Source organism: Oncorhynchus clarkii, chromosome 2, assembly GCF_045791955.1.
Source record: "Oncorhynchus clarkii lewisi isolate Uvic-CL-2024 chromosome 2, UVic_Ocla_1.0, whole genome shotgun sequence".
Lineage (NCBI taxonomy): Eukaryota > Metazoa > Chordata > Actinopteri > Salmoniformes > Salmonidae > Oncorhynchus > Oncorhynchus clarkii.
In genome coordinates this window covers 67860317-67932405 of record NC_092148.1, presented here as the reverse complement: position 1 = coordinate 67932405, position 72089 = coordinate 67860317, and the positions used below count along the sequence as shown (strand labels likewise).

At 42.5% G+C, this 72089-nt stretch overlaps 1 protein-coding gene across 1 annotated transcript; it reads right to left on the bottom strand.

Annotated features, from left to right (window-relative positions):
• Positions 1-13508: 13508 nt before the first annotated feature.
• LOC139382195 (semaphorin-3E-like) lies at positions 13509-66209 on the bottom strand. Its single transcript, XM_071126079.1, has 18 exons — positions 65156-66209; positions 43024-43184; positions 42286-42345; positions 41920-42039; positions 35854-35947; positions 35333-35449; positions 33140-33282; positions 30137-30251; positions 25066-25135; positions 24885-24978; positions 22319-22369; positions 18258-18483; positions 17832-17923; positions 17666-17707; positions 17102-17268; positions 16819-16886; positions 14224-14360; positions 13509-14137 (listed from the first exon to the last, which is right to left on the bottom strand). The coding sequence occupies exons 1-18, from the start codon at positions 65256-65258 to the stop codon at positions 13535-13537; spliced, it is 2463 nt and encodes an 820-aa protein (XP_070982180.1). The 5' UTR covers positions 65259-66209; the 3' UTR covers positions 13509-13534.
• Positions 66210-72089: the final 5880 nt, after the last annotated feature.

Genomic DNA, 72089 nt, shown 5'->3' with positions numbered 1-72089 from the left:
ATGTTTGTCTTCATTTGTCTTTTTTGTGTGAATAAATAAAATGAAAACTAATAAAACTAAACCTGGCTGCCATTTTAGAGCCACCACAGTCTGTTGTGGACATGGGGGCACGCCTCTGACAAACAGCCTCTGTGATCCAAAGCCCGGCCTACACTAACAATGTCTCACTGCTCACTCAAGCATGATGCACAGAAATGTTTCTGCAGGGCAGAGATGTCTCTCTCTCTCTCTGTGTCTCTCTCTGTCTCTGTCTCTCTCTCTCTGTCTCTCTCTCTCTCTCTCTCTCCCTCTCTCTCTCTCCCTCTCTCTCTGTGTCTCTCCATTTATCTCTCTCCCCATCCCTCTGTCTTTCACACACAGCTGTATCCTCAGAAGTACTTATCACTCTCTCATTTTAATTAAAGCCTGTCTGCTGATTAGGCCGATTATCATCATTAACTATACAGCATTTCTAACAGCAAGTCAGACTGCAACCTCCACCTAGCAAAACACTATTTGACAGCAGTGCGTCATGTGACCTAGTGAGATTAAGTTGTTTAAAACATGCACTTTCTTCTTTGTGATTAAATTCTGAATGACCCATTTACTAATAATAGTTAAATAGCCACCTATTGTGTATTGATTCTGTGTCGTGAAATGCACGTGTTGTTGGTGCTAACCACAATTCTGTCAAAAGACCATAAAACTTATGTTATTGTATCTTACCTCCGATGCTTGGTTTTCAGAAAGGAAAAGCAGTTTTTGCCAGGCATGTCTTTCCCTGGAGCAGAGTGGCGTGGTGCTGTAACATACAGGGAGCTGCTACCTGCTACTAGTGCTGCTCCTTGCCTGTCTCTCTGGGTCTCTGTGTTGCTGAGTCTCTGATAGAGCAGAGCAGGGTCACTGTGTAATCAATACAGTAACTTGATCTCACATACTTTGCCAGCATCATTAAATTTACATATATGCCCTGAAGAGACCACAATACTGAGACCAGGTGGGCCACTGACCGGTTTCTACTGACGGCATGAATATATAATGAATATGCTGGGAATATTAATAAAATACATTCCTAGAACTTCCAGGAATGTCTTTTGGAACAGGTTGCTCATTGTATTGGACAGTATTGGACCGCTCACCTCCGTAACTCTTCCTCCGGCATTGTTTCAGAAAGAAATATATTGTCGCTTAAGAGCATTGGAACAGTTATAGAAATGTTGATTGTTCGAATCCACGAGCCAACTAGGAGAAAAATCTGTAGATGTGCCCTTGAGCAAGGTACTTAACCTTAATTGCTCCTTTAAGTCGCTATGGATATGAGCGTCTATTAAATGACTCAAATCTAAAACTATACATTTATTTGCTCAAGTAAAGGTGAGTTATGCATGATTCTATTGTGGTATAATATTTTCCTTTTTTAATTCTTGACTGATACTATGTCTTTAACAAATTATTGTAAAACTAAATGGTTGTGGTATAGAGTTTCTCTGCTTGTTCTTGTTTAAGAGTTAAGAGGACCACCATACCAATCAAATGTGATGGATGGCTCCATTTAGTCTTCTTAGGCTTGACTAAAGGTACCAGGCTTTGTTTGCCACTGTACCAGTGGCCTCTCTCTTCTTGCTATCCATCTACTTCGCTGTTAGGAGGCTGCTAGTTATCCCTATATGTCTGTTTTCTATGCCAGCCTCATGCCATCCCTAATGCCTGTTTTATGTGCCAGTCTCATATCATCCCTATATGTCTATTTTCTATGCCAGCCTCATGCCATCCCTAATGCCTGTTTTATGTGACAATATCTTATCATCCCTAATGCCTGTTTTATGTGCCAGTCTCATGTCACCCCTATATGTCTGTTTTCTATGCCAGTCTGTCTGTTTTCTATGCCAGTCTCATATCACCCCTATATGTCTGTTTTCTATGCCAGTCTCATATCACCCCTATAAGTCTGTTTTCTATGCCAGTCTCATATCACCCCTATATGTCTGTTTTCTATGCCAGTCTCATATCACCCGTATATGTCTGTTTTCTATGCCAGTCTCATATCACCGGTATATGTCTGTTTTCTATGCCAGTCTCATATCACCCGTATAGGTCTGTTTTCTATGCCAGTCTCATATCACCTCTATGTCTGTTTTCTATGCCAGTCTCATATCATCCCTATATGTCTGTTTTCTATGCCAGCCTCATGCCATCCCTAATGCCTGTTTTATGTGCCAGTCTCATATCATCCCTATATGTCTATTTTCTATGCCAGCCTCATGCCATCCCTAATGCCTGTTTTATGTGACAATATCTTATCATCCCTAATGCCTGTTTTATGTGCCAGTCTCATGTCACCCCTATATGTCTGTTTTCTATGCCAGTCTGTCTGTTTTCTATGCCAGTCTCATATCACCCCTATATGTCTGTTTTCTATGCCAGTCTCATATCACCCCTATATGTCTGTTTTCTATGCCAGTCTCATATCACCCCTATATGTCTGTTTTCTATACCAGTCTCATATCACCCGTATATGTCTGTTTTCTATGCCAGTCTCATATCACCTGTATATGTCTGTTTTCTATGCCAGTCTCATATCACCCGTATAGGTCTGTTTTCTATGCCAGTCTCATATCACCTCTATGTCTGTTTTCTATGCCAGTCTCATATCATCTCTATATGTCTGTTTTCTATGCCAGTCATATCATCCCTATATGTCTGTTTTCTATGCCAGTCTCATATCATCCCTATATGTCTGTTTTCTATGCCAGTTCTCATATCACCCGTATATGTCTGTTTTCTATGCCAGTCTCATATCACCCCTATATGTCTGTTTTCTATGCCAGTCTCATATCACCCGTATATGTCTGTTTTCTATGCCAGTCTCATGCCATCCCTAATGCCTGTTTTCCTGACCAGTGACCAATTCCTATTGCCATACTAAAAATACTCTTAAAGGGCCAGCATCCTCCTAGCCCTCCTCCCTTCGCCTCCTCTCAACCATCTCTCCCTCCGCCCCCTAATCTCCTCCCGCCCACACAAACGAATCAGGAGGTGGCATGAAATCAGCAGTGATCTCTGGCAGGAGAGGAGAGGAGAGGGATAGAGCGAATGCATGGGGCATAAGATGCCTGAGGATGCTGTGTGCTGCTGCTTCTGCTCCAGCTGTTTAGAAGGAGGAGCAGGATTTAGTATTACTACTACTAATTCTACTTCTACTGCCACTGGTACAGTACCACAGCAGTAGAACTAACCGTGTTCTCAGCTGTACATTCATTCAAGACCGTACACTACAGTTACAGTACATGCACTAACATGAGTACTACTGGATTTACTCTGTTTGGAGTGTAATGTTTGAAAGAGCAGGCTCAGTTGTGGTGTGTTGATTGTTGTAGCTGGATTCTGAGGAGATGGACAGGAGTCACCCGTAGCTCAGTGCTTAGGTCTAGACTCAACACAGGCTGTATACACAGTCATTGAAGAGGTGTCAAAGAAGCTGCCTAAGGTTTTAGGCTACCTCAGGACTGCTACCTCTCTTTGGTCTGCCTCTCACTACCAGGTCGTTGCCAACACTGCTGTTTACTAAAACAAAATGTTGATGGGTATAAGGTTCTCAAGTACTCCATAGTTATTATAGTTACATGATGAATATCTAAGAATGAGGTGATTCAAAAGCTTGATCAATTCACAGTGCATTAGAGTAATCAAACCGATTATGGTTGATGAGGATAATGATGGGACACAATCTAACTGAAACTACCATACATACAAGAGAACATTCTATTGTTACTTGACATTTGTTCCTGAATTGTACCCTCTCTGGTCCCCTAAGGATTTCCATTTCTGAAATGTATTATCCAACACTCTCCACCATGTGAGTGTTGATTGTGTACATATGAGTTGAGCCACATGCATAGACCATGCCAAAAAACAGTATCACTTTCTGGTGTACCTTTCATCTGGCAGTTATACTCTGACATCACTTTCACTGGCACCTACCCACTGAGTAGGTGGGTGTGAGTGTGTGAGTGTGTGTCATAGTCTTATATCACCTTCATCGGCACCTGCCTGGTGTGTAGGTGTGTGTAGGCTGTGTGTGGTATAGTCTAATATCATCTATTCTATATGTGAAATGGTATAGCTACTGTACTCACGCTGCTCTTAGAAAACAGAATCTTCTGTATGTGTTTTCTGTGTGTGTGTGTGTGTGTATGTACTACTGTACTCGACCTGCTCACAGAGTAGAGGATCTATTCTCTCATCAAATATTTACCAGCAACATCAGCCTCCCAGGTGCTGCTGTAATAACACACACACACACACACACACACACACACACACACACACACATTTCAGAATCAAAGTGGAGGGACAAAAAACACCCCGCTGATAGTGGTAGTGGGGTGGTATATGCCTAGTCTCCCTAATGGCTCAGGTCAGATGCCTACATACAGTACCAGTCAAAAGTTTGGACACCTACTCATTCAAGGGTTTTTCCTTATTTTGACTATTTTCTACATTGTAGAATAACAGTGAAGATATCAAAACTATGAAATAACACATACAGTTGAAGTCGGAGTTTACATACAGCCTAGCCAAATACATTTAAACTCAGTTTTTCACAATTCCTGACATTTAATCAGGAATTCCCTGTCTTAGGTCAGTTAGGATCACCACTTTATTTTAAGAATGTGAAATGTCAGAATAATAGTAGAGAGAATTATTTATTTCAGCTTTTATTGCTTTCATCACATTCCCAGTGGTTCAGAAGTTTACATACACTCAATTAGTATTTGGTAGCATTGCCTTTAAATTGTTTAACTTGGGTCAAACGTTTTGGGAAGCCTTCCACAAGCTTCCCACAATAAATTGGGTGAATTTTCTTCCATTCCTCCTGACAGAGCTGGTGTAACTGAGTCAGGTTTGAAGGCCTCCTCCTCACACACGCTTTTTCAGTTTTGCAAATTTTCTATAGGATTTAGGCCAGAGCTTTGTGATGGCCAATCCAATACCTTGATTTTATTGTCCTTAAGCCATTTTGCCACAACTTTGGAAGTATGTTTGGGGTCATTATCCATTTGGAAGACCCATTTGCAACCAAGCTTCAACTTCCTGACTGATGTCTTGAGATGTTGCTTCAATATATCCACATAATTTTCCTTGCTCATGATGCCATCTATTTTGTGAAGTGCACCAGTCCCTCCTGCAGCAAAGTGCCCCCACAACATGATTCTGCCACCCTCGTGCTTCACGGTTGGGATGGTGTTCTTCGGCTTGCAAGCCTCTCCCTTTTTCCTCCAAACATAACGATGGTCATTATGGCCAAACAGTTCTATTTTGTTTCATCAGACCAGAGGACATTTCTCAAAAAGTACAATCTTTGTCCCCATGTGCAAACTGTTTTTTATGGTGGTTTTGGAGCAGTGGCTTCTTTCTTGTTGAGCGGCCTTTCAGGTTATGTCTACTCGTTTTACAGTGGATATAGATACTTTTGTACCTGTTTCCTCCAGCATCTTAACAAGGTCCTTTGCTGTTGTTCTGGGATTGATTCACACTTTTCGCACCAAAGTACGTTCATCACTTGGAGACAGAACACGTCTCCTTCCTGAGTGGTATGATGGCTGCGTGGTCCCATGGTGTTTATACTTGCGTACTATTGTTTGTATAGATGAACGTGGTACCTTCAGGCGTTTGGAAATTGCTCCCAAGGATGAACCAGACTTGTGGAGGTCTACAATTTTTCTAAGGTCTTGGCTGATTTCTTTAGATTTTCCCATGGTGTCAAGCAAAGAGGCATTGAGATTGAAGGTAGGCCTTGAAATAAATCAGCAGGTACTTCCAATTGACTGAAATTATGTAAATTAGCCTATCAGAAGCTTCTAAAGCCATGACATAATTTTATGGAATTTTCCAAGCTGCTTAAATGCACAATCAACTTAGTGTATGTAAACTTCTGACCCACTGGAATTGTGATACAGTGAATTATAAGTGAAATCTGTCTGTAAACAATTGTTGGAAAATTACTTGTGTCATGCACTAAGTAGATGTCCTAACCGACTTTCCAAAACTATAGTTTTTTAACAAGAAATTTGTGGAGTGGTTGAAAAATGAGATTTAATGACTCCAACCTAAGTGTATGTAAACGTCTGACTTCAATTTTATGGAATCACGTAGTAACCAAAAAAGTGTTAAACAAATCAAAATATATTTTATATTTGAGATTCTTCAAAATGGCCACCATTTGCCTTAAGAGCTTTGCACACTCTTGGCATTCTCTCAACCAGCTTCATGAGGTACTCACCTGGAATGCATTTCAATGAACAGGTGTGCCTGTTAACAGACGCCTGACAAGTTCTCAACTGGCAGCTTCATTAAATAGTACCCAAAAAACACCAGTCTCAACATCAACAGTGAAGAGGCGACTCCGGGATGCTGGCCTTCTAGGCAGAGTTCCTCTGTCCAGTGTCTGTGCTCTTTTGCCCATCTTAATATTTTATTTTTATTGGCCAGTCTGAGATATGGCTTTTTCTTTTCATTTCTGCCTAGAAGGCCAGCATCCCGGAGTCGCCTCTTCACTGTTGACTTTGAGACTGGTGTTTTGTGGGTATTATTTAATGATCTGCCAGTTGAGGACTTGTGAGGCATCTGTTTCTCAAAATAGACACTCTAATGTACTTGTCCTCTTGCTCAGTTGTGCACCATGGCCTCTCACTCCTCTTTCTCTTCTGAATAGGGCCAGTTTGCGCTGTTCTGTGAATAGAGTAATACACAGCCTTGTACGATATCTTCAGTTTCTTGGCAATTTCTCACATGGAATAGCCTTCATTTCTCAGAACAAGAATCGACTGATGAGTTTCAGAAGAAAGTTCTTTGTTTCTTGCCATTTTGAGCCTGTAATCGAACACACAAATGCTGATGCTCCAGATACTCAACTACTCTAAGAAGGCCAGTTTTATTGCTTCCTTAATCAGAACAACAGTTTTCAGCTGTGCTAACATAATTGAAAAATGGTTTTCTAAGGATCAATTAGCCTTTTAAAATTATAAACTTGGATTAGCTAACACAACGTGCCATTGGAACACAGGAGTGATGGTTGCTGATAATGGACCTCTGTACGCCTATGTAGATATTCCATTAAAAATCTGCCGTTTCCAGCTACAATAGTCATTATACAACATTAACAATGTCTACACTGTATTTCTGATCAATTTGATGATAGGCAAAAAATGAGCTTTTCTTTCAAAAACAAGGACATTTCTAAGCGACCGCAAAACTTTTGAACGGTAGTGGAAATGTAAATGAAATTCAACCCTTGTAATTAATGAAAGACACCTGTTATACAACCCACTTAAAGTTGTTCTGCATATGATTCAATAACATTCATGATACTCAACACTTGTCATGCTGTTGAAGGCATAATTTTGTATCCATTTCTGTTATCTCCCTGGTATTCATACAGAGGAAAAGTGTTTGCTGAACTTGTGATTAACATCTTGAAACAGTGTATGTCAAACACTGGCCATAGAGGTGAGAATCAGCCAGAGAGACACACATTCATATTTCACCGTCCTCCGTTTATGTTCATGATTTGGTATGTAGTCCGAGTAGCGGCAAACCACATTCTACAGTATAAACATGTGGCTAGTCTTATCCTTCAGCGGATAGACCATTGATGTATGTTGAGCTTTGTTCTGCCTATCCGTCCACTCTGTGTGTGTTTGTGTGTCTGTGTTTTATGGCCTGAACCAGCTGTTGGGACTCTACGGTGCGAGGGTCGCAGTGATGAGTAAGAAATTAGGTGGATGGATAGAGGAGGCGAGAGAGGGAGAGAGAGAGATTATAGTAGAGAAGAAGTCACAAGGGGATGGATACACCATGATTACACATAGATTAACCACAGCTATGAAGACTCAATCCACACACACACACTATTGTTATCACATCACACACACACAGCTGTCAGTTACCAATCTCTGTTCTCTGTTGATTGGTGGCACTGATGCTAACATGCGACCACTGAATTCTAGTCACTAGAACTCAAAATAGCAACCTCTGTAAACCTCCGGCCAGTGCATTCTAAAAGAGAGTGCCGAACCTCCTGTGGTTTCAGGACTTGGTAATACAGATAGAGAGAGAGAGATGACCATGCAGCTCCTGCTGAATAGAAATACCACAGTGTGACAGACTAGCTCTCACACACAGAATAACTCAGCACTGCCTCAATGCCTCTGTTCTTTCCAGCCAACCCAACCCCCCCCCCCCCCCCTCTCTCTCTCTCTCTCTCTCTCTCTCTCTCTCTCTCTCTCTCTCTCTCTCTCTCTATGTCTGTCTCTCTCTCTCTCTCTCTCTCTCTCTCTCTCTCTCTCGGTCTCTTACTCTATCTCTCTCGCTCTCTCTCTCTCGTTTTCACTCTCTATCTCTGAGTCACTTGCTGCCTGTTGTTTTCTAACGGTCTCTTCCCCTCTCTATTTCTCTCCAAGTGCTCTCATCTCTTTGTTGTAGAGTCGCTCCTACCCATTTAGTGGTTCTCATCTTTTCTCTCGCTCTGTGAATTGCCTTCATCCCATTCTCTGGCTCTCCCCCTCTCACTTTCAAAGGATTATCAAGTAGGAGTGAGTCACAAGATCTATACCATCCGGTTGTTCTTTCTCTCTCTCCCTCGCTCGTGAGTCATGAGGTGTGTAAGTCGGTGGGGCGTCAGTGCATCTGATGGATCGGGGGTTTTCTCTCATCCCTTATCTCACACGAACAGACATGTGCACAAATAAGTAAGAGACTCATTGTGAGTAAGGGGTTTCAGTGTGACCTCACCCACACACTGAGGCAGAGACTAGAGTCATTGAGACCTGTAGGTACAGCAGGGTGAAATTGGGGAGATGTGTTGATTGCTTAAGGCCGGAGCTGCACAACACTGACATACTTTGTGTGTTTTCATACTTTGTTTGTTTCTACAGTGTATGTGTTTGCAATGTGTGTTTTGTTTTACAGTGTGTGTTTGTACGGGTCATTGACGCCATTGAGGTGGACGGAGTGGATGGGTGCTGACCGCTGCCGATAGACTATACTTTTCTACTATTTGAGTACTGGTGCCTCTTCTACAAATACCCAATAAAAAAAATAAAAAAATATATAACCTTTTTTTTAACCTTTTTTTAACTAGGTGAGTCAGTTAAGATCAAATTCTTACTTAGGGGCAGAACAACAGATTTTTACATTATCAGCTCTATCTAATATGAGGTATATCTAACCCTATCTAATATGACCTCCACAACAGTACAGACACCATTTTCTCCCCAGCTAAAGCCCTGATATACAGTGCCTTGCGAAAGTATTCGGCCCCCTTGAACTTTGAGACCTTTTGCCACATTTCAGGCTTCAAACATAAAGATATAAAACTGTATTTTTTTGTGAAGAATCAACAACAAGTGGGACACAATCATGAAGTGGAACGACATTTATTGGATATTTCAAACTTTTTTAACAAATCAAAAACTGAAAAATTGGGCGTGCAAAATTATTCAGCCCCTTTACTTTCAGTGCAGCAAACTCTCTCCAGAAGTTCAGTGAGGATCTCTGAATGATCCAATGTTGACCTAAATGACTAATGATGATAAATACAATCCACCTGTGTGTAATCGAGTCTCCGTATAAATGCACCTGCACTGTGATAGTCTCAGAGGTCCGTCAAAAGCGCAGAGAGCATCATGAAGAACAAGGAACACACCAGGCAGGTCCGAGATACTGTTGTAAAGAAGTTTAAAGCCGGATTTGGATACAAAAAGATTTCCCAAGCTTTAAACATCCCAAGGAGCACTGTGCAAGCGATAATATTGAAATGGAAGGAGTATCAGACCACTGCAAATCTACCAAGACCTGGCCGTCCCTCTAAACTTTCAGCTCATACAAGGAGAAGACTGATCAGAGATGCAGCCAAGAGGCCCATGATCACTCTGGATGAACTGCAGAGATCTACAGCTGAGGTGGGAGACTCTGTCCATAGGACAACAATCAGTCGTATATTACACAAATCTGGCCTTTATGGAAGAGTGGCAAGAAGAAAGCCATTTCTTAAAGATATCCATAAAAAGTGTTGTTTAAAGTTTGCCACAAGCCACCTGGGAGACACACCAAACATGTGGAAGAAGGTGCTCTGGTCAGATGAAACCAAAATTGAACTTTTTGGCAACAATGCAAAACGTTATGTTTGGCGTAAAAGCAACACAGCTCATCACCCTGAACACACCATCCCCACTGTCAAACATGGTGGTGGCAGCATCATGGTTTGGGCCTGCTTTTCTTCAGCAGGGACAGGGAAGATGGTTAAAATTGATGGGAAGATGGATGGAGCCAAATACAGGACCATTCTGGAAGAAAACCTGATGGAGTCTGCAAAAGACCTGAGACTGGGACGGAGATTTGTCTTCCAACAAGACAATGATCCAAAACATAAAGCAAAATCTACAATGGAATGGTTCAAAAATAAACATATCCAGGTGTTAGAATGGCCAAGTCAAAGTCCAGACCTGAATCCAATCGAGAATCTGTGGAAAGAATTGAAAACTGCTGTTCACAAATGCTCTCCATCCAACCTCACTGAGCTCGAGCTGTTTTGCAAGGAGGAATGGGAAAAAATGTCAGTCTCTCGATGTGCAAAACTGATAGAGACATACCCCAAGCGACTTACAGCTGTAATCGCAGCAAAAGGTGGCGCTACAAAGTATTAACTTAAGGGGGCTGAATAATTTTGCACGCCCAATTTTTCAGTTTTTGATTTGTTAAAAAAGTTTGAAATATCCAATAAATGTCGTTCCACTTCATGATTGTGTCCCACTTGTTGTTGATTCTTCACAAAAAAAATACAGTTTTATATCTTTATGTTTGAAGCCTGAAATGTGGCAAAAGGTCGCAAAGTTCAAGGGGGCCGAATACTTTCGCAAGGCACTGTACATACCTGAGAAATATTCAGAAATAGCAATGCATATAATAAAGACTGCAGGAAGTGAAAGCTGGCAAAATATCACAGAGCTCCTGAATCACAGATAAATCGAAGCTTTAATCTGGGTTGAATGTTTCAGATGAAGTGTATGTATGATATAGTGAAGGGAGTAAAATCATCAAACGTGGGACCACAGGGGCGTCTGTTCTCCTGTCTCTGTGTGTGGGTGTGTGGTAAATATGACACAACATAGATAACAGACAACCACGGAGCACTATCTGCTCTTCATGCTCCAGGCTTTCATCTAGTCGAGTCACACACACACACACACACACCATGTCATACGTAATAAAGTGTTATGCTGCATTAGGCACTGATGGAAACATCACTGTGCTGCTGATGGGAAGGAGAGGAGAGAGAGAGAGAAATGGGCTGAGCAGCTAGTGGGTCTACTGGCTTGGCTGGGTGTTAAGGGTGGTGTAACATTGTGGTGTAACACCCACTACCTGAGTTACAGTGCTAAGACACAGAGAGGGGTAGCTGTGGTGAGGTGGTGAGAGAGAGGGTGTTAGGGGACTTATAGACCATTGCTATGGTAGCCATTGGAACAGATCAGCTGTGTGAACTCCATCCTCAGATGTCTCCAGTGTGTGTGTGTGTGTGTGTGTGTGTGTGTGTGTGTGTGTGTGTGTGTGTGTGTGTGTGTGTGTGTGTGTGTGTGTGTGTGTGTGTGTGTGTGTGTGTGTGTGTGTGTGTCAGCCACATTATTGATAGCTGAATCCTAGAGGCGACACCGGTGAGAGTGCATACATATTTTTTAATGTCAGGTATGAGATAGAGTAAAGGGGAGACACACACACACACACACACACACACACACACACACACACACACACACACACACACACACAGTTTCTATTTAGGCCAAAACTCTTACTCAACAAAAACACCTTGATGAACGTTACATTGTCAGAATGTGAAACAGATTAATTCCTCAGATGAGTTTGAATATTAATGAGACAGGCTCCTAGCCAATGACATGCTTGAATGGTCACTGTGGCGCTCTTCCTTATTCCAGAGGGAAAATGTGGTGATGTAGATTGGCTTCTGTTCTGGTTATTATGAACTCCATCTCTTCCATCATTACTGACCCCGGTGACAGAGAGAGAGGGGAAGAGAGGGGGGAAGAGAGAGAAATAGACAGCCATGCAGGAGCTGATATGAATATTCATCAATCAACTCTTTATAATTACCAGTTGAAGACACTTCACATTTAAGTTGGACATTTATTGAAGGGGAAATGCATCTGTTGAGATACACTGTGGATATAATTTCATATCTAAAGACTCAGATGAAGTATCTATAACTTTTATTGCGGGGTTACATGTATTCCATTTGATAGAATCCATGTTCCATCATCAACAGTAGATTCTCCAAACTGTTTTTATTGTTCAGTGGTATTCTTTGTTGAATATTCTCCAAGATGTTTTTGTTGTTCAGTGGTATTCTTTGTTGAATATTCTCCAAGATGTTTTTATTGTTCAGTGGTATTCTTTGTTGAATATTCTCCAAGATGTTTTTATTGTTCAGTGGTATTCTTTGTTGAATTTTCTCCAATATGTTTTTATTGTTCAGTGGTATTCTTTGTTGAATATTCTCCAAGATGTTTTTATTGTTCAGTGGTATTCTTTGTTGAATTTTCTCCAAGATGTTTTTGTTGTTCAGTGGTATTCTTTGTTGAATATTCTCCAAGATGTTTTTATTGTTCAGTGGTATTCTTTGTTGAATTTTCTCCAAGATGTTTTTATTGTTCAGTGGTATTCTTTGTTGAATATTCTCTGAGCCGCACACACAGAATTTCGCATTAATGTAATCATTCAATGATGTCAACTTACCTAGAATTCTAAATCTCATGTGAAACCACATGAAATCACAAGTTAAACCATACGATCTGACAAAGTATGGTAGATAATACTCGCCTACATCGTCATGAAAGTTAACATTTAATTATACAGTAAAACAATATCACAGCACTGTTTCCAGTTGAATAAAATCAAAAGCACTACTAAACTCAAAACAGATACCTATAATAATAATCATGTAATTACAGTAAGACACATTAGAAAGAAACACTACTTGTTGATGTGCGTACGCTGTATGTATTTTCTAATCAGTGGTTTTTAACACGAGCAGCTCAATGGTATCTCTAGAAACATACACATGTTTTATTTCTAATGAATCTGTTTGAATGTCTGTTATCTGTGTGTTCATCTGGCATGGCTGTGAATCCTTTGTCTGCTCAGAGGCCTGCTGTCAGTTCTGTGGTCTTAAAGTCAGAGGCCACGTCGTTCCAAACAATTAGTCTGTTCTACATGCCTTCGATCTGACGGACACTCAGGGACAAACACACTCTGCATATCTACCAGTGGCAAGGTTTCCACCAGAACTCAGGGAAGGAAAAACACAATATAACAAAGTCTGGTTATTAGAAGGAATAAGCCAATATGTTCAAGTCTAAGAGAAGACAGTGCCACGTTTTAGCTTTGTTGGTTGTAGTATTCTCTACTGAAAAAAACCTGTCCCAGTGTGTGTGTGTGTGTGTGTTGTACAGTCTCTACCCTCTCACTCTCTCTCCCCTCAGTTGTCCAAGGTGTGTCTGGGGGCTCGGTGTGGGTCTCCTTTCCCCCTCCCCTTCCTCTCTCCTACTTCCATTGGCTGGGTGTATCTGCGTTTAGTCTTCCTGCGTCTCTTCCCTGAGCACCAGACCCTCTCACAGTACTCCTCCACCTTCTGGGAGTCCCCATAGCCTATCAGCTGGAGAAACTCCTTGTACCACAGCTGTGAGGAAGGGCCTGGTCCTGGGGCTGGCAGCCTGGATGTAGTACCAGGGCCTGGCAGCCTGGAGGTAGGGCCTGGAGCTGGGGCTGGGGCTAAGGATAACCCTGGCAGGGCTCCTTGTAGCCTGGAACTTGGGTCAGAGTTGGAACCAGGGTGGGGGTCTGGAGAGGTATCTATAGGGAGGTGACAGGTTTCTTTTTTCTCCCCCTCTCCCTCCTCCCCTGTCCTGTGTATCAGGGCCCCAACCTTCTGCCCTCCCAACACGTGCAGCGTGACCCTCAGTAGGGTGTGGACATAGCCATGTTCCACTGTCTGACACACGTACACACCAGCATCCCCACTCCGAACACGCAGGAACAGCAGCCCGTGGGTTGTCATAACTACACGCTCATCACCTCCGACCTGGAGGTAGGGAGAGATGGGTAAGGTTAAAAAGAGATGGGAAAGCAGGGAATAGGGGAGGAAAGTGATGTTTGTGTGTGTCTCACCTCCTCTCTGTCTGGGTCCCTCTGTATGTACCACATGACTCTGGCCTGTAGAGAACGAGGGGTACACTCTAGTAGAGTACTGTTACTCTCTACCCCATACACCTGCATCTCCGCTGCACCCTGGTACTGCTCCCCTACTGAGACATCAGGAGACATTATATGTGAGATGTAAAAAAGAGGACAACATAGTAATTCAACTTACAGTGATCTCTCTTGTATCCTCATGCCTGTCACACAAAGCTTCTCTATACACACTTCTCTATCATACACAGGTAAATGTTTTTATGGACCTGAGCTTCAAAATTATAAGCTGCATGAAACATACCTCATAGGAGGTAAATCTCAGATGGGACAGCTTCGCACACACACACACACACACACACACACACACACACACACACACACACACACACACACACACACACACACACACACACACACACACACACACACACACACACACACACACACACACACACACACACACACACACATGAAATGTCAGGACTTTTTGGAGTGTAGAAATGTTTGACCATTAAAATATTCCTATATTCCTTAACCCAAAGATTTTCCAAAGATTGGTAAGCTGCCGCGGTCATCCCCCTCTTCAAAGGGGGTGACACTCTAGACCCAAACTGCTACAGACCTATATCTATCCTACCCTGTCTTTCTAAGGTCTTCGAAAGCCAAGTTAACAAACAGATTACCGACCCTTTCGAATTCCATCGTAGCTTCCCAGCTATGCAATCTGGTTTCAGAGCTGGTCATGGGTGTACCTCACCCACGCTCAAGGTCCTAAATGACATCATAACCGCCATCGATAAGAGACATTACTGTGCAGCCGTCAATCACCACATTCTTATTGGCAGACTCGACAACCTTGGTTTCTCAAATGATTGCCTCGCCTGGTTTACCAACTACTTCTCTGATAGAGTTCAGTGTGTCAAATCGGAGGGCCTGTTGTCCGGAACTCTGACAGTCTCTATGGGGGTGCCACAGGGTTCAATCCTCGGGCCGACTCTCTTCTCTGTATACATCAATGATGTTGCTCTTGCTGCTGGTGATTCTCTGATACTCCTCTACGCAGACGACACCATTCTGTATAATTCTGGCCCCTCTTTGGACACTGTGTTTACTAACCTCCAGACGAGCTTCAATGCCATACAACTCTCCTTCCGTGGCCTCCAATTGCTCTTGAATACAAGTAAAACTAGATGCATGCTCTTCAACCGATCGCTGCCTGCACCTGCCCGCCTGTCCAACATCACTACTCTGGACGGCTCTGATTTAGAATATGTGGACAACTACAAATACCTAGGTGTCTGGCTAGACTGTAAACTCTCCTTCCAGACTCACATCAAATATCTCCAATCCAAAGTTAAATCTAGAATTGGCTTCCTGTATCGCAACAAAGCATTCTTCACTCATGCTGCCAAACATACCCTTGTAAAACTGACCGTCCTACCGATCCTCGACTTCGGTGATGTCATCTATAAAATAGCCTCCAACACTACTCAACAAACTGGATGCAGTCTATCACAGGGCCATCCGTTTTGTCACCAAAGCCCCATACACTACCCACCATTGCGACCTGTACACTCTCGTTGGTTGGCCCTCGCTTCATACTCGTCGCCAAACCCACTGGCTACAGGTTATCTACAAGTCTCTGCTAGGTAAAGCCCCGCCTTATCTCAGCTCACTGGTCACCATAGCAGCACGCGCTCAAGCAGGCATATCTCACTGGTCACCCCCAAAGCCAATTCCTCCTTTGGTCGTCTTTCCTTCCATTTCTCTGCTGCCTATGACTGGAACAAACTGCAAATATCTCTGAAGCTGGAGACTCGTATCTCCCTCACTAGCTTTAAGAACCAGCTGTCAGAGCAGCTCACAGACCACTGCACCTGTACACAGCTCATCTGTAAACAGCCCATCTATCTACCTACCTCATCCCCATACTGTATTTATCTTGCTCCTGTGCACCCCAGTATCTCTACTTGCGCATTCATCTTCTGCACATCTACCATTTCAGTGTTTAATTGCTATATTAAAATGACTTCGCCACCAACACTTTTTATTGCCTTAACTCCCTTATCTTACTTCATTTGCACTCACTGTAAATATACTTTTTGTTTGACTATGTTTTGTTTATTCCATGTGTAACTCTGTGTTGTTGTATGTGTCGAATTGCTATGCTTTATCTTGGCCAGGTCGCAGTTGCAAATGAGAACTTGTTCTCAACTAGCCTACCTGGTTAAATAAAGGTGAAATATATGTATATTTTTTTTAAACCCCCAACCCTGAACCTAACCCTAAACCTAAACTTAACCTTAACCTTAACCAAACCCTAACCCTAACCCTAACCCTAACCTTAACCCCAAATACCATAACCTTAAACCTAACCTTAACCCTAGCTGTAACCCCAAAACACTAAATCTAACCCTTATGCTTAAAATAGCATTTAAACAAATTCAGGACCTCAAAAAAGTCCCTACTATTGTTTTTCTACCTACCTACTTCCTTCCTACTTTCAGGTGAAATGTTAGGACTTTGGGGTCCTGATAATGCAGGAAAACAAACACACACACACAGACTGACCATCAATCTGTAGCCCGTTGCACAGCTGTACAGCGTTGCCATGGCGAACATCCTGTCTCCTGAATCGTCTACTGAGAGAGAGGGGTAAGGGAGGAGGGTGTTAGATTGGCATTTGAGAGAGTGAGATAAGGACAGAGAGGAATTAGAGAGGATAGAGGTGCTGGATGAGGTGCTAATGAGTGATATGTGATCCCTCTGCACCTCTGTGCTTGTGCACATGTGCATGAGTCTGTGTCTGTGTGTGACTGTACATGCCTGTGTGTCTTGTGTGTTTGTGTCTCACCTCTTGGTGTAAACCCCAGCAGGGTAGTATCGTGAGCAGGTGATTCCATCCCAGGCGCAGTAAGGGTCCCTCGCTAGGCAACAGTCGGCACACTCAGACCCGTACAGGTCACACTGATGGAGCCTCACCTGAGCCACACCAACCTCAGAACCCACATATAGCTGTTGCTATGGAAACGACAAAACAGGGACAGAAATGAATGGAGGTACACATTGGAGTATATATCAAGCACAGGAGGATGGTGGCACCTTAATTGGGGAGACAGGGCTTGTGGTAATGACTGGAGCGGAGTCAGTGGAATGGTATTAAATACATCAAACACTTGGTTTCCAGGTGTTTGATGTCATTCCATTTGGTCCGTTCCAGCCATTAACATGAGCCGTTCTGCCCTCAGCAGCCTCCTGTGATATCAAGAACATAAAATGCATTACATTCCCCACATTCAGATGTCAATACACTGTGATCCTGTGGTTAGATGAAGGTACTACAGTTTTAAACAACCGCACAACACACAGCACATTTTTTATTAATTAAACATTTTAAGACAATACATAGTTTTCATACCCGTTTAGCTGATATGATGATCTCAGTTATTGGAAAAGGGACCTATAAAGAAGTCAAATATATTTTTTTTAACTTCCACAATGAAATCAAATTGTTGAGTGCCAATCTTCTTTATGTGTGCAATGACTATTGTTTGCCACATGGTGGCGGTGACTAACAACAGTACCTTGAACACCTGCAGTTCCTCCAGCAGCACTTCCTCTATGGTGTCTGTGTCTTTGTTGTAGATGGTGATAACCTTCAACACCAGAGAGTCGCCTACGGGAGAGAGTATCATCCGATGTAAATTTAACCCTTTCACCAATTCAACCACCCATTCAGAAAGGAAATCCAAATGGAAGAGTCAAAGCCTTTGTTTTGGGATGTCATTGTCTCTCTCTCTTCATCTTGTCTCTGTAGATTGTGATTGTAATGCACATTTTTGGAGATCAAAATATTTTAAGCAAATTCTCATGAAAGACAGATTGAGTGACTTTAATAATTTGAATACTTTGAGCACTGGGCATACAGTGAGTGATACTGTATGCCCAGTGGAGGGAGCACTAACCCTGAAGATACAGTACACAGCACTGGACAATTTCAGGATTTGTACCTGTTCCTATATACAGAACATGATAGTGTCCATCCTGGGCCTGGACACGGTCCACAGCGATCTGAGTTAGTCTCCTCCCCCCTGGCTCTGTCTGCAGTAGAACTGGTCTGCGGTGGAGGGGGAGGACCGGGCTAAACATGACAGGGTGGGAACGCACGAATCGCAGAACCTCATCAGGGAACTCCTTAGAACCTGAGAACCCACCACCATTCACCTCACTGGCACACTGGAAAGAGAGAGGAAGGGAAAGAGATGGAGAGGGAGAAGGGTTAAAGAGAGAGAGAGAGAGAGAGAGAGAGAGAGAGAGAGAGATGGGGAGAATACATTTTGTAATAAGAAAATAGCATTACACTGTGATAGACTACAATGATTCACTGGCGTACCAGACATCCCTCCTGCCCTGCAAGGCTCGAACAAGCTCTGAGAGCCAATGCGCCTGTCTGACATAGTTGTCTATTTTTCGATATATACTGTATACAGTACCAGTCAAAAGTTTGGACACACCTGCTCATTCAAGGGTTTTCTTTATTTGTACTATTTTCTACATAGTAAAATGACAGTGAGGACATCAAAACTATGAAAAATCACATATGGAATCATGTAGTAACCAAAAAATATATATTTGAGATTCTTTAAAGTAGCCACCCTTTGCCTTGATGACAGCTTTGAACACACTTGACATTCTCTCAACCAGCTTCACCTGGAAAGCTTTTCCAACAGTATTGAAGGGGTTCCCACATATGCTGAGCACTTGTTGGCTGCTTTTCCTTCACTCTGTGGTCCAACTTCTACCATCTCAAATGGGTTTTTTGGTTACTACATGATTCCATATGTGTTATTTCATAGTTTTGATGTCTTCACTATTATTTTACAATGTAGAAAATAGTACAAATAAAGAAAAACTCTTGAATGGGTAGGTGTGTCCAAACATTTGAGTGGTACTGTATATACAGTGCACTTGGAAAGTATTCAGACCCCTTGACTTTTTCCACATTTTGTTACGTTACTGCCTTGTTCTGAAATTGATTAAATGTATTTTTTCCCTCAACAATCTGCAAACAAAACCCCATAATGACATGTCATGCAGATTCAGAAATGTTTGCAAATGTATAAAAAATGTAAACAGAAATATCTTAGTTACATAAGTATTCAGACCCTTTGCTATGTCCTGTTTCCATTGATCATCCTAGAGATGTTTCTACAACTTAATTGGAGTCCACCTGTGGTAAATTCAATTGATTGGACAGGATTTGGAAAGGCACATACCTGTCTATATAAGATTCCACTGTTGACAGTTCATGTCAGAGCAAAAACCATGAGGTCAAAGGAAATGTTCGTAGAGCTCCGAGACAGGATTGTGATGAGGCACAGATCTGGGGAAGGGTACCAAAATATTTCTGCAGCATTGAAGCTCCCCAAGAACACAGTGTTCTCCATCATTCTTAAATGGAAGAAGTTTGGAACTATCAAGACTCTTCCTAGAGTTGGCCGCTTGGCCAAACTGAGCAATCGGGGGAGAAGGGCCTTGGTCAGAGAGGTGTCCAAGACCCCAATAGTTACTCTTGACAGAGCGGAGATGGGAGAAGTGGAGATGGGAGAACCTTCCAAAAGGACAACCCTCTCTGCAGCACTCTACCGATCAGGCCTTTATGGTAAAGTGGCCAGACGGAAGACACACCTCAGTAAAAGGCTCTTGACAGTCTGCTTGGAGTTTGCCAAAGACTCTCAGACCATGAGAAACAATATCCTCTAGTCTGATGAAACCAAGATTGGGCCTGATTGCCAAGCGTCATGTCTGGAGGAGACCTAGTACCATCCCTACGGGAGCCAACAGCAGAAGTGGCTTCGGGACATGTCTCTGAATGTCCTTGAGTGGCCCAGCCAGAGCCTGGACTTGAACCCGATCGAATATCTCTGGAGAGGCCTGAAAATAGCTGTGCAGCGATGCTCCCCATCCAACCTGACAGAGCTTCAGAGGATCTGCAGATAAGAATTGGAGACACTCACCAAAAACAGGTGTGCCAAGCTTGCAAAGTCATACCCAAGAAGACTCGAGGCTTTAATCGCTGCCAAGGTGCTTCAACAAAGTACTGAGTAAAGGGTCTGAATACTTATGTAATGTAATATTTCCGTTTTTTATTTGTAATACATTCTGCTTCGTCATTATGGGGTATTGTGTGTATATTAATTAAAGAAAAAAACAACTTAATACATTTTTTTTAAATTTGCTGGAATGTAACAAAATGTGGAAAAAGTGAAGTGTAACGACGTTCGTCTGTAGAAGGAGAAGCGGACCAAAAAGCAGCGTGGTGGTTACTCATGTTCTTTAATGGAAAACTGAACGATACATGAAATAACTTAAATCTACAAAACAACAAACGGAACGTGAAAACCTATACAGCCTATCCTGTGACAACAAACACAGAGACAGGAACAATCACCCACAAACACACAGTGAAACCCAGGCTACCTAAGTATGATTCTCAATCAGAGACAACTAATGACACCTGCCTCTGATTGAGAACCATACTAGGCCGAAACCTAGAAATCCCCAAATCATAGAAAAACAAACATAGACTGCCCACCCAACTCACGCCCTGACCATACAAACTACATACAAAACAAAGGAAATAGTGGTCAGAACGTGACATGAAGTGGTCTTAATACTTTCCGAATGCACTGTATATGAATAATTCTGTCAGTAACCCCTCCAAAAAGTAATTTATAAAAATGAAGCTAAGTATTTGTTTCTTGTGCTTCAAGAATGTGACTGATCAAAGTGCCTCAGGACTTGAAAAATAAATCATTGAACTGATTGAAAGTATAAGGGCATATGGTGAACAAATGCCGTGGTCAAGGCGCCAGTGCAATGAGTGGAGCTAACTCAGAGGTTCAAAAGCGTGTCTCAATTTTAGTTTAGAAAACGATCTCACTGCAGAAGTGACAGTTACAGGGATGGTTAAAAACAGCTTGATTGCCGTAGGAACATCAGGGAAATTGTGCAGAAGCGAGTGGTGCTTCAAATACAGCAGTTCTGCAACATCTTTAATTGAGCTTCTCGCATTCTCCTTTGTTGTTGTTGACAACCTCAATACGTTACAGAAAGAGATTAAGTGTCCAGGTAGGTCTGGGACAGGTCGTCTGGATACTGGACAGCCAACAACTTGGCAGATGCAAACAGATGATCATCTTTAGCGACCAACTGTTCTTGAGGGCTCAAACAAAAAAAGCGGTTTGCGATTTTGTTCAAACTGGTGAACTGGCCTTTGAGTTGTGTGGTTGCAAAATCAACAGTCCCTTATCTCTGGTATATCTTGGCATGCCTCATTCAAGATACGTTCAAATTATGTGAAGCACAATGGACACAATATCTCAGGAAAGACCGTTTGGGTTGTCAATACTCAATATAGAAAACGGTTGGGCCGGCAACCTGGACCTACAGGCCGCTGTGAAAACATTTGCACATAAAAATGCAAGGTGATCTATTGCAAGGCATATTGCAGCTCCTATAGGCCTCTACATAGAAAAAAAGAGATTGTATTATTAATGCTAATTTTAGAAAAAAGGACGTTGCACGCCCAATTTTTCAGTTTTTGATTTGTTAAAAAAGTTTGAAATATCCAATAAATGTCGTTCCACTTCATGATTGTGTGCCACTTGTTGTTGATTCTTCACAAAAAAAATACAGTTTTATATCTTTATGTTTGAAGCCTGAAATGTGGCAAAAGGTCGCAAAGTTCAAGGGGGCCGAATACTTTCGCAAGGCACTGTATGTATCTCCAAAGGGCGGCTGCCACAGACAGGGGAGCGCTGAGAATGTAAAATTCTGCTGCTTGAATATCACCTTGTTCAAAATTATTGTTGAAATTGTATGGTTTGGATATATGGAGTTTGCTGTGATGGAGGTGCACCGCTTAAGCAAATTCATAAAGGACCTTATCATATTACATCCACCATGCAGTGCTTGGAACCTTATTCATCAGGTTTGGAGAGGCAATCAGGTATATTGATAAGTCAGTAGATGTTGTCGCTGTGGGGGTGGCTGTTGGAACAGGACTCACAGATCCGGGGCGTGGGTAGGGGACCCGGCCTTCGTAGGGGGTCCAGTGGTGCTCTGAAACGACGATAGAAGTTCGCGAAGCCGAGAAAGCGCTGCAGCTCGACGCGTGACTTAGGGACGGGCCAATCAATGACAGCTTGGACCTTAGCGGGATCCATCTTAATGCCTTCAGCGGAAATAACAGAACCGAGAAATGTGACGGAGGAGGCATGAAAAGTGCACTTCTCAGCCTTCACAAAAAGACAATTCTCTAAAAGGCGCTGGAGGACACGTCGAACGTGCTGAACATGAATCTGGAGTGACGGTGAAAAAATCAGGATATCGTCAAGGTAAACGAAAACAAAGATGTTCAGCATGTCTCTCAGGACATCATTGACTAATGCCTGAAAGACAGCTGGAGCGTTAGCGAGGCCGAAAGGAAGAACCCGGTATTCAAAGTGCCCTAACGGAGTGTTAAACGCCGTCTTCCACTCGTCCCCCTCCCTGATGCGCACGAGATGGTAAGCGTTACGAAGGTCCAACTTAGTGAAAAACCTGGCTCCCTGCAGGATCTCGAAGGCTGAAGACATAAGAGGAAGCGGATAACGATTCTTCACTGTTATGTCATTCAGCCCTCGATAATCTATGCAGGGGCGCAGAGACCCGTCCTTCTTCTTGACAAAAAAAAACCCCGCTCCGGCGGGAGAGGAGGAGGGGACTATGGTACCGGCGTCAAGAGCTACAGACAAATAATCTTCGAGAGCCTTACGTTCGGGAGCCGACAGAGAGTATAGTCTACCCCGGGGGGGGGTGGTTCCCGGAAGGAGATCAATACTACAATCATACGACCAGTGTGGAGGAAGAGAGGTGGCCCTGGACCGACTGAACACCGTGCGCAGATCGTGATATTCCTCCGGCACCCCTGTCAAATCACCAGGCTCCTCCTGTGAAGAAGAGACAGAGGAAACAGGAGGGATAGCAGACATTAAACATTTCACATGACAAGAGACGTTCCAGGAGAGGATAGAATTACTAGACCAATTAATGGAAGGATTATGACAAACTAGCCAGGGATGGCCCAAAACAACAGGTGTAAAAGGTGAACGAAAAATTAAAAAAGAAATGGTTTCACTATGATTACCAGAAACAGTGAGGGTTAAAGGTAGCGTCTCACGCTGAATCCTGGGGAGAGGACTACCATCCAGGGCGAACAAGGCCGTGGGCTCCTTTAACTGTCTGAGAGGAATGTCATGTTCCCGAGCCCAGGTCTCGTCCATAAAACAGCCCTCCGCCCCAGAGTCTATTAAGGCACTGCAGGAAGCTGACGAACCGGTCCAGCGTAGATGGACCGACAAGGTAGTGCAGGATCTTGAAGGAGAGACAGGAGTAGTAGCGCTCACCAGTAGCCCTCCGCTTACTGACGAGCTCTGGCCTTTTACTGGACATGAAGTGACAAAATGACCAGCGGAACCGCAATAGAGACAGAGGCGGTTGGTGATTCTCCGTTCCCTCTCCTTAGTCGAGATGCGGATACCTCCCAGCTGCATGGGCTCAGCACCCGAGCCGGGAATCTCATCCTTTACCTCTGCGCGGAGACCCTCCAGAAGACGAGCGAGCAAGGCCGGCTCGTTCCAGCCACTGGAGACAGCAAGAGTGCGAAACTCAATAGAGTAGTCTGTTATGGATCGATTGCCTTGACATAGGGAAGACAGGGCCCTGGAAGCCTCCTCCCCAAAAACAGATCGATCAAAAACCCGTATCATCTCCTCCTTAAAGTCCTGATACTGGTTAGTACACTCAGCCCTTGCCTCCCAGATTGCCGTGCCCCACTCACGAGCCCGTCCAATAAGGAGAGATATGACGTAGGCGACACGAGCAGTGCTCCTGGAGTAAGTGTTGGGCTGGAGAGAAAACACAATATCACACTGGGTGAGGAACGAGCGGCATTCAGTGGGCTCCCCAGAGTAACACGGCGGGTTATTGATTCTGGGCTCCGGAGATTCGAAAGCCCTGGAAGTGGCCGGTGGATCGAGGCGGAGATGGTGAACCTGTTCTGTGAGGTTGGAGACTTGGGTGGCCAGGGTCTCAACGGCATGTCGAGCAGCAGACACTTCCTGCTCGTGTCTGCCTAGCATCGCTCCCTGGATCCCGACGGCTGAGTGGAGAGGATCCGAAGTCGCTGGGTCCATTCTTGGTCGGATTCTTCTGTTACGGTGCGTGAATGAGGACCCAAAAGCGAATTAACTTAAACAGAGCTTCTTTAATTACCAAACATAGGTAGGCTCAGACGGACCGGCAGATTCCGACAGGACAAGACAAGGTTACAGCAAACATGACGACAGTCTGGTTCAGGCATGAAACACAACAAACAAGAATCCGACAAGGACAGGAGCAGAAACAGAGAGAGATATAGGGACCTAATCAGAGGGAAAAAGGGAACAGGTGGGAAAAGGGGTGACGAGGTGGTTAGGAGGAGACAAGGCACAGCTGGGGGAAAAGAGGGGGAGAAAAGGTAACCTAACAACGACCAGCAGAGGGAGACAGGGTGAAGGGAAAGGACAGAAACACACAACATGACAATACATGACAGTATGTATCTCCCGGTGGGCAAACTGGCCATTGAACGCTGCTCGCACATCATCCATGTGGTACACACACACCGCATAGCCCTGGAACACAGCACTATGGAGGGGAGAGAAATGTATGTTGATATATTCATTTCAATATACCAGTAAATGGAATGAACATTAAAAACATGACTCCGCTGACCTTGTAGTGCTGAAGAGGCCAAAAATCTCTGGATTCTTCTCATCCTTGTTCTTCAACACAAATACATCCTCTGAAATGTGACATTTAATAACATATGAATTTATTTGGAATACATGCATAACAATCAGCTAATGGTGCGTGATTTCGCCTGACATAGAAAATGTGCTCACTCGTCAGGACACCGTTGTTCAGAGGAGCTAGCCAACAACACAGCTACAGTTACACAATCACTTCAAGCTGAAGCTGGAAAGACTGTAAACTAGCTGCAATTTGTTTCATTTGACCTTTTTTCAATTGACCTTTTTTTGTATATACAGTATGCCTAAAAATTATGCCAGCTGATTCATTATTTTAGCTGGCTGAGAAACGCTTCCTGCTTTTCTGTCTCATCCTGACTCCTGAAATGTTCATTACTATGGGACAGCTGAAGATCTAATTTTAATATTGAAACAATGTTGCAATTGTTGAAGAGAAAGACAGCAAGGTTTACGCAAATCTCCTCCATTGAAAACGAAATGTTAGTCTAAAAGTAATGTGAGATAATGTCTAGATGCTTTTTATAGTGGAGATGAAGTTTATACGTTGCCTGTCTGGGCTGATGAGACAGAGGATTGTGCAGTCAGATGGAACAGAGTAAATAGGCATTTTAACATTATAGATTTAGCCGGTGGTAACTTGTGGAATAGACACCTGCTGAAATGCAGTTTTGGCAAATCAGTATTCAGGATTAGACCCACCCGTTGTATAAACGTTGCTATGGAGTTGCTACTGTAAGAGAGTTTATAGCTAGCTACTGGCTACCTGCTGTTAGCTAAAAAATCTAGCTAGTCAATGAAAAAATGGACAATAAAAATGACAAAGGACAGGAAAAAGGACGGGAAAACAAATAACTGAACTTACACAAGCAAGAGAAAACAATTCAGACAGAAAACAAGAAAGGTAGGCTTGGTTTATGTTCTAAAACACCTAGGTAGAACTAGCCAAGTGCAAACCAGCTGTAACATCTACTGTATCCAGCTGTAATCAACTAAGATGGATACATTTACAAGCCCCAAGCTCAGCAACCTTGCTATCAAATATGCAGAAGGTATTGCCAGTGAAGCAGGGAAGAAAAATGATAAAGCAAAGGTTTTAGACGAGCACCCAGAGACCCTAAGAGCAGACTTTATGCTACAAAAAGACAAAGAAATCAATGTGGATCTTCTATTTTTCACTGAACGTCCAAATGTTTGGCATGCAGCCCAGCGCAAAGCGCACAAACATCTTAAAATGTCTGGAAACAAGACCATGAGACAGTTGTATGTGGACACAACCCCAGAATGGAATTCATATTAATATATATAATAATGGAACAGTAATGATCCAGTCTAGAGCTGTTTGAAAAAGAGTTCGACAGAATGTATCCTTTAGTGGATGATGAACTAAAAACGGACGTCTCCACTAACAATGCCTCTGCAACACCCAAAACTTGGGGTTAAAAAATAGGAGGCCCACAGTACATCACTCCCTCCTTTACCTGTAGCAGCTGTGTGCACCCCAAAAACTTTACCTACCCTGACCTGCCAACCTCCCAACAGTCTGACCACGTTCAGCTGAACACACATCCAGAGGACAAGGGACAGGATCCGGTTCAACCCAGGAGACCGCCCAAAACTATTCCCAAGACAACAGACAGCTAAATTATGGTGTCCCACTACTGACAGTGCATTATAACTGCTCTATCAAGCCAAGCTGGAAAGTCTTGACAACCTTACATTACATACTGGGACAAATGACCTGCGCACAATAGGAGAAAGAGTGGCAGAGAAAGCACACACCCTGTTCCCAAGGACAAACATGATTATATCCACCCTTCTACCAAGCAAAGATCTCTCCTGGCAAATGATCCATAATGTCAACCAAAGAATCACCATGGACTGTGCCTCACTACCAAATGTCCGCATCTCTTACCACCCCAACCTGACATGTAAGCACTTGTACGACCACGTACACCTGGTCCATGAAGGATTCAGAATATTTGCCAAGGACCTGAAGGACGCCACATTAAGCAGAGTTCCACAATCATACCAGCCGAGCAACAGAGCCCCCCAACCTCCTCGCTATCTAAGAAGAGAGAGGAGGCCAATTTAATCTCAGATGAGCAAGATACAGACATCTCTTGCCACTACTAACATATCCAACACAAAGGTGTTGAAGCACCTTTGGCAGGGATTTACAGCCTCAAGTCTTCTTGGGTATGATGCTACAGAAAAACCTTATTTACATAAGTATTCAGCCCCTTTGCTATGAGACTTTAAATTGAGCTCAGGTGCATCCTGTTTCCATTGATCATCCTTGAGATGTTTCTACAACTTGATATGGGTCCACCTGTGGTAAATTCAATTGATTGGACATGATTTGGAAAGGCACACACCTGTCTATATAAGGTACCAAAGTTAACAGTGCATGTCAGCGCAAAAACCAAGTCATTACGGACAAAGGAATTGTTCGTAGAGATCCGAGACAGGATTGTGTTGAGCCACCGATCTGGGGAAGGCTATCAACAAATGTCTGCAGCATTGAAGGTCCCCAAGAACACAGTGACCTCCATCATTCTTAAATTGTAGAAGTTTGGAACCACCAAGACTCTTCCTAGAGCTGGCCGCTTGGCCAAACTGAGCAATCGGGAGAGAAGGGCCTTGGTCAGGGAGGAGACCAAAATCCCGATGGTCACTCTGACAGAGCTCCAGAGTTCTTTTTTAAATTCTTAGTTTTATTTAATTAAATGTATTGACTGAAGATTACACAATACACTAGCTGTATGTTGTACCTGTATACATTATTATACAGTTGAAGTTGGAAGTTTACATACACTTAGGTTGGTGTCATTACAACTTGTTCTTCAACCACTCCACAAATTGTGTCCCACCACCCACCAATCCCTATTTTTATGCTTCTGCTAGTCTCTGTTCATCATATATGCATAGTCACTTTGATGATACCTACATGTACATACTACCTCAATAAGCCTGACTAACAGGTGTCTAACAGTTATATAGCCTTGCTAATCTTTTTTCAAATTACTTTTTACTGTTGTTTTATTTCTTTACTTACCCCCCCCCCCCACACACACACACACACGCACACACACACACACACACACACACCTTCTTTTACCGCACCATTGGTTAGAGCCTGTAAGTAGGCATTTCACTGTAAGGTGTTACTGTGTTACTGTAACACCTGTTGTATTCGGCGCACATGACAAATAAACTTTGATTTGATTTGATTCGATTAACAAACTATAGTTTTGGCAAGTCGGTTAGGACATCTACTTTGTGCATGACACGAGTAATATTTCCAACAATTGTTTACAGACAGATTATTTCACTTATAATTCACTGTATCACAATTACAGTGGGTCAGAAGTTTACATTCACTAAATTGACTGTGCCTTTAAACAGCTTGGAAAAGTCCAGAAAATGATGTAATGGCTTAAGATGCTTCTGATAGCTAATTGACAACATTTGAGTCAATTGGAGGTGTACCTGTGGATGTATTTCAAGGCCTACCTTCAAACTCAGTGCCTCTTTTCATGACATCATGGGAAAATCAAAGAAATCAGCCAAGACCTCAGGAAAACAATTGTAGACCTCCACACGTCTGGTTCATCCTTGGGAGCAATTTTCAAACGCCTGAAGGTACCACGTTCATCTGTACAAGCAATAGTACGCAAGTAGAAACACCATGGGACCACGCAGCCATCATACCGCTCAGGAAGGAGACGCGTTCTGTCTCCTATAGATTAATGTACTTTGGTGAGAAAAGTACAAATCAATCCAGAACAACAGCAAATGACCTTGTGAAGATGCTGGAGGAAACAGGTACAAAAGTATCTATATCCACAGTCAAACGAGTTCTATATCGACATAACATGAAAGGCCGCTCAGCAAGGAAGAAGCCACTGCTCCAAAACCCCCGTAAAAAAGACTGACTACAGTTTGCAACTGCACATGACAAAGATCGTACTTTTTGGAGAAATGCCCTCTGGTCTGAAGAAACAAAATAGAACTGTTTGGCCATAATTACCATTGTTATGTTGAGGAAAAAGGGGGAGGGTTGCAAGCCGAAGAACACCATCCCAACCGTGAAGCACGGGGGTGGCAGCATCATGTTTTGGGGTTGCTTTGCTGCAGGAGGGACTGTTGCACTTCACAAAATAGATGGCATCGTGAGGGAGGAATATTATGTGGATATATTGAAGCAACTTCTCAAGACATCAGTTAAAGCTTGGTCGCAAATGGGTCTTCCAAATGGACAATGACCCCAAGCATACTTCCAAAGTTGTGGCAAAATGGCTTAAGGACAACAAAGTCAAGGTATTGGAGTGGCCTTCACAAAGCCCTGACCTCAATCCAATAGAAAATATGTGGGCAGAACCGAAAGAGCGTGTGTGAGCAAGGAGGCCTTCAAACCTGAAGCAGTTACACCAGCTCTGTCAGGAGGAATGGGCCAAAATTCACCTAATTTATTGTGTAAAGCGTTTGACCCAAGTTAAAAAATTTAAAGGAAATGCTACCAAATACTAATTGAGTGTATGTCAACTTCTGACCCACTAGGAATGTGATGAAAGAAATAAAAGCTGAAATAAATCATTCTCTCTACTATTATTCTGACATTTCACATTCATTCTTAAAATCAAGTGGTAATCCTAACAGACATAAGACAGGGAATTTTTACTAGGATTAAATGTCAGGAATTGTGAAAAACTGAGTTTAAATGTTTTTGGCTAAGGTGTATGTGAACTCCCGACTTCAACTGTATGTACTATTATTGTTACCACTGAAATTAACTGTATTTCATTATGCTCCTTGCATTGTAGTGTATTTACTGAAATGTAATATCTACAAATTGTGTTTAACACCAATAAAGCAATCTGAATTTGAATTTGAAGTGAGAGAAAGAGAGGGTGACAGAGAGAGAGAGAGAGAGGGAGAGAGAGGGGGAAGGGAGAGAGAGCTTCAGGGTTCCATCAAGAAAATGTACTATAGTTATATCCCCTGCCTTCACACACACACACACACGTCTGTACCTAGCTCGTCAAAGTGTGTGTCGATGCCATTGGGTCCAGCCACAGAGCAGATGAGACGAGTCTTTAGGAAGGAGCTCCAACGATTCACCAACATCCTCTGACCTCCATGATCATTCTGAAGGGAGAGGATGGAGAAAGGGAGAGGGAAGAGGTTAGAATGGGAAGGAGTCAATGACAGTATACAGGACCTTCAGAAAGTTTTCACACCCCTTGACTTTTTCCACATTTGTTATGCTACAACAGCCTGAATGCAAAATGTATCAAATTTAGATTTTTTTTGTCACTGGTCTGCACACAATATCACATAATGTCAACGTGGAATTATGTTTTTTAAAATGTTTAAAAAAAAGCTGAAATGTCTTGAATCAATAAGTACTCAAACCCTTTGTTATGTCAAGCCTAAATACGTTTAGCAGTACACATTTGCTTAACAAGTCACATAATAACTTGCATGGTTTGTGCTTAACATGACTCCACACATACAAATATCTGTAAGTTCCCTCAGTCGAGAGGTGAATTTCAAACACAGATTCAACCACAAAGACCAGAGAGGTTTTCCAATGCCTCGCCTAGAAGGGCACCTATGGTAGATGAAGAAAAATATATATATATCCCTTTGAGCACGGTGAAGTTATTAAGTACACTTTGGACGGTGTTTCAATACACAAATTCACTACAAAGATACAGGCGTCCTTCCTAACTCATTAGAGGAAGAGGAAGGAGACCAGAGTGGTTTTTGGATTTCACCATGAGGCCAATGGTGCCTTTGAAACAGTTACAGTTTAATGGCTGCAATAGGAGAAAACTGAGGATGGATCAACAACATTGTAGTTACTCCACAATACTGAACTAATTGACAGAGTGAAAAAAGGAAGCCTCTACAGAAATGAAATATTCCAAAACATGCATCTTGTTTACAACAAGGCACTAAAGTAATACTACAAAGGGTCACATTGCCTTCGGAAAGTATTCAGACCCCTTGACTTTTTCCACATATTGTCACTTTACAGCCTTATTCTAAAATTGATTAAATAAAAAATCTACACACAACATCTACACACACAAAAATATATACACACAATTCCCATATAACGACAAAGTGAAAACAGGTTTTTAGAATTTTATGCTGTTTTACAGACCCTTTGCTGTGTGACTTGAAATTGAGCTCAGGTGCATCCTGTTTCCATTGATCATCCTTGAGATGTTTCTACAACTTGATTTGGAGTCCACCTTGATTGGACATGATTTGGAAAGGCAAACACCTGTCTATATAATGTTCCACAGTTATCAGTGCATGTCAGAACAAAAACCAAGCAATGAGGTCGAAGGAATTGTCCGTAGAGCTTAGAGACAGGATTGTGTCGAGGCACAGATATGGGGACGGGCACCAAAACATTTCTGCAGCATTGAAGGTCCTCAAGAACACAGTGGCCTCCATCAATCTTAAATGGAAGAAGTTTGGAACACCCAAGATTGGTCGCCTGGCCAAACTGAGCAATCGGGGGAGAAGGGTCTTGGTCAGGGAGATGACCAAGAACCCAATGTTCACTCTGACAGAGCTCTAGAGATCCTCTGTGGAGATGGGAGAACCTTCCAGTAGGACAACCATCTCTGCACCACTCCACCAATCAGGCCTTTACGGAGACAGAAGTCACTCCTCAGTAAAAGGTACATGACAGCTTGCTTGGAGTTTGACAAAAGGCACCTAAAGACTCTCAGACCATGAGAAACCGTATTTTATGGTCTGATGAAACCAAGATTGGCCTGAATGCCAAGCGTCACATGTGGAGGAAACCTGGCACCATCCCTAAGGTGAAGCATGGTGGTGGCAGCATCATGTTGTGGGGATGTTTTTCAGTGGCAGGGCAACTTCAAACAGCCAAGACAATGCAGGAGTGGCTTTGGGTTAAGTCTCTGAATGTCCTTGGGTGGCACAGCCAGAGCCCGGACTTGAACACGATCAAACATCTCTGGAGAGACCTGAAAATTGTTGTGCAGCAACGCTCCCCATCTAACCTGACAGAGCTTGAGAGGATCTGCATAGAATAATGGGATAAATTCTCCAATTACAGTTGTGCCAAGCTTGTAGTGTCATACCCAAGAAGACATGAGGCTGTAATCGCTGCCAAAGATGCTTCAACAAAGTAAATAGTATGTAAATGTGATATTTCTGTTTTGTTTTTTTATAAATTAGCAAAATTCCAAAAATTAGATTTTGCTCTGTCATTATGGTGTATTTTGTGTTATTAATCATTTTTAGAATAACAAAATGTGGAAAATGTCAAGGTGTCTGAATACTTTCCGAAGGCACAGTATGTTTGGAACAAATCCAATACAACATATTACTGAGTACCACTCTCCATATTTTCAAGCACAGTGGTGGCTGCATCATGTTATCGGTATGCTTGAAATCGTTAAGGACTGGAGAGTTTTTCAGGATAAAAAATAAACGGAACGGAGCTAATCACAGGTAAAATCTTATAGGAAAACCTGGTTCAGTCTGCTTTCCACCTGACACCTGGAGATGAATTCACCTTTCAGCAGGACAGTAACATAAATCATAAGGCCTAATCTACGCTGTAGTTACTTCCAAAGAAGACATTAAATGTTTGTGAGTGGCTGAGTTATAGTTTTAACTTCAATCTGCTTGAAAATCTATGGCAAGACTATGGTTGTCTAGTAATGGTCAACAACCAATTTCACAGAGCATGAAGAATTTTGAAAAGATTGTAACATGCATTGACTCATGGGTGTGAATATTTATGGAAATAAGATAATTATGTATTTCATTTTCTATAAATGTACAATAATTTCTAAAAACATGTTTTCACTTTTTCATTATGTGGTATTGTGTATGGTATTGTGTATGATTTTTTTAAATACATTTTTAACTCCGGCTGTAACACAACTAAATGTGGAATAAGTGAAGGGGTATGAATACTTTGAAGGCACTGTATATGGGGATATTCTGGCATTCAAGCATAGCATTAGTTCCGTTCTCACCGCACAGACCCGTCCCACCCGGGTGTAAACAGCCTTGTTAACCCCCTCTGCGTCCGTCCCTCTCTCCGTGAAGAAGAAGTAGACCTTGTCATCATCCCTGTCATTGTTATCAGGAATCACCACCGACCCAATAAACTTCGGCTCTGGAGGAAAGATGACAGTTTCAGAAAGAGAAGTTAAAATTGACCATGTAATGTAATTAGGCTTTCCAGTACAGACCTTTACTGTGCTGTCCTGGAAATGTCACACAATCTACTTTCATTCAACTTTATTTAGGCATGAAAGCATATACAATGAGAGTACAAAACATCAAGAACACCTGCTTTTTCCATGACATAGACTGAACAGGTTTATTCAGGTGAATGCAGTGTAGATGAAGGGGAGGAGACAGGTTAAAAAAATGATTTTGAAGCCTTGAGACATGGATTGTGTATGTGTCAGTGGAGGCTGCTGAGGGGAGGACAGCTCATAACAGATAATGGAATGGTATGAAACACTTTCCAGCCATTACACTACATTCCAGCCAGGTAAGTATGCCATTCAGAGGGTGAACTCAATATTAGGAAGGTGATGCTTTATAATCTAAATGTTGAAAGTGAGTGGGCAACGGGGAGAAACAAAATGGTGCAGTTTGAGGCCATGCGGAAGAGAGTGGTGCGGGCGCTGGAGATGGGGGTGTGAGCAGGTGGGTCTGGGCAGGTGTGACGTTGTTGATGTTTGTGTGACATTGACGTTTGTATGTTCTGTATTGTTAACAAAATGAAATAACATCGTTAAAAAAAATGAAATACATGTTTAAGTATTCCGTGTAGTATCCATTTGGGAAAATTAAAAAAGTGTTAAAAGTTTTAAAAAGCACTTACTTTAAGATAACTTGTATCAACATAAGCAAATAGGAAATTCCCCATGTCACAGAGATTCAATAGGGACTACACCATCATTTCGGCTGTTAATTAAGAGAGAATTCTGCTCACGCAATTGTTATTTGTGAAATAAGGTAAGCTCTGACTGTTTTTGAAGAACCCCCAGACAGAAATGTTAAAGGTAGGCATATGATATGTAGAAATCGCTCCGACATTACCTGGTTGCTCAAATTCTAAAATGTTCATCTAATTTCAGTTTAAAAGTGTAGAGAATCATTGCACAATCTAAACTGATGGGAAAATATTTTCAAAAATTTCAAAATATCTTATTTTCAGCTGTTTGAAGCTGGTGTACAAAAGAGCAAAAATAAGTAAAAGCTCAATTTAAGGACCGGGAGAAGCATAGAAATAGCACATGTAGAATGGAACTACCACTTATCACATTTGATTTCAATGAGAATGAAAGATATATCAATAACACTTCTATGTGAATGTGGTTGTGTCACCACAAAGCAACATACTGGACGTCTTCAGTATGTAGTTTATAGTTATTCAGAAGTTAAACATGTTTCAGGCCTAAAAGTTCATGGTTCATTTTTCATTTGTTTCCTCATTGGGGGCAGCAGGTAGCCTAGGGGTTAGAGTGTTGGGCCAGTAACAAATGGTTGCTAGATCAAATCCCAGAGGTGACAAGGTAAAAACCTGCCATTCTGCCCCTGAACAAGGCACTGTTCCTAGGCTGTCATTGTAAGTAAAAGTGTGTTCTTAACTGAGTTGCCTAGTTAAATAAAACAATTGGAAAGGCATTCATACCTATTGATGACTGCAGGTGCTGCTGGTGCCAGCATTGTAAGAGCATGGTTAATAACTCAACTATTTTGTGTAAAGGAATTTGTCATGGTCATTTTATTTCCTAATACATATATAGTATAGTATCCAATCCTACAGTACACATTCATTGAGGACCGCTACGTCACGAAAATAACCCATGTTGCTAACGATCGTGGTGAGACTGTATATGTTGAAGTCGTGGGATCAGATGGAGCCAAGGTCGGTCATGTGATTCACTATTGAGACATATGAAAGTTTGCTACGATAAAGGGATGGTTACAGTTACTCTCTTCACGTGAATGTTCATCAAAAATGCATTGACCATAATCACAGTGTACTGGTCAGAGGTTTATTTATTTTTTACATTTGATCTTGTCCTGGTGGTAAATGGAACAATCTGGAAACCTGATGAATAACTAAATCAATACAATCTAATTAAAGTAATTTCAACATATTATTATCTACATCAAACCTGATACATAAATGCCCAGCCACTGACCATTGAGCTGTTGTCTGTCGTCTCTCTCAGTGCGTGTGTAGCTCTGGTTGTTCAGTCGACACAGAGCTGCGTCATTCTCCCAGTAGTCTGTGTACAGGCCAATATACAGCTCTCCTCCTAACAAACACACAGAGAAGTATATAAACCAGATGTTTCACAGGAGTTTTACACTTCTGTTTTTTTCACACAGACATACAATGAATAACAAAATTACAATCAATTGCAAATGTTGGTGATTTTGAGAAACTATGTTTAGTTATTTATCACAATCAATACTTTATTTCCACATGGTGGCAGCATTGTGCTAAAACTAAACCTGCCCCAGAGCACTGTGCAATACTCAGTAACAGCAATTCTACTAGACTAGAGTACGAGTCTTGAAAAGGGTTAGGGTTAACGTGCCTGACTGAGACAGAGAGACAACTGGGATAAGAACATACTGTGTCATGAAACACAAAAGAAGGTAGAAAGTGAAAGAACAGAAGTGAAAATGCGTTGCATTATGTGCTAGGTATTCTTACTGTCCAGGGTGGATGTAACGGGGCTGTTGTGGTCGTAGGGACATCTCCCTCTGCCGCTCTCTATACTCTGCTCCTCCAGCTCAAACTGCCTGACCTGGGGACCAAAAGGTAGCAGTGAGAACACACACAGCGACATCCCTGAGCTTGACCTTGCCAGAGGAAGATTATTTGCTTTTCCTGATGGTGCTGTTGTCACAGGTCCTCTCAGACTGACCGTGGATTATATCACTGCCCAAACAAACACACTCCCTCTCTCTCAGGGGACACACAAACTACCTCTAAGTACCAACTCCCTCTCTCTCAGAGGACACACAAACTACCTCTAAGTACCAACTCCCTCTCTCTCAGAGGACACACAAACGACCTCTAAGTACCAACTCCCTCTCTCTCAGAGGACACACAAACTACCTCTAAGTACCAACTCCCTCTCTCTCAGAGGACACACAAACTACCTCTAAGTACCAACTCCCTCTCTCTCAGAGGACACACAAACTACCTCTAAGTTCCAACTCCCTCTCTCTCAGAGGACACACAAACTACCTCTAAGTACCAACTCCCTCTCTCTCTCTCTCTCTCTCTCTCTCTCTCTCTCTCTCTCTCTCTCTCTCACACACACACACTCTTGCTTCTCTCTCTCTCTCTCTCTTGCTTCTCTCTCTCTCTCTTGCTTCTCTCTCTCTCTCGCTTCTCTCTCTCAATTCAATTCAATTCAATTCAAGGGCTTTATTGGCATGGGAAACATGTGTTAACATTGCCAAAGCAAGTGAGGTAGATAATAAATAAAGTGAATATATAAAGTGAAAAACAATAACAATTAACAGTAAACTCTCTCTCTCTCTCTCTCTCTCTCTCTCTCTCTCTCTCTCTCTCTCTCTCTCTCTCTCTCTCTCTATCTCTCTCACACACACTCTTGCTTCTCTCTCTCTCTCACACTCTTGCTTCTCTCTCTCTCTCTCTCTCCCTCTCTCTCTCTCTCTCTCTCGCTCTCTCTCTCTCTCTCTCACTCACACACTCTTGCTTCTCTCTCTCTGTCTCTCTCTCACACTCTTGCTTCTCTCTCTCCCTGTCTCTCTCTCACACTCTTGCTTCCTTCTCTCTCTCTCTCTCTCTCTCGCTCTCTCTCTCTCACACACACTCTTGCTTCTCTCTCTCTCTCACACTCTTGCTTCTCTCTCTCTCTCTCTCACTCTCACTCACACACTCTTGCTTCTCTCTCTCTGTCTCTCTCTCACACTCTTGCTTCTCTCTCTCTCTCTCTCTCTCTCTCTCTCTCGCTCTCTCTCTCTCTCTCTCTCACACACTCTTGCTTCTTTCTCTCTCTCACACTCTTGCTTCTCTCTCTCTCTCTCTCTCTCTCTCACTTTTGCTTCTCTCTCTCTCTTGCTTCTCTCTCTCTCTTTCTTGCTTCTCTCTCTCTCTCTCTCACTCACACACTCTTGCTTCTCTCTCTCTCTCTCTCACTCTCACTCACACACTCTTGCTTCTCTCTCTCTGTCTCTCTCTCACACTCTTGCTCTCTCTCTCTCTCTCTCTCTCTCTCTCTCTCGCTCTCTCTCTCTCTCTCTCTCACACACTCTTGCTTCTTTCTCTCTCTCACACTCTTGCTTCTCTCTCTCTCTCTCTCTCTCTCTCACTTTTGCTTCTCTCTCTCTCTTGCTTCTCTCTCTCTCTTTCTTGCTTCTCTCTCTCTCTCTCTCACTCACACACTCTTGCTTCTCTCTCTCTGTCTCTCTCTCACACTCTTGCTTCTCTCTCTCTCTCTCTCTCTCTCTCACTCTTGCTTCTCTCTCTCTCTTTCTTGCTTCTCTCTCTCTCTCTTTCTCTCTCTCTCTCTCACTCACACACTCTTGCTTCTTACTCTCTGTCTCTCTCTCACACTCTTGCTTCTCTCTCTCCCTGTCTCTGTCTCACACTCTTGCTTCTCTCTCTCTCTCTCGCTCTCTCTCTCTCATACACACTCTTACTTCTCTCTCTCTCACACTCTTGCTTCTCTCTCTCTCTCTCTCTCTCTCGCTCTCTCTCTCTCTCTCACTCTTGCTTCGCTCTCTCTCTTGCTTCTCTCTCTCTCTCTCTCTTTCTTGCTTCTCTCTCTCTCTCTTTCTCACTCACACACCTTTGCTTCTCTCTCTCTCTCACTCACACACTCTTGCTTCTCTCTCTCTGTCTCTCTCTCACACTCTTGCTTCTCTCTCTCTCTCTCTCTCTCTCTCTCTCTCTCTCTCTCTCTCTCTCTCTCTCTCGCTTCTCTCTCTCCCCATTTTTTAGAAGACACATAAACTAACTGCCAGTAGGCTACCATTGTCACGCCCTGACCTTAGAGATCCTTTTTATTCTCTATTTTGGTTAGGTCAGGGTGTGACTAGGCTGGGTACTCTAGTTTTTTCAATTCTATGTTGGCCTGGTATGGTTCCCAATCAGAGGCAGCTGTCTATCGTTGTCTCTGATTGGGGATCATATTTAGGCAGCCTTTTTTCCCACTGTTTTTTTGTGGGATCTTGTTTTTCTGTAGTGCCTGTGAACACTGCATTTACTTCACGTTTTGTATTGTTTTTGGTGAGTTTCATTTATTAAAACACGTGGAACTCTACGCACGCTGCACCTTGGTCCATTTAGTCTGTCAACGATCGTGACAACCATAGATTAATAAAATGTCAAATGTCAATGTTTTACCTACAGATTCCATATTACTGTATCTCATATTACTGTATTGACTGTATTTTTATTATTTAAAAAATAAAATGTATTATTTGTGCAGTTCTTTATTAACATTTTTGTTATTTGTTACATTTGACTGTTTATTAAAACCTAGCATTACTACAAATATTTCTGAAATTGAGACAGATATATAGTATTGAATAAATACATTGAACAATCTCTTTCATAATTTCGTTAAACAATAAAAGCTCATTTACCAACATTTAAAATGGATATATAGCATTTATATCACTCCTTGTGTAGCTCTGTGTTTCACTGTCAGGTGAATAAACAAACTCCCCTTCTCTCTCTCTCAGGAGACACAAATTGACCAGTGGATGTGTTGCGGTCTTTACGGATCATTTAAGAAAGACTGCATGTGTCCTAAAGAACATATGACGAGACTGAGTCAAACCAGCAGCATGTCTTTCTGAATGTGTTCATACATTTATTAGGTTCACCACCCCGTTCACAAAAATGGTTTGTTCCTGCAGACAGTGAGTCACGTGGCCGTGGCTTGCTATATAAAGCAGGGAGACAGGCATCCAGTTACTGTTCGCTTGAACGTTAGAATGGGCAAAACGAGTGACCTAAGCAAAAAACATCCAGTCATTGGCAGTCCTGTGGGCAAAAACAGCTTGTTGATGAGATGTCAAAGGAGAATGGCAAAAAGTACAACAGTGGTGTGCAGAACGACATCTTGGAACTCACAACTCGTTGGTCCTTGTCACGGATGGGCTATTTCAACTCGTTGGTCCTTGTCATGGATGGGCTATTTCAACTCGTTGGTCCTTGTCACGGATGGGCTATTTCAACTCGTTGGTCCTTGTCACGGATGGGCTATTTCAACTTGTTGGTCCTTGTCACGGATGGGCTATTTCAACTCGTTGGTCCTTGTCACGGATGGGCTATTTCAACTCGTTGGTCCTTGTCACGGATGGGCTATTTCAACTCGTTGGTCCTTGTCACGGATGGGCTATTTCAACTCGTTGGTCCTTGTCACGGATGGGCTATTTCAGCAGACGACCACTCCACACCGGGTATCCATAGCCACAGGAACTAGGGGTGCTCAGGGTGCTGCAGCACCCCCTGAAAAATCATAATTATATATTGTGATTTTCTTCACTCCAATTCGCATACCTCTTGTAACGGATCTCGTCCTCCTCTTCTGAGGAGGAGTAGTGAGAAGGATCGGAGGACCAATGCGCAGCGTGGTAAGTGTACATAATGTTTAATCAAACACAACAGAACACTGGAACAAAACAATAAACGTGAATAAACGAAACAGTCCTGTGTGATAACAAACACTGACACGGAAGACAAACACCCAAAACTCAAAAGTGAAACCAGGCTACGTAAGTTTGATTCTCAATCAGGGACAACAATTGACAGCTGCCTCTGATTGAGAACCATACCAGGGCAAACACAGAAATCCCAAATGATAGAAAATGAACATAGAAAACCCACCCAACTCACGCCCTGACCATACTAAAACAAAGACATAACAAAGGAACTAAGGTCAGAACGTGACAGTACCCCCACCCCCCAAAGGTGCCCACATGATCGAAGGCTTGTAAAACCTAAACCTATAGGGGAGGGTCTGGGTGGGTGTCTATGTTCGTTTTTCTATCATTTGGGATTATAGTCTCAAGTTCAGTTTCCACATCACTAAGGAATTATCATGGTCCACACACCCTCATGAAGAGGGCATGACAACGCCTCTACCCCCTCAGAATGCTGAAAAGGGCCCTCGGATCCTCAAAAAGTTCTACAGCTGCACCATTGAGAGCATCTTGACTGGCTGCATCATCGCTTGGTATGGCAAATGCTTGGCATCTGACCTCATGGCGCTACAGAGGGTAGTGAGTACAGGCCAGCACATCACTGGGCCCAGCTTCCTGCCATCCAGGACCTTCCTGCCATCCAGGACCTCTGTTAAAGACTCCAACCACCCAAGTCATTGACTGTTCCCTCTGCTACTGTACGGCAAGCGGTACTGATGCACCAAGTCTGGAACCAATAGGACACTGAACAGCTTCTACCCCCCCTTCTACCCCAAGCCATGTTTCATGAGCTGAAATGAAAGATCCCAGACATTTTCCATAAGCACAAAAAGCTTATTTCTCTCAAATTTGTTTACATCCCTGTTAGTGAGCATTTTTTCTTTGCCAAGATAATCCATCCACCTGACAGGTGTGGCATATCAAGAAAATTATTAAACAGCATGATCAATACACAGATGCACCTTGTGCTGGGTACAATAAAAGGCCACTCTAAAATGTGCAGTTTTGTGACACAACACAATGCCACAGATGTCTGTTTTCTCTGCCACAAGCCGTCTACTACGGAGTTTTAGAGAATTTGGCAGTACATCCAACCTTCCTCACAACCGCAGACCAATTGTATGGCGTTGTGTGGGCGAGCGGTTTGATGATGTCTACATTGTGAACAGAGTGTCCCGTGGTGGCGGTGGAGTTGTGGTATGGGCAGGCATAAGCTATGGACAACGAACACAATTGCATTTTATCGATGGCAATTTGAATGCACAGAGATATTGAGACGAGATCCTGAGGCCCATTGTGAGGCCCATTGTTCTAATGTGTCTGTGACCAACAGATGCATTTCTGTATTCCCAGTCATGTGAAATCCATAGATTAGGGCCTAATAAAATCATTTAAATTGACTGATTTCCTTATATGAACTGTAACTCAGTAAAATCTTTGAAATTGTTGCATGTTGCATTTATATTTTTGTTAACCAATAGAGTTAACCAATAGAGTTAACCAATAGAGTTAACCAATAGAGTTAACCAATAGAGTTAACCAATAGCTACCCGGACTATCTGCATTGACCCTTTTTGCACTCATCACATACACTGCTGTTACTTTTTATTATCATTCCTGTTGCCTAGGCACTTTATCCCTATGTATATGTACATATCTACCCCAATTACCACGTATCCCTGCACATCGACATGGTACTGCTGCCCCGTGTATGTCGCCAAGTTATCATTACTCATTTTGTATTGTTCTTTGTATTATTATTTTCCTGTTGTTCTATTTTTTTTATTTCTCTCTGCATTGTTGGGAAGGGCCTATAAGTAAGCATTTCACTGTTAGTCTACACCTGTTGTTTACGAAGCATGTAACAAAAACAGAATTTTGCGTGTGCAAGAATGTTTTCTTGGCACACGTTAGGTCCCTTAATACCAATTGAGCAACTTTTCCATGCCCTGAAGAATTCAGGCTGTTCTGTAGGCAAAGGGGGTGCCACCCAGTACTAGATGTGTGTACCTAATAAACTGACCTTGGAGTGTATATCAGCCCCAATGGTAACTCCAAGTCAACAAACAACGCTCCCATCCCTGCTCACCTGTCCTGTGTGTCCCACCCTGATTTTGGCACAGTGAGGATTAAATGCTCCTGTTCCGCAGGCCAACAGGTGGGTGGTGTTATACCGATGCAGCACCTTGATGTAGTTAGCACACTCTGGCTGTAGGGAGAGAGAGAGGGCAGAGGGATGGAGGAAGGTAGAGGGGAGCAGGGAGGGAGGGAGGGAGGGCAGAGGGATGGAGGAAGGTAGAGGGGAGCAGGGAGGGAGGGAGGGAGGGCAGAGGGATGGAGGAAAGTAGAGGGGAGCAGGGTATGCAGGTATGTATTTGAAGGGTAAACTATGACACATTACATTTTTGAATAAATTACGGAGTGCTACAAACGTAGAATGATCAGATGATGTTACCTTCTCTCTGCCTTTCATCAGACAATCTTCTACCTGTGACACAGAGCTGGCCCAGTCGATCTGGGGAGAAATGACAATACATAACACACCAACACATGCATATCCACATGCACATGCACACACACTCACATACACAATGTATGTCTGTTTGACTGGTCTGCATCATAACATGTGGTGTCATGTATGTCCCTCTCTATCATCATTAAAGATACTCTCTCATCAGTGATAAAAGATACACATTTATTTACAATAATAATAATCTCGATTACCTAATAATAATGACTGGAAATGACTGGAAATGGACAATTATAATCGCATTATTTTCTCTACATTACAGATATGTTCCGTAGTCAGTTATCCTGCCCTTTATGTCATTGTTTAACGTAATTAAACATAATTAAAGTTAATAACACCTTATTATAACACACACAACTATTACTTCAACCACCTCGAGTAAACAGTTGGATCTGACAGCCATTATTACACGTATATAGGGCTGGAGAAGGACTGGTAATAAGGAGACAAGTCCACCTAGCCTATCGGAGGTTAAGGGGGCAGACCTGGCATATGGCAGCATCTGTGTCCAACTGTGTGCTCTTTATGGAAAGACTCCTTGGTAATATAATGAGGATGCACAAACACATACACTCTGTTTAGGTAACCTAATGACCTTGAGGGGTAAGAGTTCAAGTCCCCTCCACACACGAACAGACAGACTGACAGACAGGCCTACAGTACCTCTCTGTGTTGGTGGTTAACTCTCTCCAGGCTGAGGGAGTACATGATGTTTTTAGCCCCTACGTACAGCCTTTCATGGGCCTCGTCCAACAGCATGGTCTGGGGCTGCAGGGAGGGACCTGGTCCCTGAAACACCCACATCCTGTTCAGATCCCATAACTCTGCACAGGGAGAGAGAAGAAAGAGAGAGAAAGAGAGACGGGAGAGAGAGAGAGAGTGAGAGTGAGAGTGAGAGAGAGAGAGAGAGAGAGAGAGAGAGAGAGAGAGAGAGAGAGAGAGAGAGAGAGAGAGAGACTATTACAAGTCTATAGGCCATGCTTTCAGAACAAGCTTTCAAAGTTACACAACCAGTAGGATACAGTGGTGCCCACATGATCGAAGGCTTGTAAAATGTGAAAAATGTAACTACTTTATATCAGAAATCTGCACTCCGTGTAATAGCATACCTTCAAGCACTTTAACCAACATTATGTAAAAGAAGAGTTTCTGTGATGAATGTACATTTTTTCACTGGCTGTTTAGCATCAGCATAACAAATCGCACATCCTAAAGTGCTTTGTCCATCTGTGTGTGTGTGTGTGTGTGTGTGTGTGTGTGTGTGTGTGTGTGTGTGTGTGTGTGTGTGTGTGTGTGTGTGTGTGTGTGTGTGTGTGTGTGTGTGTGTGTGTGTGTGCGTGCGTGCGTGTGTTTTAAAGCTGAGCAATTACCCTGTCACATAGATTCCTAAAAGCTGCCCCAAATCCAACACTGTCTTGTACATGGTTCAAATGTTGCTGTATCATATGTTATGAACTTGAAGATACTAATCAGGAAGAACACTAGTCACATCCCAAAGCTTCTCCCAGAAGAACTCGGTAAGAACTCGGATGTAATGCCTGGGAAAGATGTTGTGATTGCTGAATGGGATATTTGATACTCACAGCCAAGCCTATCAGCTGTCTCGAGGGGAGGAAGTCATTTAATCAGACAGGAAACGGAACTGTTGTCTTTATCTGACCTTGGGTAGCGGTTGCCCTTAGGCACCGATCTAGGATCAGCTTACAGTCCTCAAATCCTAACTTGAACCATTGGGAGAATCATTTAAAACGGGCCTTAGATCAGTTTCTAGGGGGACTTCTTCCTTCTGCCTTTAAGTTGTATTTATCCTATTGTGTTACTAGACCGTGAGTTTGATTAGGAGGGTGAAGTTTAATATTGACTGAACACATGGGTCACGCACACACACACACACACACACACACACACACACACACACACACACACACACACACACACACACACACACACACACACACACACACACACACACACACACACATTCACATATTTTCCCTCTAATCAAACCTGTCAGGTCTGCCTTCGATCATGTCTACCAGAGCCAGGAGCTACAGCCCCAGCGAGGGTCACTTCCTGTGGGCTGTGGTGGGTTGCATGCCCTTGGCCCTAGAGCACGACTGGGTGTCCTTGTGGACGATGAGACAGAGTCTGGAGTGTGTTAGGAAACCCCCTAAAGCTTCGTAGCGTCATGCAGAGCAGTCCAGGACAAGGGTGGTTTATATGATCAAATGAGACTCTCTATTTGTATTCCTCCCTTTCCCAAATTGGAGCTGCCATTTTTTCTTGCCCAGAAGAGAGGAGAATACTCCTGGCTACCATAACCATCACCTCCCCCTACCTGTCTCCTCAGACGGAACTTCTCTGGGGTTATATGTCAAGATTTAAGTAACTGCCAGTGTTTCAGGAGTGGGGGTTCTGTGATTTGTTATTTCAGCATCTGTGTTTTTAGTAGCATTACATCTACTACAGTATTAGATGTCTCGGTAGAGACCAATAGATTCGGTTTATTTTTCTGGTTTTAGATTTCTCTGGTAGATCCATTCTGTTTGTTTTGCTAGCATTAGAGATCTGTGTGGTGGAAACAGAGTGAAGGTTTGTTTAAAGAGGTATTAGATCTCTAGGTGCTGTTAGGATTGAGATTAGTCTGATTGTTTTGGTAGCGTCATTGATCTCAAACAGTGTGTGTGTATGTGTTTAAAAAATAAAAATTGCCGTTAGATCTCTATGGTGTAGACAGAGGGGATATTGTGGTGCTGATATTCCAGTGCCCAGACACGCTTCCTGTAATGATCTAAACCAGACAGTTACAGCTCTTAAAAGGCATGCAACTAGCACGCATTCAAGCACACACATACACTCCTGCACACACACATACACACACATGCACGCACACATACACCTGCACGCACACACATACACACAGATGCATGCAGGCACACGTGGCACGCAAACACACGTACGTGGCGCTCACACACAAGTGGGGCACACTCACACACCTCCAGATGTAACACACTATGGAATGTGTAATGCTTCAGCTGACGATAACAAGGACAGACGTGTAGTGGAGCAGGAGGGAGTTTGTCATCCACTGAGGGAATGATGGGAACTGAATGGGATAGGTTAACATTCACTGAGGGAAAGAATGGGAACTGAATGGGATAAGTTAACATCCACTGAGGGAATGATGGGAACTGAATGGGATAAGTTAACATCCACTGACGGAATGATGGGAACTGAATGGGATAAGTTAACATCCACTGAGGGAATGATGGGAACTGAATGGATAAGTTAACATTCACTGAGGGAATGATGGGAACTGAATGGGATAATTAATTAAATTAAATTCATTGTTTTTTATAATTAATTTTCCTTTTACTGTAAACCACTACATTTTTTGGTTGAGTGTTGAATGTGTGCATTCTTGGCAACATACTATCTAAAAGTGAATGAGTAATCTTTACTTTATAGAATGTACAGAACGTACAGTAGAAAAAAATAGTAAGTGACAGAATTGCTGCAGTAAAAGCTTTATTAGCAACATGAAATTGCTGCCAGTGATCAACAACACATCCAACATACATGGCCTTTGGTTCAACAACACATCCAACATACATGGCCTTTGGTTCAACAACACATCCAACATACATGGCCTTTGGTTCAACAACACATCCAACATACATGGCCTTTGGTTCAACAACGCATCCAACATACATGGCCTTTGGTTCAACAACACATCCAACATACATGGCCTTTGGTTCAACAACACATCCAACATACATGGCCTTTGGTTCAACAACACATCCAACATACATGGCCTTTGGTTCAACAACACATCCAACATACATGGCCTTTGGTTCAACAACACATCCAACATACATGGCCTTTGGTTCAACAACACATCCAACATACATGGCCTTTGGTTCAACAACACATCCAACATACATGGCCTTTGGTTCAACAACACATCCAACATACATGGCCTTTGGTTCAACAACACATCCAACATACATGGCCTTTGGTTCAACAACACATCCAACATACATGGCCTTTGGTTCAACAACACATCCAACATACATGGCCTTTGGTTCAACAACACATCCAACATACATGGCCTTTGGTTCAACAACACATCCAACATACATGGCCTTTGGTTCAACAACACATCCAACATACATGGCCTTTGGTTCAACAACACATCCAACATACATGGCCTTTGGTTCAACAACACATCCAACATACATGGCCTTTGGTTCAACAACACATCCAACATACATGGCCTTTGGTTCAACAACACATCCAACATACATGGCCTTTGGTTCAACAACACATCCAACATACATGGCCTTTGGTTCAACAACACATCCAACATACATGGCCTTTGGTTCAACAACACATCCAACATACATGGCCTTTGGTTCAACAACACATCCAACATACATGGCCTTTGGTTCAACAACACATCCAAAATACATGGCCTTTGGTTCAACAACACATCCAACATACATGGCCTTTGGTTCAACAACACATCCAACATACATGGCCTTTGGTTCAACAACACATCCAACATACATGGCCTTTGGTTCAACAACACATCCAACATACATGGCCTTTGGTTCAACAACACATCCAACATACATGGCCTTTGGTTCCCTAATGTGTAAAAAGAAAACACATTTCCGGTAAAAAAGGGACAGAAGGGATCAAACACTAAAATGCCCAGTCGCGTTCTAATCTATATCTAATCTAATCTCTTATGTCCTCTTTCGCTATGCACCTTGGATAGAAATGCTTGTCCTGCCTTATCCACCCCTGGCAGTCTTCAGCTGAGATGTCTCTGCAGCCAGCATCCACTGCATCCAGAAGGGACATTTGGTCATGTTGCCGATGTTCATACACTTTCCACCTCCAGGAAGAAAAAAAATGAGGAAAGGCGAGTAAAGGGGGAGGAAAGGGGAAACCATTCATAGATGGGCTGCAAACCAGTTTGTGATTGCATGTGAATGGTGGAATGCTACATTGTCCCAGGCAATCACAACTGTCTTCATGTTTCCTCCCAGCTGTTCCCTTTCTGCTTCTGGCACCAGTTGTTGGTGGAGGCCTTCTAAAAACAAAAGAAGGCGCTCAGTGTTGTAGGGACCAATCCGGACCAAACCAGCACTCCAGATTGCAGTACACATTGTGATATTTGCTCCTCTCAGACCCAACATATCAACATTGGCCCTTTTCCCGATGACGTTTCTTCCCCGCCCTTTTTTTGCCAGGTTAAACCCTGCCTCGGCTACATCAATTATTTCATGTGGGTTCTGATTCTCCTCCAACTCCATGACTCTCTGAAAGAAATCACAAGACAATATGTGTAAATGCTTTTCAATATGTCCCACTGTATGTACTGTAACCCATGTTTACATGTAGAGGAGCATAGTGTAAAACTCACTATAGGAACAAGACATATTGGATAGACCATACCTGGACGTTTTGGTGCCGGAGTTCCCTGACCTGCACACTGTTCCTTTCAAAAGGAACTGTGTACAACTGTTTCCAAGCCATGGTAGTCAGGCTGATGCTTTCCACACTGTGAAATACCAGGTTGTCCTCTACAATTCTGCTCTGAATTTCTCTCAGTTTTATTGCATTGTCAGCAATGGCCAATCCTACAACGGCATGCTCTTGGTCTTCACTGAGGAGCTTTCCTCTTCCCCCAGAGAGAGGAAGGCGTTGCGTCCTTTAGAGGAACAAATGCAACATATGTATTTGTATTGGGACTGGTGGCCTACAGTTACTGTGGGACATAGCAACAGCAATGATAGAAGAAGCCCTTGTGAAATGTGTTACTTACCTGTTGGTTTGTTGAAAATTCGGGATAATGGAAGCCACGGTTGACCGTCTGTGATTAGGCTGGACTCTTTGACCAGCCTCTCTCAGTGATAGAACATGGTTTATCACATGGTCTATGATGGTGGCTCTTATTTCATCAGTGACAACAGCGCCTTTGAACACCACCATGCAATCTTACTCCTCTCCCCCTAACTCTCCCTCTCCTTTGTCCTGGTCCAGCTACTCCTCTCCTTGGTCTAACTACTCCGATCCTTGGTCCAACTACTCCTCTGCCTGGTCCAACTACTCCTCTTCCAGGTCAAACTACTCCTCTACCTAGTCCAGCTACTCCTCTCCCTGGTCCAACTACTCCTCTACCTGGTCCAGCTACTCCTCTACCTGGTCCAACTACTCCTCTACCTGGTCCAGCTACTCCTCTCCCTGGTCCAACTACTCCTCTACCTGGTCCAGCTACTCCTCTACCTGGTCCAACTACTCCTCTACCTAGTCCAGCTACTCCTCTCCCTGGTCCAACTACTCCTCTACCTGGTCCAGCTACTCCTCTACCTGGTCCAACTACTCCTCTACCTGGTCCAACTACTCCTCTACCTGGTCCAACTACTCCTCTACCTGGTCCAACTACTCCTCTCCCTGGTCCAACTACTCCTCTACCTGGTCCAACTACTCCTCTACCTGGTCCAGCTACTCCTCTACCTGGTCCAGCTACTCCTCTACCTGGTCCAACTACTCCTCTACCTGGTCCAACTACTGCTCTACCTGGTCCAACTACTCCTCTACCTGGTCCAACTACTCCTCTACCTGGTCCAACTACTCCTCTACCTGGTCCAGCTACTCCTCTACCTGGTCCAACTACTCCTCTACCTGGTCCAACTACTCCTCTACCTGGTCCAACTACTCCTCTACCTGGTCCAACTACTCCTCTACCTGGTCCAGCTACTCCTCTACCTGGTCCAACTACTCCTCTACCTGGTCCAGCTACTCCTCTACCTGGTCCAACTACTCCTCTACCTGGTCCAACTACTCCTCTACCTGGTCCAGCTACTCCTCTACCTGGTCCAACTACTCCTCTACCTGGTCCAGCTACTCCTCTACCTGGTCCAGCTACTCCTCTACCTGGTCCAGCTACTCCTCTACCTGGTCCAGCTACTCCTCTACCTGGTCCAACTACTCCTCTACCTGGTCCAACTACTCCTCTACCTGGTCCAACTACTCCTCTACCTGGTCCAGTTACTCCTCTACCTGGTCCAACTACTCCTCTACCTGGTCCAACTACTCCTCTACCTGGTCCAACTACTCCTCTCCCTGGTCCAACTACTCCTCTACCTGGTCCAGCTACTCCTCTACCTGGTCCAGCTACTCCTCTACCTGGTCCAGCTACTCCTCTACCTGGTCCAACTACTCCTCAACCTGGACATAATTTTTTCTTTTTCTGCTCCTCTGTGTTGTTCTGTATCCACATTGAACAGAATCAATCCAAAGAGTCTCTTTTTTACTGTGTGTGTCGATGTAATTGAAAGAACCTCAACACCTGGCTATGTCTCCGATTGAGATTGGAATCAGCTGTGGTTTTCCTATTTTAAACAACTTACAGTAAATCAGCTATTTCTCAATGTTTCAATGGGCTGTTCATTCAAAAATGTTTGTCAGCTGTTTCAATATAGCTTTCGAGCTGCTGTTGTTGCAGAAGTAGAGGCGTTATACTATATTTAAAGTTTTGAACATTAGGTCTTCATTTCTGGCAAGCATATGTAAATAAGACAAGAAAGATCCATAATTTTGGTGTTGGGTAAGCTTGTATGTAAAGAAAATGTAAGCATTTTAGAAACGTGTTAATTTAATGCATATTCTGTGAAAATATCATGAATTGTGTTAATGGTATGGTCCACAACAGATGGATATTGTGCAAATTGTGTTTAGAGTTTTGAAAATGTGACTGCAGATTGGACAAAAGGAGGTTAGCGATTGTAAAAAAAACTGTAAATGATTTGTTTGTCACAAATGTATGATCTGTACATTTCATTATTAAAAATGTAGTTATTTGTTACATTTGATTGTGTAAAACATCCTGTAACAGTACTACTTATTTCTCTGCTAGTAAGGCAGATATATAGCATTCTGCAAAAACATAAAGTTATATATTTTAAACAAATACATACAGTGCCTTGCGAAAGTATTCGGCCCCCTTGAACTTTGCGAACTTTTGCCACATTTCAGGCTTCAAACATAAAGATATAAAACTGTATTTTTTTGTGAAGAATCAACAACAAGTGGGGCACAATCATGAAGTGGAACGACATTTATTGGATATTTAAAACTTTTTTAACAAATCAAAAACTAACAAATTGGGCGTGCAAAATTATTCAGCCCCTTTACTTTCAGTGCAGCAAACTCTCTCCAGAAGTTCAGTGAGGATCTCTGAATGATCCAATGTTGACCTAAATGACTAATGATGATAAATACAATCCACCTGTGTGTAATCGAGTCTCCGTATAAATGCACCTGCACTGTGATAGTCTCAGATGTCCGTTAAAAGCGCAGAGAGCATCATGAAGAACAAGGAACACACCAGGCAGGTCCGAGATACTGTTGTGAAGAAGTTTAAAGCCGGATTTGGATACAAAAAGATTTCCCAAGCTTTAAACATCCCAAGGAGCACTGTGCAAGCGATAATATTGAAATGGAAGGAGTATCAGACCACTGCAAATCTACCAAGACCTGGCCGTCCCTCTAAACTTTCAGCTCATACAAAGAGAAGACTGATCAGAGATGCAGCCAAGAGGCCCATGATCACTCTGGATGAACTGCAGAGATCTACAGCTGAGGTGGGAGACTCTGTCCATAGGACAACAATCAGTCGTATATTGCACAAATCTGGCCTTTATGGAAGAGTGGCAAGAAAGCCATTTCTTAAAGATATCCATAAAAAGTGTTGTTTAAAGTTGGCCACAAGCCACCTGGGAGACACACCAAACATGTGGAAGAAGGTGCTCTGGTCAGATGAAACCAAAATTGAACTTTTTGGCAACAATGCAAAACGCTATGTTTGGCGTAAAAGCAACACAGCTGAACACACCATCCCACTGTCAAACATGGTGGTGGCAGCATCATGGTTTGGGCCTGCTTTTCTTCAGCAGGGACAGGGAAGATGGTTAAAATTGATGGGAAGATGGATGGAGCCAAATACAGGACCATTCTGGAAGAAAACCTGATGGAGTCTGCAAAAGACCTGAGACTGGGACGGAGATTTGTCTTCCAACAAGACAATGATCCAAAACATAAAGCAAAATGTACAATGGAATGGTTCAAAAATAAACATATCCAGGTGTTAGAATGGCCAAGTCAAAGTCCAGACCTGAATCCAATCGAGAATCTGTGGAAAGAACTGAAAACTGCTGTTCACAAATGTTCTCCATCCAACCTCACTGAGCTCGAGCTGTTTTGCAAGGAGGAATGGGAAGAAATTTCAGTCTCTCGATGTGCAAAACTGATAGAGACATACCCCAAGCGACTTACAGCTGTAATCGCAGCAAAAGGTGGCGCTACAAAGTATTAACTTAAGGGGGCTGAATAATTTTGCACGCCCAATTTTTCAGTTTTTGATTTGTTAAAAAAGTTTGAAATATCCAATAAATGTCGTTCCACTTCATGATTGTGTCCCACTTGTTGTTGATTCTTCACAAAAAAATACAGTTGTATATCTTTATGTTTGAAGCCTGAAATGTGGCAAAAGGTCGCAAAGTTCAAGGGGGCCGAATACTTTCGCAAGGCACTGTATCTGTCATTGAACAACCCCATGCCATGATTAGATAGGAAAGAGATTGGTGTATTTTTTCACTATCTCTTTCCTAAGTTCTTAAAACAAAACAAAAAATAGCCATAGCTAATTTACCAACATTTCTGAAAATGGATATACAGTGTATAGTGTTTTGGAATGAAACTTCATATGATTATTTGATAATGCGGAGATATGCTTAGTAACAGTTAGAGCTAACACAAGTCAAACAGTGTATCATTATCTAAAACAGCTAATTATGTTCCGTCTCTATAGACAGAGGGGATTTCCACTCCTCTCCTCCCTGTCATCTTCTGCAGCTGCTGTGTGTGTGATTCTCTTCATCTAAGGAGTTGAACGAGGGAGTGTGTGTTCACTAAAACAAAAGCGAGAGAGAGACACACACACGGGTCTTACAGTGCTCCCACTTCAAATGGAAAATGGAGGGAGAGAAAAAGAGGAGAGACTCCCTCAAGTCTCATCCTTTCATCTCCCGCATGGGGAGTGCTGAGCGATGGCAGGAGAGATTTAGAAAAAATTTAATAATAATAAAACATTTAAATCATTCCATGGAAATGCTATAACTTTTCACCTACTATGGGAGAGAGTGGAGTGTGTCAGACTGGGAGGAAACAAGGCTTCCTTTACTTTACTCAACTGTGGCGAGGCGAGGGAAACACTGATGTGTAGTTATAGAGGAATACAGAGGAGTCAATAAAACATGAACCTTGGCAAACCTTGAGAAAGGTAAAGACAATAATTCAATTTGTTGGAAGAAGTTGATGTGTTGCCACTGGCAAGTTGTTAGTTCTAACCACAGGTTCAATGTTAAAGTGTGTGTACTGATGACAGGCATTCCCATTTGTCTGCAGTGAGACACAGTCTACTGAATAATGAAGTAGTGCAGGATAAAAAACAAAGAGAGATGGGAAAAGGGTTGCATTATAAAGGAAAATAATGAGTCTTTCTTGTATTTCTACAGGGGGGCGTGAGACTCCGTAGTCCCCAGAGGGAAGTGTATGTGGTGCCTGCACGTTGGATGGCCATGTGTTCCAAGACCACCACGCATGGGGGAATGATGTCACAGAGTAAAATGAGAGCCACATGGAGTAGGACAGGACAGAAGAAAGTGGGAGAGAAGCGAGAGCAGAGAAGCTAGGGGTGATGAGCTGGGGGAGAAGAGATGAGCTAGGGGTGATGACCTGGGGGAGAAGAGATGAGCTAGGGGTGATGAGCTGGGGGAGGAGAGATGAGCTAGGGGTGATGAGCTGGGGGAGAAGAGATGAGCTAGGGGTGATGAGCTGGGGGAGGAGAGATGAGCTAGGGGTGATGAGCTGAGGGAGAAGAGAGGAGTGGTGATGAGCTGGGGGAGGAGGAGGAGAGGAGCTGGAGGTGATGAGCTGAGGGAGGAGAGAGGAGGGGTGATGAGCTGGGGGAGGAGAGAGGAGGGGTGATGAGCTGGGGGAGGAGAGAGGAGCTAGGGGTGATGAGCTGGGGGAGAAGAGAGGAGGGGTGATGAGCTGGGGGAGGAGAGAGGAGCTAGGGGTGATGAGCTGGGGGAGGAGAGAGGAGCTAGGGGTGATGAGCTGGGGGAGGAGAGAGGAGCTAGGGGTGATGAGCTGGGGGAGGAGAGAGGAGCTAGGGGTGATGAGCTGGGGGAGAAGAGAGGAGCTAGGGGTGATGAGCTGTGGGAGGAGAGGAGCTAGGGGTGATGAGCTGGGGAAGGATTGAGGAGCTAGGGATGATGAGCTGGGGAGAAGAGAGGAGCGATGGGAAGAGGACATGAGGGTAACATAGGGGAAGAGAGGTGGACTAAGAGGTGGAGATAAAGTAAACGGAAGAGTTGGGAAAGCAGAGAGAAGAGACGGCTGGATGACAAAGGAAAAAGGAGACCTGTGATCTTTGAATTGCTACATCTGGAGAGCAGGAGAACCAAATTGCCTGACATACTGTAATACTTCCTGTAAAGATCAACAACACAACAAACACACTGTCATGTGGTTCACCCAACTCTGTTTTAAGTTTGACGTGACTAGATTGTGCATTGTCTTGTGGGGTGTAAATCCTTGTAGCCCAAAAGAGAGACAGACATCAGAGGGCTAATATCTCTGAGCAATGCTCACGTCAGACACACACAGACGGAGTGTCTCAGAGAGTGTACAGAGATTCTATTATGATGGAGTTTGATTAAAGCCCAGCTAGCAGAGTAGATGCCCCAGCAACAGTCGTCCTTGGAACCCTAAACCCCATCTGCTCCATAGTGTGTCTGTGGGGATAGTAAAGGCTGAGGTTCACTCAAAGGGAGGAAGTGGTGGTTGTGCTAGATATAGGCAAACAGACTGCATTGTGCTGCCTGATTAAATAGGCATTACCTCACATCACCGCTGCCTCATCCCTAACCCCCTCACTCATATCCTAACCCGGGATCCCTCACTCCACTACCATTTCACCCACTGCATCCTCTCATCCCCTCATTCACCTCTCTCTCTCTCTCTGACTCTCTCTCTCTCTCTCTCTCTCTCTCCCTCTCTCTCTCTCTCTCTCTCTCTCTGACTCTCTCTCTCTCTCTCTCCCTCTCTCTCTCTTTCTCTCTCTCTCTCTTGCTCTATCTCTCTCCGTCTGTCTGTCTGTCTCTCTCTCCCTCTCTCTCAACCCTCCTCCTCTCCCCCTGGTTTTTGTACTGTTAAAAGGTCATAGCAGAAATGTCTCACAAGCTGTTTCACCCTCTAGATACTACAGACCTACAGAGAACACACACGACAGAAGAGAGAGAGAGAGAGAGAGAGAGAGAGAGAGAGAGAGAGAGAGAGAGAGAGAGAGAGAGAGAGAAGAGAGAGAGAGAGAGAGAGGCCGAAACAGAGACAAATATTCCTATTTAATCCTATAAATTCCCTCTCCTGAGGTGAAAATGCACATCTCCCTGTCACATCCTATCCAGGTACTTATACAGTACTTAATATAAAGATTATATTTAATGAGACAAATCTCCCTCATTTAAAAGATACAGGACTTCATCTAACAAACACAGGGCTTCATGCAACACTGGTATTCCCCAACTCATTCCTCATCACCACCTCCAGCTAAGCCATTTAAGACATTTAAACACATACAGCAGCTCTCTTCTGTTCTAGTCTGGGAAGGAAGGTTTTATATTACCACTCAGAGGGGGGCTCCTTACTGGTAATTACTACCTGAGTGCTGCACAGTAGGATATCAACAATTGAACAGAGGAACACGGACTAGACATTGGAGTGGAACAGAGCCATGGAGGATCAGGAATGATCAGAATGCAAATGGTGTACACATCTAAAATGTGCAAACTCTAAACATCTCAGGGATGGAATAGGTATCAGAGTGGAAGCACAATATGTTCAGCATATTTGAAATCACATCAGAATGCCATCTACAATAGGGGGACACCAGCTGTCTTAACTGTGTGCTTTTGCTGAATGGGATTATGTAAAAAGTATGTAAGGTACTGTATGTGTAGTTGAAAGTAGTGTGTTGGTGAAGTATGGCCCATGAGAGCTTTTAGGCTTTCACTGTTTGACTTGTCTGAGAGGAAAATGTTCTGCTACAACATGGCAGCGACAGGAGTTTATTTATCCAAGTGAACATGTCTGACATTATCCCTGTCCAAACACTCTGACATCACCTGAACACTTGATTCACCACGCACAGAAAATCAGAGGTTTTAGAAATAATATTTACCAATGTTACAAAATTATTATGCTTTCTAACTAAATATTCATTTGGCAGAGGTACTGTTTGAATTATGATAAAGTTCAATTTTCAGTAATTGCTGTGGTTTTCAACAGGAATATGTTTATTAAAATTGGCCGTTAGTGTGGGGTATAATAATGTTTTTCCCTGTGATCAGAAGCAGCAGAGAACTACCTCTCACTTTCAGCTTCAGTAACAACTTTTGCTCAAAGTTTAATGTGCTTCTTAAACCCATAATGGTCTCTTTAAACACATTCAACGAGGAGAGCCTCTGTACAGGTAGCTATTATATGGGTGTGGTGACACAGTTAGGTTTGAACTCAGATTGGAATGTATGAATCAGAGGACCCCATCTGCAATGCCTAGAGAACATGCCAATACTGGAGAGCTAATAACCTGTGTTTGAAGGAGGCCTGTACTCCGTCCCTAGTTACTCTGTCCCTAGTTACTCTGTCCCTAGTTATAGCAAGTCAATTGGTCCAATGCCTGGCTCTCTGTGGTATTACTTTAGCTAATAACTGGATTTAGACTCTGAAAAAACTGTCTGTGTTGGAATCCTAGTGAAGGTCCAGCTTCCAGCCAAGTGTGAGGACAGAGATAGATGGAGATGGTAGAAGAGAGATAAATCATGTGTTGGCTCCGTCTCTCCCTCCACCCCATCGCTTCATTTGTCTCGCTGCCTCCACCACACCATACTCTGACACATGCCAGCAGTAACAACCTCTCATTAAACATACAGCATAATATAACACTTGTTTTACCCTGAAGAGTTCACTACAGGGCCACAATATGCAGATGAGCAGAACCAGAATCACCTTTACTCACCAAATACATTTGCATGTACAGGAATCTGACTTTGTGAAATGGTGTTTCCACAATAAACAGAATATACAGACAGACAATACAAAAGGATACAGACAACATATGATGCAAGACCGCATATCATTTCAAGTAATGTAATGTATTCTACAGCTCTATTGTTTTTCATTGTGTTTTTAATAAGGAGTTCTGTTCTATTCATTGTAATACAATGGCCAGACCAATCCCTCTGGAAACCATCTTTAGACAATCAGACAGATGGGACAATTGACCACTTGGATTTAAGAGTTTTGATTGGCTGAAAGCCCTGCCCAATGAGAGTGTATTAGGCTCTCATAAAGTGTGTTTGAGGTCTTTGGAGGAGCTGCATGCAGAGCAGCTTCAGGTCTGTTCTGCTTTGGAAACTGGAGACAATCGGTGATTGCAACTCGATACAAAAGCAGATTTTCAAAACAAATTGATAGGAATGAGAGTAAATCGAGATTATAGTTGATGGAAAAGATCAACAGTGTTGGAAAAGAGTTGCGCTTACACGTGGTGAAATGTTCAGGGAAGAGAGGCAGGAGAGGAAAGAGGGAGATGAGTGGAATGAAAAAGTGGAGAAAGAGATAGTGATAATATAAACACAGAAGACAAGATGAAATCTCAATGTCAGAGCTCTGAGATGGAAACTCTGATAACATTCCCAAAATAATTCTGACTTGTAAACTCAGTCCTGGAGGATGTCCATCTGAGAGCATATTTCCATGGACCTAAAGGGTAGACTGGATTGATCTCTACAGTACTGTAACACCTTTAAGAAAACTGGGTCACACATCTCTGATGACTACATCCATGATTTCAAACAAACTCCTCCACATCCAGAGAAATACAACCAGATAGATTGTGATAGTTAATATTGTGATTGTTTAGTTCCTCAGGACTAATAACAGAGACTTTAACCACATTCCTCTCTTTTCCAGATCCGCCTTCAAGGCCTGCACATGGTAAAGTATTCACATTATTCTGTGTGTGTGTGTGTGTGTCTCAGTGTGTCGGTAGGTCGGTGTAAATCAAAGCTGGCAGAGACCATGAGACACATATTATTAAAGCTTAGATGTTTTTCATTCCGTAATGATAGGATCCACCAGCAGCCTTCTACAGCATGCTCTACCAGCCAGAACACGCTACAGGAGAGAAGGGGGGACACCCTAGACCCACTACCCACATTGCCCCAGCAGATCCATCGCCATGCAAGAATGCTGTTCATCTCAGCCTTCAACACCATAGTACCCTCCAAGCTCATCACTAAGCTCAGGGCCCTGGGTCTGAACCCTTCCCTGTACAACTGGGTCCTGGGCTTCCTGACAGGCCGACCCCAAGTGGTGAAGGTAGTCAACAAGACCTCCACCACTCTGATCCTCAACACGGGGACACCCCAGGGGTGCATGCTCAGTCCCCTCCTTTACTCCCTGTTCACCCATGACTGTGTTGCCTGATTAGCAACAACAATGAGACCGCCTACAGGGAGGAGGTGAGAGTCCTGGCAGAGTGTTGCCAGGAAAATCATCTCTCCATCAGCGTCAACAAAATGAAGGATCTGATCGTGGACCAAAGGAGACAGCAGAGAGAGCACGCCCCCACCCACATCAACAGGAATGGAGAGGGTCAAAAGCTTCAGGTTCCTCGGCGTGCACATCACTGACAACCTGAAATGGTCCCTTTACACAGACAGTGTCATGAAGAAGGCGCAACAGCACAATTTGGTTTGGCCCCTAAGACCTTCACAAACTCCAACAGATGAACCATTGAGTGCATCCTGTTGGGCTGCTTCATCACCTGGTCTGACAATTGCACCGTCCGCAACCGCAGGGCTTGCTCCTTGTCCGTTCTTTAGTAAATGTTTTACTCCCCGTACCTGCATCGTCTCTCCAGTGTCATGGTATGTGACAGTTTTACTTTGAATATAGATACTTTTGTACCTGTTTCCTCCAGCATCTTCACACGGTCCTGGGATTGATTTGCACTTTTCGCACCAAAGTACGTTCATGTCTAGGAGACAGAAGGCGTCTCCTTCCTGAGTGGTATGACGGCTGTGTGGTCTCATGGTGTTTATACTTGCGTACAATTGTTTGTACAGATGAACGTGGACTTTCAGGTGTTTGGAAATTGCTCCCAAGGATGAACCAGACTTGTGGAGGTCTACAATATTTTTTCTGAGGTCTTGGCTGATTTCTTTTGATTTTCCCATGATGTCAAGGAAAGAGGCACTGAGTTTGAAGGAAGGAGGCACTGAGTTTGAAGGTAGGCCTTGAAATATATCAACAGGTACACCTCCAATTGACTCAAATGATGTCAGTTAGCCTATCAGAAGCTTTTAAAGCCAAGACACCATTTTCTGGAATTTTCCAAGCTCTGTAAAGGCACAGTCAACTTAGTGAATGTAAACCTCTGACCCACTGGAATTGTGATACAGTGAATTATAAGTGAAATAATCTGTCTGTAAACAATTGTTGGAAAAATGACTTGTCTCATGCACAAAGTTGATGTCCTAACTGACTTGCCAAAACTATTTGTGGTATGGTTGAAAAACTAGTTTTAATGACTCCAACCTAGGTGTATGTAAACTTCAGACTTCAACTGTATATACTGTATTCTAGTCATTTGCTCATCCTATATAAATTATATATATATTTTTTCTTCAGGATTCTGTTTTTATTATAATTATAATTTTTATAATTACTGCACTGTTGGAGCTAGAAAAACAAGCATTTCTCTGCACCTGCGATAACATCTGCAAATCTGTGTACGTGACCAAGAAACTTCGATTTGATTTTGATTAAGAGAATGATGGGGGAGAGACAGCGATGGAGTGGAAAAGGGTGGACTGAGGGAGAGGAGACATACAGCAGACAGAATGAAAGTTTGTTTAAGATCGAGTTCAGTATGAGAGAGCTTGAAATAGAACTTTGGAACAAGTTCATGGTGGATGGTGGTAACCACAGGCCTTTTCCAGTGCCCATCGTCTCTCCACTCCTCTCCACTCCTCTCCTCTCCTGTGGTGTGTCTTCCTCCATCTGTCTGCCTTTCTCTCTCTCTTTCCCTCTCTCTTGCTCTCACTCTAACTCTTTCTCTTTCTCTATCTCTGTCCCTCTGTGTGTGTAAATCAGTCAGTGGAGCTTCTCTCCCCCAGGTTAGTAATGACAGGTGAAATACATGTATGAATGTCAGTGTTATTACTGTAATTGAGGTGACGTTTATGACTGAACACATCAGCACAACTCAACACTCAGCAAGGGATTCTGTCAATATACCAGCCTAACACACTTCACTAACCAAACAAACCCATAACATCCCTCCCTTAATTCTGTTTCTACTCTCCATTTCTATCATTTCTCATCTCTCTGTATTTCCTTCCCTGAGTCCCGGGCTCGTCTCTCCCTTATTTCCCTTCTTCTAGTATTCTCTTTCTTCTTCACTTTTTCAGTTATTCATCCCTTTCTAGCTCTCCTTTCCTCCTCTCTCCCTTCTCTTTCTCTCTCCCTCCTCCTTCTACAGATGTAGGATCTTAATTTGATCACTCTTTGTTGCTGAGAATTTGCACAGCAGGAAATGTAAACTTGTAGTGTATTTGAGTTTTAAAAAGATTCTAAAGTTTGTAATTCCATTTTAAAATGTCAGACTTGATTTACCCTAATAAAAAATGTATCAACCCCTACAAAAATTATAATCAACATAATAATTCACATTTCCTGTTTCTGGAGGATTATTTTCCTGCTGTAGCAGGATGAATATCCTACATCTGTATTTATTAAGGTCATTTACTGTGAGATGTTATCTAAACTAGCATGGTGATAAGAGAGGGAAAGCGAATCTTCATAGTACCCCAGCGAACCTTCATAGTGGGGTACCAAGTAGATAAACCACGCTGTTCTACTCCCAGGACAAACTCACTGCTTTGCCCCTTACACAGATCCTATTTATTGACCAGGGAAATTCCACACATACTCTTAAGATACTACCCATCCCGCATGCGGGAGCGTAATCATAGCCTCAAACTAATTAGCATAATAAAAAATGTCCTATTCATGAAAATCACAAATGAAATACATTGAGACACAGCTTAGCCTTTTGTTAATCACACTGTTATCTCAGATTTTCAAAATATGCTTTACAGCCAACGCTAGACAAGCATTGGTGTAAGTTTATCATGGCATAATGCTATTCTAGGCTCTGCTACCAGCAGGCAACATTTTCACGAAAATAAGAAAAGCAATCAAATTAAACCATTTACCTTTGAAGAACTTTGGATGTTTTCACTCAGGAGACTCCCAGTTAGATAGCAAATGTTCCTTTTTTCCAAAAATATTATTTTTGTAAGCAAAATAGCTCCGTTTGTTCTTCACGTTTGGCTGAGAAATCGACCGGAAAATGTGGTCACTACAACGCCAAACTTTTTTCCAAATTAGCTCCATAATATCGACAGAAACATGGCAAACGTTGTTTAGAATCAATCCTCAATGTGTTTTTCACATATCAATTCGATAAAATATCCACCGCGACAATTGGTTTCTCATAAGAAGCGATTGGAAAAATGGCTACTTCTGTACTTTACACAAGATTTTTTGCGGGAGCCATCATGTGACCACTTGCTCAATGTGGTCCCTTACGACTCTTCTTCAACTTAAATGCTGTAGACACCTTGGGGAATATGTAGAAAGCGTAAGCTCATTCGTAGCCCATTCACAGCCATATAAGGAGTAATTGGCATGCAGGGCTTTCCAAATATGGGGCACTTCCTGGTTGGATTATTATCTGGGTTTCGCCTGTAACATCAGTTCCGTTCCACTCACAGACAATATATTTGCAGTTTTGGAAACGTCAGAGTGTTTTCTATCCAAATCTGTCAGTTATATGCATAGTCGAGCATCTTGTCGTGACAAAATATCCCGTTTAAAACGAGAACGTTTTTTATCCAAAAATGAAAATACTGCCCCCTAGTTACAAAAGGTTCATGTCCGACACCTTTTTATGTGGAATTACAGTATGTGTTAGTGTTGCTATAGTAATCAAAGACACAGTGGAGAGAGAAGAGAGGTTGTGTTAACTACAGACTTAACTACAAAGACAGAACCTCATACTCCCTAAGATATAGACTGTAAATAATCAGATGAGACCACACACACACACACACACACACACACACACACACACACACACACACACCACCACCATAAACCTACCAGTGTGCCCCTCTCTCATCCTACCAGCATAACCGTAGAATGCCACATTGTGGAATGCCAGCCACCGTGGCCAGGGGAAGAAAACAATCCTCTAGTCAACAACAAGAAGTGTGCCGTTTTTAAATGTACAGTGCCAGTCAAAAGTTTATTTTACTCATGCAAGGGTTTTCTTTATTTTTACTATTTTCTACATTGTAGAATAATTGTGAAGACATCAAAACTATGAAATAACACATATGGAATCATGTAGCAACCAAAAAAGACAATTCAAAATATATTTTATATTTGAGAGTCTTCAAAGCAGCCACCCTTTGCATTGATTACAACTTTGCACACGCTTGGCATTCTCTCAACCAGCTTCATTAGGTAGTCACCTGGAATGCATTTCAATTAACAGGTGTGCCTTCTTAAAAGTTCATTTGTGGAATTTCTGTCCTTCTTAAAACCTGTTAGGGATTCGGTCAGCATTTTTACTTTGGATGAATTGCGTGCCCATAGTGAACTGCATCCTACTCTGTTCTAGATGCTAATATATGATATTATTATTACTATTAGATAGAAAACACTCTGAAGTTTCTAAAACTGTTTGAATTATGCATGTGAGTATAACAGAACTCATAGGGGAGGCACATTTCCAAACAGGAAGTGTAAATTCTGAGGCTGGTCGAATTTCAAGTCATCGCCTATTCACATCCAAACAAGATATGGATATGTTCGCACTTCCTACGCCTTCCACTAGATGGGAGGGGAATGAGTCAGTGGTCTGTCAGAATGCCAGTTCCTGGTTGCGCACATTACTTTTGATATCGCCTGCGTTCCATGACTCTGTAGACAAAAACGAATGCTCCGTTTGGAACGTTATTGGATATATATGAAAATAACATCCTGAAGATTGATTCTCTACTTAGTTTGACCAGTTTATTCGACCTGGAATATAACTTTTTTTGAAGTTTTCGTCCGAGTTCGCCTGGACCAGTGCCAGCTTTTGGACATGTGAACTAACCGTCCTAGCAAAAGCAGCTAATTGGACACTAGTAATGGACATTATGGAACAAAACAATGATTTATTGTGGAACTAGGACTCCTTGCACTGCATTCTGATGAAACATCATCAAAGGTAAGAGAATATTTATTATGTAATTTCGTATTTCTGTTGACTCCAACATGGCGGAGAAATATAGTTACGTCTTTGCGCGTTTTAGATTATTGCATAAAAATCTGACACAGCGGCAGCTTAAGAACCAATGTATCTTTAATTATATGTAAAACATGTATCTTTCGTCAAAGTTTATGATGAGTATTTCTGTTATCTGCCTTAGCTCTCTGTAATTACTCCGGATATTTTGGGGCAGTTTCTGAACATGGCGTCAATGTAAACCGAGATTTGTGGATATAAATATGCATATTATCGAACAAAACATAAATGTATTGTGTAACATGATGTCTTATGAGTGTCATCTGATGAAGATTATCAAAGGTTAGTGTTTCATTTTATCTCTAATTCTGCTTTTGTGTGATCTTTGGCTGGGAAAAATTGCTGTGTTCTTTTGGATTTGGTGGTGATCTAACATAAATATATGTCGTGTTTTCGCTGTAAAACATTTTAAAAATCGGACAGGATGGGTAGATTAACAAAATGTTTGTCTTTCTTTTGCTGTATTGGATTTGCTAATGTGTGAAAGTTATATATTTCTAAAAAATATTTTTGAATTTCCCGCGGTGCCTTTTCAGCGGAATGTTGAGGTGGGGTTCCGTTAGTCCTAGACAGGTGTTAATGTGTTTGAGCCAATCAGTTGTGTTGTGATAAGGAAGGGTGGATATACAGAAGATATCCCTATTTGGTAAAAGATCAAGTACATATTATGGCAAGAACAGCTCAAATAAGCAAAGAGAAACGACAGTCCATCATGACTTTAAGACATGAAGGTCAGTCAATACGGAAAATTTCAAGAACTTCGAAAGTTTCTTCAAGTGCAGTCGCAAAAACCATCAAGGGATATGATGAAACTGGCTCTCATGAGTACCGCCACAGGAAAGGAAGACCCAGAGTTACCCCTGCTGCAGAAGATAAATTCATTAGAATTACCAGTCTTAGAAGTTGCAGCCCAAATAAATGCTTCACAGAGTTCAAGTAACAGACACATCTCAACATCCACTACTCAGAGGAGACTACGTGAATCAGACCTTATTGGTTGATATTGCTGCAAAAGAAACTAGTGGTTAGTAAGGGACACAAATAATAAGAAGAGACTTGCTTGGTCCAAGAAACATGAGCAATGGACATTAGACCGGTGGAAATTTGTCCTTTAGTCCAAATTTGCGATTTTTGGTTCCGTGTATTTGTGAGACGCAGAGTAGGTGAACGGATGATCTCTGCTTGTGTGGTTCCGTGAAGCATGGAGGAGGAGGTGTGATGGTGTGGGGGTGCTTTGCTGGTGACACTGTCAGTGATTTATTTAGAATTCAAGGCACACATAACCAGCATGGCTACCACAGCATTCTGCAGCGATATGCACTCCCATCCCATTTGCGCTTTGTGGGAGTATCATTTGTTTTTCAACAGGACAATCACCCAACGCACCTCCAGGCTGTGTAAGTGCTATTTGACCAAGAAGGAGAGTGATGGAGTGCTGCATCAGATGACCTGGCCTCCACAATAACCCACCTCAACCCAATTAAGATGGTTTGGGATGAGTTGGACCGCAGAGTGAAGGAAAATAAGTGCTCAGCATAAGTGGGATCTCCTTCAAGTTTGTTAGAAAAGCATTCCAGCTGAAGCTGGTTGAGAGGATGCCAATAGTGTGCAAAACTGTCATCAAGGCAAAGGGTGGCTACTTTGAAGATTCTAAAATCGATTCGATTTGTTTAACATTTTTTTTGTTACTACATGATTCCATATCTGCTATTTCATATTTTTGATTCCTTAAATATTATTCTACAATGTAGAAAATATAAAAAATTAAGAAAAACCCTTGAATGAGTAGGTGTGTCCAAACTTTTGACTGTTTCATGTTCTGTGGGGACCCCAGGAAGAGTAGCTGCTGCTATTGCAACAGCTAATGGGGGATCCTAATAAAATACCAAGACAATCACAAGGAGAAAACACACTTTACAATGTCATAGATGAGTTTAGGTCCTCTTTCATCTTACATAGAGTAATCTCAAATACTCATTAACAGTTTCTAACAGCAGAGATGATACTGTGGCCAGCTATACACTTAGTGATGAATACGAGCAGTTTAGTAAAGTAATAACTAATTTCTCCAAGTTGTTAAGGGGTCACTGACACACCTGCCGTGACATAACTGGAATAAAAATGTTAGCATGCTTTGACTAGTTAGGACTATAGAGAACACTGTGCATGAATATGTAATTAATGATGACGCTTAGCCAGCACTCACATACTAACGTTCCTGATTCCTACCTTTATGGGAGAGTCGTATTCTGGGGTAGACGCTCTGGGCTGAGTGTGCTGAGCTCAACAGGAAAACACTCAGAATCAGAGACACATTCTTTACACACTCCATCCTGACACATGGAGTAAGCCAATCCAGGGAGTAAGCCAATCCAGTGTGAATCACTACTTAAGTCCAAGGGAAGTGTAGGAAATATCCACCTGGGAGAGTCCAGGCTCTATGGCCAGAGTATGTTATAATGAATCAGATATACAGTATCATCATCAATCTGTCCTCCATAAGAAACGGCAGCAATCCAGTCTCTGACCACAGGTATCGCAGGTTTCTCAGCCCTCCGAGAGGGAAGAATCCACGGTTTCCTTCTACTGATCTCCAAGTGGAGCTGTACTGTTCTGTCTCAGTCTGTAGGGACTACTGCAGTATTGTGTCTATCTTTATGAGAGGAGATCCTACAGGACTATGATTCAATGATTGAGAGGTAGTGAGGAACTTAGCTCCTAAAACCAATTGCTTCAGGCAAGAGAGAGTACTCCAGCTGTTACAGCCTGAGCTGCATAACCACTGCTGCTCTCTGTCCGTCTGTCCGACTGACTGTTGTTCTTGTGGCAGCCTGGCAGGGATGTTGTATCTTCTTTATGTCTGAACAAATGAAGGAAAAGAAATTCTGCTGATAGTCCTTCCAAAGTGCTGCTGTGTGTTCTGTCATTCTGTCTAAGGCAGCATTGTGGTATCCCCAGCTTGTGTTCTTCCAGGATCCAACAGTCAGTGTCTGGCCACTAGCCCAGGAGAAGCAGGAGAGGCAGAGGGAGACTCTCTCTCTTTCTCACTGTCTCTCTTGTGATGTTTCTCTTGTGTTCTCTCTCTTTCCCCCCTCTGATCAGGCAAGGAGGATCCAAACAACTGTGCTCACTAATGTGTACTGCTTCCACTCCTCAGAGCAGAGGATACATACCTGTGTGTGTGTGCCATTCATTAATTCATTAATTTTCCTTCTCAAGGCTGACGATTGACTCCTGCTAATGAGAAGAAACCTCTCTCTCTTCCTCTCTCTTTCCCCACTCTGTCTCTATCTCTTTCACTCCCCTTCTCTCTCTCTCTCTCTCTCTCTCTCTCTCTCTCTCTCTCTCTCTCTCTCTCTCTCTCACTCAGTCTCTCTCCTATCTCGCCTCAATTTCGCTCTCTCTCTTGCAGTCTCTCTCTCTGACAGCTGAAGTGCAGCCTGCAGGGTGTATCTCAGGGTCAGCCTCTCCCCTGCTCTGCTCCAAGAAATACTGCTTCTCCACGCGCCACACAGCACTGAACCACACAGTGCAGCCCACCACCTCTCATCTCCTCTCCTCCCTCTCTCCCTGTCCCCCTCCACTTCTTCCCCCCGACCGCCCTTCTCCTGCAGCAATATTATGGACCAGAGCCAAAGTTTATCCAGACTCTAGTTTCTCCCTCTTCTTTTATCTCCTTCTCTCTCTTTCCTTTCCCCTCTGACCCTTATTTCTCACTCTTTATTAGCTTTTTGTTTAAAATTGTACTCTCACTTGTCACTTTCCACTTTCCTTCTCTCCTTTATCTCCACTGTATGTCTCTCATTCCCTTGCTCTCTGTCTCTCTTCTCCCCCTCTTCTCTCTCACCTGTCTGAAGCCCTGTTATTAGTGTGTTCTCTTCTCCAGAAGATCCTGCTGTTACTGTCTGTTCTTTCTCCAAGCTGTGTGTTTGTGTGTAGCCTGTGACAGATATGGTCAACACTCCTTATTGTGTTTATAACAGTGAACAAATGTCCACCTCTTTGGAGTCCTTGGTTTTCTTTTTTGTCTTTCCATGTTCTTCAAGGAGACCATTTCTGTGAATCTGATTATCTTCAATTACATGGATCTATTTGAAACGTTACAGTTATTTTTCTCACTGAATTTTGTGCATTCTGTATGATGAAAGTGTTGTGTGTGTCTGGGTATGTGTATGTGTGTGATAAAAATGTCACCATGACAGCCTTAATATGTATTATTATTCTCTAGCTGTGTGATTGGTGTACAATCAGGAGATCTGATATGATTCAGGCTTAGCAGAGTTACAGTTGTGATAGGATGTTTCTCTGATGTTTGAAAGACATGTTTAACCTCACAACCACTGACGCAACTATTCTAATTGCAGTCCTTCCCACCTTGGTCTGTTGATTCCATTACACAGCATGTTCAGGATACGTGTGATAAGCAGGAAATAGGACCGCATCTCAAAAGAGACAGGCCATTTGCTTCTAAAGTTGAGGGAGAGAACAAGGGGGAGAGAGAGAGAGAGTGTAAGCCAGCAGTTGACATACAGTGTGTATCCATCGGCATGGATTATTTGATTGTAAAGGATGCTTAAATCAGGAGCAGAGAGGATCATGGTCCATAGAGAGGCAGCTGTCCTCCCAGAGGTCGAATCTAACTCCCACTCTGCACCTGTTCACTGGCTGAACACAACAGAGCTCTCATTACACACGCATGCACACAAGCACGCACTCACACACACACACGCACACACGCACGCACGCACGCACGCACACACACACACACACACACACACACACACACACACACACACACACACACACACACACACACACACACACACACACACACACACACAGTTTTGTTAACAACCCTTAATTATAAATCAGCATCTGTTGTTGAGGAGGAGGTGAGTGGAATGGTTATCCGATTATTTTCCACATTTGAAATCACTCTGATGTGCATCTCCTTCGTTCTTACACTCCTTCATATTTCACTCCTTCTTATTACACTCCTTCCTTATTACACTCCTTCTTATTACACTCCTTCCTTATTACACTCCTTCTTATTACACTCCTTCCTTATTACACTCCTTCCTTATTACACTCCTTCCTTATTTCACTCCTTCCTTATTACACTCCTTCTTATTTCACTCCTTCTTATTACACTCCTTCCTTATTACACTCCTTCTTATTACACTCCTTCCTTATTACACTCCTTCTTATTGCACTCCTTCCTTATTACACTCCTTCCTTATTACACTCCTTCCTTATTACACTCCTTCTTATTTCACTCCATCCTTATTACACTCCTTATTACACTCCTTCCTTATTACTCTCCTTCCTTATTATACTCCTTCCTTATTACACTCCTTCTTATTTCACTCCTTCTTATTACACTCCTTCCTTATTACACTCCTTCTTATTACACTCCTTCCTGGAATGGTTATCCGATTATTTTCCACATTTGAAATCACTCTGATGTGCATCTCCTTTGTTCTTACACTCCTTATTTCACTCCTTCTTATTACACTCCTTCCTTATTACACTCCTTCTTTTCCTTCCTTCTTACACTTATTCCTTATTATTACACTCATTCTTATTACAATACTTCCTTATTACACTCCTTCCTTATTACACTCCTTCTTATTACACTCCTTCTTATTACACTCCTTATTATTACACTCCTTCTTATTACACTCCTTCCTTATTACACTCATTCCTTCTTATTACACTCCTTCCTTATTACACCCCTTCCTTCTTATTACAGTCCTGCCTTATTACACTCCTTCCTTATTACACTCCTTCCTTATTACACTCCTTCTTATTACACTCCTTCCTTCTTACACTTCTTCCTTATTATTACACTCATTCTTATTACACTCCTTCTTATTACACTCCTTCCTTATTACACTCCTTCCTTCTTATTACACTCATTCCTATTACACTCCTTCTTATTACACTCCTTCCTTATTACACTCCTTCCTTCTTATTACACTCCTTCCTTATTACAACCCTTCCTTATTACACTCCTTATTACAATGCTCCCTTCTTATTACACTCCTTCCTTATTACATTCCTTCTTATTACACTCCTTCCTTCTTATTCCTTCCTTCTCATTACACTTCGTCAGTATTACACTCCTTATTACACTCCTTCCTTCTTACACTCCTCCTTCTTATTACACTATTCCTTATTATTACACTCCTTCCTTATTACACTCCTTCCTTCTATTATTACACTCCTTAAAATTACACTCCTTCCTTCTTATTACACTCCTTCCTTATTATTACATTCCTTCTTATTACACTCCTTCCTTATTACACTCCTTCCTTATTATTCTCCTTCCTTCTTATTACACTCCCTATTATTACATTTCTTCTTATTACACACCTTCCTTCTCATTACACTCCTTCCATATTATTACATTCCTTCTTATTACACTCCTTCCTTATTACACCCCTTCCTTATTACAATCCTTATTACACTGCTTCCTTCTTATTACACTCCTTCCTTATTACACTCCTTATTACACTCCTTCCTTATTACTCTCCTTCCTTATTATACTCCTTCCTTATTACACTCCTTCTTATTTCACTCCTTCTTATTACACTCCTTCCTTATTACACTCCTTCTTATTACACTCCTTCCTGGAATGGTTATCCGATTATTTTCCACATTTGAAATCACTCTGATGTGCATCTCCTTTGTTCTTACACTCCTTATTTCACTCTTTCTTATTACACTCCTTCCTTATTACACTCCTTCTTTTCCTTCCTTCTTACACTTCTTCCTTATTATTACACTCATTCTTATTACAATACTTCCTTATTACACTCCTTCCTTATTACACTCCTTCTTATTACACTCCTTCTTATTACACTCCTTATTATTACACTCCTTCTTATTACACTCCTTCCTTATTACACTCATTCCTTCTTATTACACTCCTTCCTTATTACACCCCTTCCTTCTTATTACAGTCCTGCCTTATTACACTCCTTCCTTATTACACTCCTTCCTTATTACACTCCTTCTTATTACACTCCTTCCTTCTTACACTTCTTCCTTATTATTACACTCATTCTTATTACACTCCTTCTTATTACACTCCTTCCTTATTACACTCCTTCCTTCTTATTACACTCATTCCTATTACACTCCTTCTTATTACACTCCTTCCTTATTACACTCCTTCCTTCTTATTACACTCCTTCCTTATTACATTCCTTCTTATTACACTCCTTCCTTCTTATTCCTTCCTTCTCATTACACTTCGTCAGTATTACACTCCTTATTACACTCCTTCCTTCTTACACTCCTCCTTCTTATTACACTATTCCTTATTATTACACTCCTTCCTTATTACACTCCTTCCTTCTATTATTACACTCCTTAAAATTACACTCCTTCCTTCTTATTACACTCCTTCCTTATTATTACATTCCTTCTTATTACACTCCTTCCTTATTACACTCCTTCCTTATTATTCTCCTTCCTTCTTATTACACTCCCTATTATTACATTTCTTATTATTACACACCTTCCTTCTCATTACACTCCTTCCATATTATTACATTCCTTCTTATTACACTCCTTCCTTATTACACCCCTTCCTTATTACAATCCTTATTACACTGCTTCCTTCTTATTACACTCCTTCCTTATTACATTTCTTCTTATTACACTCCTTCCTTCTTATTACACTCCTTCTTATTACACTCCTTCCTTATTACACCCCTTCCTTATTACAATCCTTATTACACTGCTTCCTTCTTATTACACTCCTTCCTTATTACATTCCTTCTTATTACACTCCTTCCATCTTATTCCTTCCTTCTAATTACACTTCGTCAGTATTACACTCCTTATTACACTCCTTCCTTCTAACACTCCTTCCTTCTTATTACACTCCTTCCTTATTTCACTCCTTCCTTCTATTATTACATTCCTTAATATTACACCCCTTCCTTCTTATTACACTCCTTCCTTATTATTACATTCCTTCTTATTACACTCCTTCCTTATTACACTCCTGCCTTATTATAATCGTTCCTTCTTATTACACTCCTTATTATTACATTTCTTCTTATTACACTCCTTATTATTACATTTCTTCTTATTACACTCCTTATAATTACATTCCTTCTTATTACACTCCTTCCTTATTATACTCCTTCCGTCTTATTACGCTCCTTCTTATTACATTTCTTACTTATTACACTCCTTCTTATTACTGTCTTTCTCAGTGTAATGGTAGGGATCATTCAGATATGCCTTAGCATTGTCTATCATAGTATACACCCCTTTTATTCCTCCCTCTTAGTCAATCAGCTGTCTGCCATCTATCTCTCGTGAATAATCTTATTTTCTTCCTCTCACCCCACCCCATCCCATTGACATTGTCACCAAGATGGCATAGCAGTCAGACGTCTTTTGTCCTCGTCTTGTCGTGTCCCATATATATATACTGTATATTTACAACTTTCTTCGCATACCTTTTTATGTATATTTTTCTTTTCCATAAACTCATCTTCAAAACACTCTCCGCCTCACCAATTTATATATATTTTTAAAGAAAGTATTATTTACCTCAAAGCTGTAATCCTCCATAGAAGCTAACCAGAAGCTAGCCAGAAGCTAACCAGAAGCTAGCCAGAAACTAGCCAGAAGCTAGCCTGAAGCTAACCAGAAGACCACCAACGTTATCTGCCCGAGGGAGTTATCCAGCTGGCTCCTCCGTCGCGACGTTACCTGAACGTCGGTAGAACATCTGCAGTCCGCTAATTGTTAGCTGTCTTATCAGCTGCTATCTGCATAGACCTGTCGGACAATTTTTTTATTTTTTCTTGGGCCTCTAGAACTATATCTATAATTTTTTTTGCGAATTGGATTGATCCCCTCTACCACACGGAACCCCACTAATCCTACCGACAGAAACGCACGAGGTGGCTAAAAACAGACCTCCATCCTATGCTAGCTTGCTATCGATGGCCCGGCTAGCTGTCTGAATTGCCGTGACCCCAACCAACCTCACTACTCACTGGACCCTTTTGATCACTCTACTAAGCATGCCTCTCCTTAATGTCAATATGCCTTGTCCATTGCTGTTCTGGTTAGTGTTTATTGACTTATTTCACTGTAGAGCCTCTAGTCTTGCTCACTATACCTTATCCAACCT

Coding starts and splice junctions, on each gene's coding strand:
- LOC139382195 (XM_071126079.1), bottom strand. CDS start 65,258: ATGGAGTGTGTAAAGAATGTGTCTCTGATTCTGAGTGTTTTCCTGTTG. Junction 35,450..35,853: donor CGTTACATCCACCCTGGACA/GTAAGAATACCT, acceptor TGTGTTTGTTAG/GAGGAGAGCTGTATATTGGC. Junction 14,361..16,818: donor CAACGGGCTACAGATTGATG/GTCAGTCTGTGT, acceptor CTGATGTCTCAG/TAGGGGAGCAGTACCAGGGT.